The 69,661-nt window shown below is 41.0% G+C and overlaps 5 protein-coding genes across 7 annotated transcripts; 2 read left to right on the forward strand and 3 right to left on the reverse strand.

The window, feature by feature from the left end:
- Positions 1 to 1,610: 1,610 nt before the first annotated feature.
- LOC136706868 (zinc finger protein 665-like) lies at positions 1,611 to 6,700 on the reverse strand. 2 transcript variants are annotated; one of them, XM_066680563.1, is made up of 2 exons: positions 6,650 to 6,700; positions 1,611 to 4,054 (listed from the first exon to the last, which is right to left on the reverse strand). In XM_066680563.1, the coding sequence occupies exon 2, from the start codon at positions 3,950 to 3,952 to the stop codon at positions 2,567 to 2,569; it is 1,386 nt and encodes a 461-aa protein (XP_066536660.1). In that variant the 5' UTR covers positions 3,953 to 4,054; positions 6,650 to 6,700; the 3' UTR covers positions 1,611 to 2,566. The 2 variants fall into 2 exon arrangements, with proteins under 2 accessions (XP_066536660.1, XP_066536661.1); XM_066680564.1 differs by lacking the exon at positions 6,650 to 6,700 and adding an exon at positions 4,161 to 4,379.
- A 1,175-nt stretch (positions 6,701 to 7,875) lies between these two features.
- Positions 7,876 to 29,069, reverse strand: retreg1 (reticulophagy regulator 1). Its single transcript, XM_066680565.1, has 9 exons — positions 28,800 to 29,069; positions 26,808 to 26,914; positions 26,178 to 26,208; positions 13,525 to 13,651; positions 13,225 to 13,309; positions 12,587 to 12,709; positions 11,079 to 11,149; positions 10,849 to 10,972; positions 7,876 to 10,745 (listed from the first exon to the last, which is right to left on the reverse strand). Exons 1-9 carry the CDS (start codon positions 28,940 to 28,942, stop codon positions 10,291 to 10,293), a joined length of 1,266 nt encoding a protein of 421 aa, XP_066536662.1. The 5' UTR covers positions 28,943 to 29,069; the 3' UTR covers positions 7,876 to 10,290.
- Positions 29,070 to 32,809: 3,740 nt separating this feature from the next.
- On the forward strand, positions 32,810 to 33,544 carry rnf182 (ring finger protein 182). Its single transcript, XM_066680339.1, has one exon. It carries the CDS (start codon positions 32,810 to 32,812, stop codon positions 33,542 to 33,544), a length of 735 nt encoding a protein of 244 aa, XP_066536436.1.
- Positions 33,545 to 41,896: 8,352 nt separating this feature from the next.
- Positions 41,897 to 60,059, forward strand: ranbp9 (RAN binding protein 9). 2 transcript variants are annotated; one of them, XM_066681719.1, is made up of 14 exons: positions 41,897 to 42,552; positions 45,704 to 45,815; positions 45,993 to 46,045; positions 49,128 to 49,295; positions 50,343 to 50,365; positions 51,012 to 51,196; positions 51,719 to 51,831; positions 53,206 to 53,314; positions 53,437 to 53,591; positions 53,733 to 53,874; positions 55,557 to 55,678; positions 55,857 to 56,005; positions 56,976 to 57,087; positions 59,181 to 60,059. In XM_066681719.1, the coding sequence occupies exons 1-14, from the start codon at positions 42,336 to 42,338 to the stop codon at positions 59,309 to 59,311; spliced, it is 1,791 nt and encodes a 596-aa protein (XP_066537816.1). In that variant the 5' UTR covers positions 41,897 to 42,335; the 3' UTR covers positions 59,312 to 60,059. The 2 variants fall into 2 exon arrangements, with proteins under 2 accessions (XP_066537816.1, XP_066537815.1); XM_066681718.1 differs by having other exon boundaries at positions 41,898 to 42,552; positions 55,854 to 56,005.
- Positions 60,060 to 62,204: 2,145 nt separating this feature from the next.
- nol7 (nucleolar protein 7) lies at positions 62,205 to 68,991 on the reverse strand. Its single transcript, XM_066681595.1, has 8 exons — positions 68,732 to 68,991; positions 67,399 to 67,459; positions 65,968 to 66,023; positions 65,855 to 65,880; positions 65,261 to 65,348; positions 64,271 to 64,392; positions 63,719 to 63,796; positions 62,205 to 63,621 (listed from the first exon to the last, which is right to left on the reverse strand). Exons 1-8 carry the CDS (start codon positions 68,917 to 68,919, stop codon positions 63,548 to 63,550), a joined length of 693 nt encoding a protein of 230 aa, XP_066537692.1. The 5' UTR covers positions 68,920 to 68,991; the 3' UTR covers positions 62,205 to 63,547.
- Between the last annotated feature and the right edge of the window lie 670 nt (positions 68,992 to 69,661).

Here is a 69,661-nt window from a genome sequence, read left to right on the forward strand (position 1 = left end):
AACCTCAGTCTAAAACCCTTGAAGAACCACACCTTAAATTCAGTAGTTTGATTGGATAGTGATTGCTTTTCCATTGTGGCACGAATACAACACTGCTCTCAGCTGAAATGCAATCTCTTTGCTTTGCCACACAGTCATTAATTTTGGCACGTATCCTTCATGTTAGTGTGTGGATTGCATTTCACATTGTCCTACTGCAGTGATTGCTTTTTAATTTGGCCTTAAGTCCTCTCCATACTAATAAGGCCTTTTCCAAAAGGATTATTTAAAGTTTTCTTTCGCCAGACCAAAGGAAACATTTCTACTTCAGCTCACTCCATCTTAACGGAGCTCTGGCCTAAAGAAGGCAGCAGAAAACATGAATGAAATGGTACACTGCAACAGCTTAGGAGCAGTTTGAACATCATTATGAGGATGTATTGGCATCCAGCCATGAGAACATTAGTGAGGTCACATATTTATATTGAATTATTAGCACTGGTTTATGAACAACATGTAATTTCACCCTTCACTCTTGCTGAGAGCAGAAAGATTCTGTAGCCTTATAGGATACAGTCTATGAGTAAACAATCCATTCCCATCCAGAAGCCTGTAGCTCCTCCTGTTGTTTAAACAGCTGAACTGCAGCAAGACAAATGTATTGCACTCAAAATAGCCTTCTTTCAGCAATCTATGAAGCTAACTTAGGGTAAAAATTTTGTTTTGTTGAAAGTTCAAATCTTGAGACTGTACTTTGGAAAATACAATGGTGAATACAACATTCAAATAAACATAGGATGACTTTTTTCAGTTTAAATAGAATTTTGATTAAATTATGAATTTTATTACTATTTATTTTTCACTTTGCTATATATTTGAAGTTGGCGAGGGGCATGGTCTAATGACTGACAGCATAGAAATGAAGGCAGAGAACCTTCCTCACTGTTGACTATGAGAAATATCACTGCAACATTTAGTGAATCAGAATTCTATTTAAACTGAAAAAAAAATCATCCTACGCTTATTTTAATATTAAAAAGTTCAATATCAAAATTTGAACAAATGAACAAAATGTTTTACCCTAATGTAGGTGAAGCAGAATTTGTCTCATGATCTGACATCCAATGACTCTAACGAGTTTTCTCTTTTTCAGGGCTCTTCCAAATAGTGCTAATACTTTGTAGAAGTCAGAGACCCCACTATATTCCAAAAGTAATTTTAAACTTTTAGGTATAAGGAGGAGGAATGTCATGGGAATATTGAATGTCAAAAAATGAGTTACATTTAGAAATAAAAAAACCTGAACTATCTGCAGAATTTGCACAGTAAAGCATTCATCTTTTTAAAAAATTAAGCTTCAACTCTGCTTCAGTTTTGAACAAATACAGATTTTTCCTGCCCAGATTTTAACATCACTGAAAGTGTTCAAACATTACCTGGCAATTAAAAGGGATTGTAACCAAAATATGAGGTTGTGGAAAACAAGCCTAGAAGTATTGGAAGATGTAACCAAGGTATGTTATGTACTCTGTGTTGTGGAGATGAAGTTGTGTTAATTGGCATTCTTTGCTGTTGAATCGTTCAGCAGAAAATGAGCAAATATTTGGAAGATGAAATCATTTTATTCGTGTATATATTGTGTTTTTACTTCAGTCCATGTTAAAAACGTACATTAATTCTGGGTGGTTGTGCATGGATTTCTTAGTTCTCCTCCATAGAGCTGAAGTTGAGTGCGCTGTTATTTGACTTTTAACTTTCAAACCCACATTTCAGGGAATCATTGATAATCTGACTTTGCCCAGAGCTTCACAACCCTACTGGTCCTATCCTCCTTTTCAGGCAGCATTTTCTCTGGAAACTGTGAGAGAATTCAAGATTTCACAATTTGAGAGACAAACCACAAATATCTTCCAGACTATGGGGTATTTGATTCCTGGAAGATATTCTTCACTACGTTTTCTCGGTTCAAAAAGTCTTCAAAAGCGTTTGAAGTCATCAGATTCACCTATAAACATTATACATTCTTATGCGCTTGGGGAAGGGTCCCAAATAATAACATGTTAAGTACAGTTACATGTTTTACAAAAGATGTCTCTAAATTCCCAAATATTTCAAAGTGCTGCTTTACGTAAACAAAAAAATTTGAATACAGCATTTAAAGAGCCATGTTTATTTATATCAACCACTAAAATACAAGAGGTCCTCGGGTTACGTCAGTCCCGAGTTACGATGTTTCGTGGTTACTACACATCTCCCATTTACTGTATAAAGCGTTGTGTCGACTTAAGTGGTTTTGCGTCGTAAACGTCGTAACGTGAACTTCGTGTTTGGTGTGCGCGGCGGAAGAATAGACGGTTACGCTGCTCTGGGCCGAGGAGGATAGGTGTTAGGATAGGATAAGTGCTTACAGTATGCTATTTACGTACAGTATGTACGTATGTTCCGACTTACACCAAAAATCGGTTTACGACGCGACGTAGGAACGGATCAACGTCGTAAGTCGAGGACCCCCTGTACTCTGGTATGTACTTAGTAAAAAAGAAAAACAAACCTGAGATTCAATAAAATTTCGCAGGCAACAGAACAGTCAAGTCTGTAATTCCATCTTAATGTGTTTATGCATATTTAAATCCAAATGTCCAAAGGTATTCCCACCATCGCACTGCATCTGTTCTGAGTGGATACACTTATGTTTTTGGAGATTTCTCAGACTTGTAAAACTGTGCCCACACCCAGAGCACTGATGCGGTTTCTCTCGAGTGTGAATGCGCTGGTGTGTTTTAAGGTTACTCCGTTGAGTAAAACTCTGCCCACACTCTGAGCACTGATACGGTTTCTCTCCAGTGTGAACACGCTGGTGGGTTTGAAGATTACTTCGCTGGGAAAAACCCTTCCCACACTCTGGGCACTGATACGGTCTCTCCCCAGTGTGAATACGCTGGTGTGTTTGAAGATGACTCGGCTGTGTAAAACTCTGCCCACATTCTGAGCACTGATACGGTTTCTCTCCAGTGTGAACGCGCTGGTGGGTTTGAAGACTAACATGCTGAGTAAAACTCATCCCGCAAGCTGAGCACTGATATGGTTTCTCTCCTGTGTGAATTCGCTGGTGATTTTTAAGAATAATGTAGCGAGTGAAACTCATCCCACACTCTGAGCACTGATAAGGTTTCTCCCCTGTGTGAACGCGCTGGTGTGCTTGCAAACTACTCGGAAAAGTAAAATTCTGCCCACACTCTGAACAAGAATACGGTTTTTCTCCTGTGTGAATGCGCTGGTGTGAACGAAGATGATTTAGTTGAGTGAAATATTTTCCACACTCCAAGCACTGATACGGTTTCTCTCCAGTGTGAATGCGTTGGTGTGTGCGGAGATTACTCAGTTGAATAAAACTTTGTCCACATTCTGAGCATTGATAAGGTTTCTCTCCTGTGTGAATGCGTTGGTGGCTTTGGAAATGACTCTGCTGAGTAAAACTCTGCCCACACACAGAGCAGTAATATGGCTTCTCTCCTGTGTGAACACGCCGATGTCTTTGGAGACTACCCTGTTGAGTAAAACTCATTCCACACTCCGAGCACTGATACGGTTTCTCTCCTGTGTGAATGCGCTGGTGTTTCTTGAAAGAACTCGGATGACTAAATCTCTTCTCACACACTGAGCACTGATAGCGCTTTTCTCCAGTGTGAATGCGTCGATGCATTAGGAGATTACTTAGGAGATTACATTTTTTCCCACAGTCTGAACAGGAATAAGGTTTCTCTCCAGTGTGAATGAGCTTGTGTTGTTTAAGAGAAATGTGTCGATTAAAACTCTTCCCACACTCTGAACAATCATAGTTTTTCCATGCGTCTGCGCTTTTCGGTTTTTGACCTTCAGGTGTTTTCATGTGGAAAGTAGCCCTGGATGTTTCCTGAGAACCAGAGTTTCCAAGCACTGTATCCTCAGGTTTAACTTCTTCGGATTTCAACATGGCGATATATTCCTTTTGATTATGTCTCTTGATATATTTGAGGATGTAGATCTGCCTTGGACACTAGAAGAATGTGATGACTTGCAAAGATCTTTTTCTTTTCTGGAAAAGAAAACGAATGATACATTTTAGTTGGAAATGGGTTTGACACAAATTTAAGTGCCAAATTGAGAGAGGAATCTGTAGTCTAATACCATTTTGAATTTACCATGATTGATGGGATATGCTCTGCCCTTGGGGTTCCCTTTCTTATTACAATGGACCAGATGGCACCCATAATTGTTAGAACCAAGGGGGATGGAGGTGAGAGAGGGGGTGTCTTTATAATTTTCCATTTTTTGTAGTAAAACAAGCCACTGGGCACTCACATGTCGGCCAAGCTGACCAATATGGCTTTGGAGTAAGTCTAGGACGACCCACCCAATTAACACAGAAACGAATGTAGAAGTAAGGAAATTCAGAAATATGGAAATACCAAAATACAAACCACAACAAACAAAAACTTTGAAAGATTTAGAAATCAATCAATGAATAACAGGCCAAATAAGATTTGATGTATGAGAATGTAAAACTATATTCAATACTTTATTTATTTATGCACATTCATAGCACACTTAAAAATAGTTCTACAAGTTCTTTAGTAAAGAAAATGGTTCTGTAAACCACCCTGAACACTACTGTTACAATAGAAGAACCATTTTTGGTGCCATGTAGAAGCCTTTTAGCAAACCATTTATAGCACATTCTCCATCAATCTAAATATTAAACCAAAAAAAATTAAAAAAAAAAATCGTAGGTTGACATTACTCTAATACTAGCCAAATGATGCCATGAAAAATCTGATTTAAGATTTGACCATAGCACACCTGCTCAACATTGTGTAAAGCTACCTATCCGACTCAAGTCTCTGTTCGGAGTTTAACAAAATGTTAAATAAACATGGCTTACAGAGCCATATGGTCTACAAGTCGCTTTATATTATCTTTAAGTCACAGAAATACAATTCTGTGAATATGATTTTCATATAACCAACCAAAAGTAACCTATTTGATAATTTGGATTCATACATTATTTGCAGTGAAGTATAATCATTTGGAAGCTGAAAAATAGGAGGAAGAGTTTGCAGTTGTGGGATCTGAATGGTCTTCTCCATTTTTACTTTTTGTGGCAGTGAAGTGTAATTTCCCTCAATTTTAAATGTTTATTAAGTTACTTTTACTATATATCTATTTAATTTATCACAATGTCATCTATTCCATTCTTTGGGATTTTTTTAGAGTTATTCTTTAGGAATTGACTTTTTATTTAGTCTTGCTGTGGTAAATTACCAACAGGTCCGTGAGAGATATCACAACTGAAAACTACACTACACTTGAAACCGTCCTGGCTCACAAACCAAGCTGTATTCTTAAATGGAAAAATCCAGGTTGACTCCCCTGAGAGCAAAGAGACGGTGGACTACTGTTGACCAACTGAGGTCAAAGTTGGAGGTCCACTAGTGTTTTACACAGTGTTTTCTGGGTGGACCGCTGGTGATTAAACAGAATTTTAGACAAAATGCCACATTTTAGCACTTTTCCATTCACAGTCTAATTTACATTACATACTGTACATCCAGCAGTGTCAACATTTTTAGCATTTAATCATTTTATATCAGTCTTAAACTCATTATTATATCCCTCATAGTTGTTGGTAATATTTGTATTAGTGTGTTTTCCAGAATAAAAGTCTCTGTGAATGTAAAATCTGTTTGAGGAGATTATAAATGAGTTATATCCTGTACAGGACAGTAATCTGAGTGGTCCGATGGTGGACCAGCAGTGGTCTACAGTCAGTGGTGTGCCAGCCTTTTTATGCCAGTGGACTGATATATGCTCACTGTTTGGGTCCTCTCTGATGCTGCCATTACTTTCGCCTTTATTTCTTAGCCAGCAGCCACTTGCCTCTCTGGAGCCTTTAGTAAAGGGTTATCCACAAAGGGCCAGACTAGCTAAAGACAATCACGTTTAGGATGTTGGAGGTCATTTGATATTGCATGCTCTTTTCTTCTGGTCTAATAATTAATCACATGACACGTCCTCGAGCTAGCCATTTGAGATGTCACTAGCTTAGCCGGCCCGTTAGCTTAGCGTTATGTTGCTGTCTCTGTAATATCAATGGCCTGCTATTAGCTTAGCATAGCCTTAACTTTTTATTTTGGAATGAGTCTCATTAAACGAAACAAAACCAAAAAAAAAAAACTCCTGATCATCATCCTCCTGTTGAAGAATTGAAATGTGTAACACTCCGTTCTTCTCTTTTGGAGAATTCTGGTGTACAATAAAAGCCTGGATATCAAAGAGAGAGAAGTGAGTAACAGTGAAGCAGAACAGCAGCTTAAACAACAAAACAGAATCAAACAGGGACTAAATGAGAATGACTAAAACGGAACAGATGAAAACGAAGATTCCTCACAAATATACGACAGTGCGCAGGCGTCAGAATGTTTATTTCTCACTTGGAACTAAACAAATGGGACTATTTCTCCAACCAACACAACATTATCACCTCCCAGAGTCACAGCCAAGAGCTAACCTTAGCCTCCTAAGCTCAGTGCGTATAAAGCTCACAACTTTCACTTCTGTTCCACTCCCTGTTTCTGTGAGAAAGATTACAAATACAATAGAACCACAGCGGGATGTCTACACAGTTCTTTACCTTCAGTCAGACTATTCTTTTCCTCTCCACCGCAAAGCTAATTTCGCCTTGCCATAAGCCCCGCCCCTGTGCAACGATTGGTTGAAACGTCGTACAAGAAGCTCTCTGATTGGTCAGCAGCCGTTCGACGATGGTTATTGTTACCAAAGCAACCAGCTTCAGGGGCACTGTGGCGCTGCTGAGGAGCCAATCAAATCGCAGAACTGCGGTATATCTCTGAACACAGGACAATGATCATGTCATTCAACAATGTATTCAGCGCATCTGCCAGAACCATATAAAACAAAAGATGAAGCTGACTTGAATAGAGAATCGCAGTGGACTGTTTATTTAGACTGTTTATCTGGCAGCATACAAATTGCACACTGTTTTAAATGTTCATTTTAAATTAATCAATTAACTCATTTACTGTGAAAACCTTATCTTTCACTTCTGGGGCTTACTCAGAATATTTGGGAGAACCATACAGACACATAAACACAACAAACTCCTCTCACAATGACTTATGGCAGGGTATAAAAACACAATCCCACAACTTTGGAGATGTGTCAGGAGCACTACCTGTGGCACCACTGTGTCACCATGCATTTTCATTTACTTTTGTTATCATTAAAATGAAAATCTTACATTTCATATATCACATATGGAGATTTTTCAGAGTGGTCACTTATGAAGCACACAGCCGTGTTAGATACGTTCATGCAGCAAGTGCAGGAGAAGCGACATGTTCATTCTGACCTTACCCAGGGTATGTACCAGGGGGCTGACAGGATGAAGTTCACCTGGAACAAATGTTGCAGGTATTTGTATTCACACATACAGCTCCTCTGGGTAAACTCCAGCGCATTTCTGGGTTACCATTCATGTGTGAAAGGGACTTAACAGTTGCTCTTGTAAAGCTATAAATCTGAGTTTTAGCAGTGGAACAATTCTTTATGATGAAACTGTATATAGAAGTAAACAGCTGTAGGAGATGCCCGTCAGTATTTCAGTTTATTTTGTACTGAGTTCAAACAGAAAACTAGAGCTGTCTGTGAATCAATAGAGCCATGTTTTCTTCACCTTTTTTCATGTTTTCAGAATTGGAATGCAGCCGAAGAGAATGATGTCAGTAGCTCGTGTTGTAGCGAACAACCATAAGTTTTTACTGTTTCTTCAACACTGGTTATGATTTAACACAGTTTTGTATGCACAGAAAGCTGAAGACAACACACAGCTGGGTTTATATTTTCATACTTTAATCACATTCTTGAGATTATTTACATACAACTATATTTATGTCCTTCCGTTCTGACACACAATTCATACAGGCATATAAGGCAATCATATGTATGTGGTTTCAATCTACCTGGAGAGAAAAATAAAAGAATAAATACTACATTCAAATGAGTGAGGCATCACACTAACACTGAAAATATCTTTGTTTTTGTGGGTAACATTCATAAGAAGAAGTGTGAAATGAAGATCCATTTATTAAAAGTCCACATTAAACCAGTGTTACTCAGAGAGAGGTTAGGGTGCTTATATAGTTTATAATATTCATATATTTTAGAATACATCACTAGAAACATTAATTTTAGACAGAAATCAAGCACCTCACAGATTTAAAATAAAAAAATTGTACCTGCAACACCCTTAGTGCTAAAAGCATGGAGATAAGTCATTCTGAATAGATCAGATTTAAAGGAGCAGTCAGTTTCTCAAAGGATTCTTTTTACATCATGTTCCAGAGATTCTTTTTTTTAACCTCATTGAAAAATGGCTGCCCCCTCTAGTGGACCCTCCCTATGAAGCATAAACTGGTTTGATCAGGAAATACAAAGCAATTTGATTCTAAATCTCATGTGAGTTGAATTTTATAAAAATGTAAAAAGTAATAAATAATCACATTCATGACTATTTTTTGCTATATTTTTGGTGGTAAAATGGCTGACTACTCCTTAAATAAGAGATCAAAATTATGTTAAATTATTATTATTTTAAAATTTTATGATATTCTCTCTTTATTTTTAGATAACGTGGTTTAATATCGGATTAACACCAGAGGCAATATGTGACCAACACATCTTTGTTTTGTTCTAGAAACATAACACATATTACCGAGGATCTTTTTTTTTTTTTCTTGGATTGAGTGTATTTTTTTTTATATTATTATTATTTTAACATTTGAACAACTTGTACTCAGTCCAGCTCAGTGTAAGTGTCAACGTGCTCTAGTGCCTAGCTGTGTCACTCCAAAATAAAAATTAAAGTGCAGATAGAGTCTAAAATAAGACAAAACATGCAAATCCTCATATTTAGATAACACCAACCTTCATGAAAAAAAAATAAATAAAAAATATTAGAAAACAAAATTTGTACTATAAAAAGTGGCTACTTTTCTGTTATATTAACCTCTTAAAGATGGATGTATTTTGGGTTGCGAAGTACGTATTCAGGTGATTGTCATTTTAACTTTGGCCTTTTGTTTATCTTTGTAGAGGTTAAGGAAAAAAATAGCTAAGAGGAGACCATCTACTTGTTATTATGTGGCATTAATAAGGAGTCACTTTGGCAGCAACATGTATCCTGTACATCTCTCAGCTTTCTAACAGCTCGAAAACTGCTCTGGTCCACATCCCTCTGATGATTATAATCCAGTTCAAGCCATACTTTGGCAAAAAAAAGTAAAAACTATGTTTACACAGTAAAGTGTACTTCTCCAAATGTAGAGGTCAGTCAAACCTCTTCTTGTCTGAAGTCAGGTTCTTTAGTTTAGCCTAATATAGCTAATAAGTAATGGAGGATTATACTTCACCAGTCTGTATTAACGGAAACTGCATGGCTAAGTCATCACAAACACCTTTCATCGCCATCATCTATAAAGATGAATATTACAGGCTAAATTCAGGTTTCAAAAGTGTGTCTACTTTGTGATGAATGTTAAATATTTATAGTCATTTGTGCTAATATTTAATAAAGGAGCATGTTGTTCCGCCTGTGTGTAAAGGCTTGACTCACCATCTCAATGATGAAAACTGTGACTGGCTATTCCTTTCTGAACAATAAGAACTGTTCAGTATTTGTAGCAATTTGTTTGGTTTTATAAGGTAAGGATTTGTTTGGTACAAGCTTGTTTGGGTTTAATTTAGATTAATTTGGGTTAAATTTGGTACAGACTTGTATGGGCTTTTGTGGGTATGAATACCTAATTCAACAATGTTAATATAAACATAAGTGTCATAGGGCGCCATTGGGGAATCCACCTAAAGTGTGATGATTTCAGTATGCAGTGCCACACTGCAGTTTAGACAGTACTATGTACTAAGCCTCAAACATTTGTTGACTAGTTGATCACATTTCGGACAAGAAAGAAAACTGTTTAAACTTCATTTTTTTGGCCAAACCATCACTGTAATATCACATGTCAATACAAAGTTGCTCTAAATGCGTTGTCTTTCTAATCCTCGATCACAGCCGCCTATGATGCCCCCCCCCTACAGATCTGGAGATTATTGCAGTGATTCAGTTAACATAAAAATAGACAAAACATTGGAATACCATCTTTAATCTGGACCTTTCCCAGTTAATTTTTCTGCCATTTTGTCCTGTTCTCATGCCCAGTTGCAGGGACAACCTGGGGAACCTCGAGGAGAATCGCATCAGTGGCGTCCTAGCAGTTTGGAGAAAAAGCCTGGATCTTTGGAGCCTTTGGGCTGGTCCTGGACACTGGTCTTCTCCAGGCCCAGCTCCCCTTCCAGCTGCTCAAGCTCAGACTGGTCCAGCAGCTCAAAGTCCTCTGCCTCGCTGTCTGTGTCCTCAGCCAAAGCCTGGGTCAACGCTGGCACCCCAATGGACTCCAGTCGCTCCTGCATGGCTGCAGTGACGGCTGCTGTGATCACATCCCCAGCCATCCTCTGAACAAGCCCCAGAGCCTGCTCAACTGCCTCACCCTCTGCCTCAGCTCCTCCCCGCTTGCTGGACTGCAGCAGAGGATTGGGCAGACCTATACTCAGCTCATCATCATCATCTCCGTTAGTCCCTAGGCCGTTGTCCAGAGAGGGAAATTCAGGGAGACCACCGGAGAACACCTCCTCCTCACTGCGCCGGTCTAAATCTGTTCAAACAAGAGAGAACATATGGGCCAAAACGTAAAAAAAAACCAAAAAAACTAAAGGTGTGCTGAATCGGTTCTTAATACTTTCAAAAGCACAGCTCACCCTCTGAGTTCTCGGTCTGAGGTGTGTTTCCCTCTGATAAGTTAAAGGTGCCATTATCTGTCCAGGTTACTTCAGAGACTTCAGTGTCAGACACAGATAGTTCTCTACACACTGTAGAGTCCAGCTAAAACACAGAGTCAGTGTCAGCGACCTTCTTACCTCAGAAGGGACATTTGCGTTCAGTCTCATGCAGCAAGATGGCAGAAGACAGCAGAGAGATGTCCACTCACCTTAGGAAACATTGAGGACAGATCAGCTTCAATACTCTCCTTCTCAGCCTGGGCCTGGAGCAATCTCTTCTCTGGAGGAAAGAGCAAAGGTGGGATTCAAGATAATGCACTTCAAGACAATTTGGGGGATTTGGAGACCTCTCTGGTGGAAATAAGTAATTACATGTAAAACACGGAAGAACATTTGCAACATGTGCTGTGCTTCAGAACCCTTCCTGGAGCAGAGGAACCTTATGATGGTGGATGAATCTGATGATATTTGAGTGTGCTGAAGGAGTTTTCTATAAAGAACTCAAGCCAAAACTTGGTAAACCTTCTGAGGATTTAACTGAATCATCTGCTATTGTCATCATATCTACACCGTTATGATGTTGATTGTGTTTGAAACTTTCTCAAACCTTCAAGTACTCATTCGGACCTACTTTGAGAAATGTAGAAAGACACATGACACGTTTTTGTTTTTTTTTTAATGGAAAACCTTAAGTCTCCAGAGTGTACTGTGTTTAATGTTGCATTTAAACAACTGAAAGCTGTAGAATTTGGGCATTTTTACATTTCTGGGTCACTATTCAAAAGTAAGCATATAGACTCCCAGGGGGGTTTGATCATCAGAGTCAATGTTGTACGAGTGCACGCTCGCTTTAAAGCAAAAAAAGAAGGAAAAACCCAACACCACATGGCAAGGAAAATCTCACATCATTGTAAATACATAAAATATGTTTTCATTCAATAGTGAAATAACATAAACATTCATTCATTCATTCATTATCTGTAACCCTTATTCAGTTCAGGGTCACGGTGGGTCCAGAGCCAACCTGGAATCATTGGGTGCAAGGCGGGAATACACCCTGGAGGGGGCGCCAGTCCTTCACAGGGCAACACACACACTCACACCTACGGACACTTTTGAGTCGCCAATCCACCTACCAACGTGTGTTTTTGGAGCGTGGGAGGAAACCCACGCAGACACAGGGAGAACACACCACACTCCTCACAGACAGTCACCCGGAGGAAACCAACGCAGACACAGGGAGAACACACCATAATCCTCACAGACAGTCACCCAGAGGAAACCCACGCAGACACAGGGAGAACACACCACACTCCTCACAGACAGTCACCCGGAGGAAACCCACCCAGACACAGGGAGAACACACCACACTCCTCACAGACAGTCACCCGGAGGAAACCCACACAGACACAGAGAGAACACACCACACTCCTCACAGACAGTCACCCGGAGGAAACCCACACAGACACAGAGAGAACACACCACACTCCTCACAGACAGTCACCTGGAGCAGGACTCGAACCCACAACCTCCAGGTCCCTGGAGCTGTGTGACTGCGACACTACCTGCTGCACCACCGTGCCACCCATAATATAAACAATCCTACATATTTTTATTTAACACTCAAACCCATATCCTGCCACTGTCTACAAGCAAGCCTGTGTGTGTGTGTGTGTGTGTGTGTGTGTGTGTATGTGTGTGTATATTCCAACACTACCGTGGTTCTCCTTGATTTTCTGAAGGAACTCCCCAACTCCAAAATCCAGTTTCTGCAGAACTGGATCCAGCCATAACCCAAAATCATGTGAGGATATGAGAGGCCACAGGAAAATGCCCAGCACTGCAGAGAACAGATGGACAGAGCATTAACACACGTGTCATGGGTCTGCCAGAGAGGTCCAGAACCTGCTGACAGAGAGGAACAGGAGAAGGCAGAGAATGAGTGAGAATGCCGTCATGATTACATTACTGAGAACCCACCATCACATGCCAGGCCTTCTGGTGCTTCCCGTGATACTCAGAATGATGCAGGATGGAAATCCAGGAAAAGAAATGTCCCTTACCTGATTACAGCTTTGAGAATCTGATAACATTATATACAATAAATAACATGGGGCAATAAAAATGTAGCAAACAGCATCACTGTAAATTTGTTTAAATAACTGCAGGAATCAGATTACATTGGAGTCCCTGAATGAACCCATTTCTGCTCCGTAAGCTGTGCTCCCCGAGTGGGGGAGGCCTGTAAATAGGTGAAGTACTGAATACATCCAGGCCACTAGGTGTCAGTGTAATGACTGTTACAATAAGAAGCTGACAAATGAGTCTCTTTCCGTTCATCACAGAACTACTTACCTATAATGTACGAAATAACAATTCCTGGAATGTAACGCCCCAGCAATGCCAGGAAAGAACACAGGCTGCAAACCAGCAAACAGAACTGCAACCAGAAACAAACAGAGGCTCAGATCACTACAGACTCATACAGATTTGTGTATGTTCAGAGTAAATGGGAAACTCTCTTCTTGAGGTGAAATGCACCATTAGATTTAATTGTTAATGGTGTTTAAATTATGCTAAACATTTTGGAAAATCAGTTAAATTACTCAGTTTACTTCAGTTGAATTCTAATGAAGTCCATTGACTGCACAGTACCTTGCCTGGATTCTGTTGTTTAAAAGATGAGGTCTCTGCGAGGAACAGTTTGAAACTCATCCAGGAATCTGTGAACTGAGCTTCTGCTCCAGAACTGCCCGCTTGACCCGAATCCACCATCTCCCAGCTACACACAGATCAGGATCAGAAAGAGAATGAGGATCAGAATCGCTTTATTTCACCAAGTATGGTAAACACACACATGTACTGTAAAAAAAAACAAGTACACACCATTTACAGGATTAAAAATACATATATTTAATAAAAGACAATTAAAACAGAAATGTTAAAAATAAAGAGGATAAAAATAGACAATAGAGCACAAATAAGAGACGTAGAAGTATGTGAAATATGAGTTGGATTTGAGCAGCACAAAATAAACTTCATTATTTACAGTGTATTACAGTGTGCTCCATACAATTAAGCAAAAGATGCACTAGAACACTTTGGAGTTTGTAGGCAATACATTACATTACATTATTGACTAACATGAACTCTGTGCCATGTGTAAATGTGCATTGGAGGTATATGTGTTTGTGTGTGTGTGTGTGTGTGTATGTTCATCATTCATTTATTCATTCATTGTCTGTAACCCTTATCCAGTTCAGGGTCGCGGTGGGTCTGGAGCCTACCCAGAATCATTGGGCGCAAGGCATTACCACACCCTGGAGGGGGCGCCAGTTCTTCACTGAACAACACACCCTCACACATTCACACCTACGGACACTTTTGAGACTCCAATCCACCTACCAATGTGTGTTTTTGGACCGTGGAAGGAAACTGGAGCACCCGGAGGAAACCCGCGTGGACACAGAGAGAACATGTAAAGCCTGGGCCAAAAACTCTGGTATAGCACTTATAACAAGCCTATTACTCATTGATATGATTCTAATTCACACATGCTTTAGTTGAATTAGCTTTTTGATGCTATCATAATTTTATTTGTGACTTCCTAAATACTTAACCCTTTGTGCTAGCTTAGCTGTGTATTAGCGACTTCCAGAGATGTGCTGCTGTATGGATTGTTGAAATTACGTTTAGCTAACTCTGTTCATGTCCACAACATTGAGAGAAATTATGTAGGCAATGAGTATGGTTTAAAGTTTGTTTTAGGACATTTTCACAAGCACCACTCTGCTTTAATGGATTATTACTGGGTATCATCTCCTGAAGCAGTCTTAAAAAGGAGCTTAGCTAATGGCTGCCACATGAAAAGCAAAAAAGTAAAGTCATAGTGGTCAATTAGGTTGTACTGCTCGAGGTTGTAGAGGTGCCCACTAATAAACCCCTCCCACTGACCCGATTTGAGGCCAATGCATGTGTTCAGTAAAGCCATGTGCCATGTACCATATGTGAAACACATACTTTATGGCCAGACATTCCTAAACACAGGCTTATACTCAGTTTCTTCTGAAACAAATAGTATTAATAGGCTGTATTTCCCTCGGGCGTCACGGTGGCGCAGCAGGTAGTGTCGCAGTCACACAGCTCCAGGGGCCTGGAGGTTGTGGGTTCGATTCCTGCTCCGGGTGGCTGTCTGTGAGGAGTGTGGTGTGTTCTCCCTGTGTCTGCGTGGGTTTCCTCTGGGTGCTCCGGTATCCTCCCACAGTCCAAAAACACACGTTGGTAGGTGGATTGGTGACTCAAAAGTGTCCGTAGGTGTGTGTGTGTGTGTCTGTGTTGCCCTGTGAAGGACTGGCACCCCCTCCAGGGTGTATTCCCGCCTTGCGCCCAATGATTCCAGGTAGGCTCTGGACCCACCGGGACCCTGAATTGGATAAGGGTTAGAGATAATGAATGAATGAATGTAGTTCCCTCTTTGCTGCAGTAAGACTACCTACTCTTCTGAAATGGTTTTACTCGAATGGTTGAGGATCTGACTGCCTTCAAACACAAAAATATTAGTATGAACATCATACTCATTTGCAGCTACTCATATTTTTGTTTAGACATAGTATAAGCTGTACATGCACAACCAAACAAAACCTCTTTGTCCACACTGGTTGTATATAAAAGTAACTGATTTCACTAATCATACGGGGAGTATGCAAGCTATCTGAAACACATTATAAGATTGTTTAACTAGAGAATCGAAAATTAATCTAAATCTATATTCAGAATTTCTCATTATTATAATACATCAAATATATTGATTTTTGTTTGGATACTGTTAATCCCTTTCTTGTTAATTCTGTTAATACCTTCCCCGCTGTGTGTTCATGTACAGTCCCCTTAAAAACATACTATCACACACAGTCACATGGCTGCAACATGGAGGAGAACCTAAACACAGAAGCCACCTGAGCATCTCAAGCAACTTGTACCAAAGAAAAAAGATGGACAAGCTCCCAGCAACATTAGAAATAAATATCACAACTTTAATATGAGGGAAACAAAAAAAAAAAATAAATAATAATAATCCTCCATTTATCGTAAAAAATTCAAGCTAAAATTTTAAGTTAATCGTGATATTGATTTGTGGTCAAATCGCCCAGCACTAGTTTTCACTGACTTTTGCAGCGGTGTACAAAAAGGAATTTGTACATGTGTACTGCAGACTGACAAAGACCACAACAATGACTGTATTTAAGCACATGCAATGGAAGACTAACTCTCCTCCTGATTTCCTGGAACCTGAAAGTGTGAAATAGTTAACAGGCTCAGTCTCAGATCCAGTTACAGCAATGTAAATGGGGATTCTTTTCACTTAGCACAACACTGGCTTAACAGGGAAAAAATGTAAGGAGGTTGAAGCACCAGCCTCTCACTACGCTTAGATGTGTATCCCAAGTACGCTGTTATTTCATAACCACACTCCTCACAGTGTTCTTAAAGGCTATGAAAAAAGCCTTGTTGTATGTCTTGGTAATTCTCAAGGGCCCAGTGTTACGTATCAAGTCCTTTCTCGAGTTTATTGTGTGAAAGCCTGGGTCAAAGTGTGAGTTTAAGTCCAACAGAGAAAACCCAGGATGTAAAAGGTGCCAATGAGTGTTTCCAGTATAAACCAATAAAAAACATCCAGTGTCATGCCTTCTACATCCTTAAAAATAAAGGTATAAATACAAGTGTAAATGTTATACATGAGTGTCAAAAAGTGTTTTAAACTCTAAAGTACTTCCACAAAGGAACACTTTATTATTTTATACAACTGTTACATTACGAGAAATTTCTTAAAACACTCCCAAACCTTTCCTTCAAATATTTTCTTCAGGGAACCAAATTATGTACTTCATTGGAAACCTCATAGGACTCAGCTGAGGCATCTATTATTCCAGTGTAGAACCCTTCTACTTGTCTTGAACAGTTATGTGAAGTGACAGAAATAAAGTGGCAGTGCTAAACACCCACAGTATACCGACAGCTGAGATTAAGAAATATGCCTTCATCATTACAACTCTACAGCTTGTCAATCTACTAGAGGTTAGATTCAAAGAGACAGTCTCTTGACTCCCTTTTTCTGTTAATATATGACTGTGAGGCATAATAACAAGAGCAGTGATATTCAGAATGACAGCAGGACAGCACACGTCCCTCACGTCACACCTGGCTTAGCTTTGAATGAATTAACCTGGCTTTCATACAGGGGCATCTTAGGATTCTTTGGCAAGGAATGTGTATCTATTAACAGAAGTAAAGCAGTCAAGCTATGCCCTTTATCTGGTGGCTGACCTGCCCCCTTCCAGCTGTCCCATCTACTGACCACCGGGCTAACATAGCAACACCCAGAGAGCTAGCACAGGCCGGCATTAAACAAAACAAACATGATCTTTCTCAATGGCTCTGAAACATCAACAGTTGGAGTAAACCACTGAGGTGTGTCTTCAAAAAAGGTCACGGGCCTGTTACTGATTACACTCCAGGCAGGTGCCACCAAGGAAAGCAGTTTCCTAAGAAACTGATCACATGGGGTAAAGCAGGGCATGTGACTATGAGGCAACCAGGCTCACATTAGAATTTCACCACTTGAGGCTGATATGGTGCTAGATTAGAACCAGCGCCAGAGAAGACAGCTTGCCCAACTCAGAGCAGAGCGGGTGGCTGGGCTTCAATGAGGTGTGATCCCCACATGATCTGATGTGGCTCGTAAAAGTGTTAGCGGGGGGTCATCTTCCATTACGAGTAAATGGCAGCTGCTGGAGGCATGTCACCCTTTAACCCCACATGGTATAAACCGTCACAAAACATAAAATAGGCACAATACCTTATTACCTTAACATCGCCTTAACTTTTGCTGAATGTGTGACTATGTAACATTGTCCCACATTATTACAGCTGCCTCCATCATAGCCTTCGTTGTCTAGTTACACATTATATGAGGCTGTTAAAATGTCTGAGGCTTGTTGTATCTTGTTTAATACCAACAACTGCTGACCCAAGACCCCAACATCCAGACAGCTGCCTGTTTCGCCTCCCAAACTAATCTTTAAAGCAACGTGTCTGAGGACCTAACAAGCCTAGTGACAGGACCTAGAAATAGCTTGAAAGCAATAGCTGAACAATTTGAGGAATGGTAGTGAAAAATCTAACACCTGTGCCCATCTTCCAGATCTTAGAGGAAACACTTTACCCTCACAAATAGCACGTGCAATCTCAGTCTGATCACAAACTCAGGCATTTCTGAGTACAGGGGGTCCTCAACTTACGACGTTGTTTCTTTCCTACGTCGCGTCGTAAACCAATTTTTGGTGTAAGTCGGAACATACGTACATATTGTATGTAAATAACATACTGTAAGCACTTATCCTATCCTAACACCTATCCTCCTGGGTCCCGAGACGCGTAACCGAGTATTCTTCCGCTGCGCACACCACACACGAAGTTCACGTTACGACGTTTACGACACAAAACCACTTACGTCGAAACAAGGCTTTATACAGTAAATGGGAGATGTGTCGTAACCATGAAACATCGTAACTCGGAACTGACGTAACCCGAGGACCTCCTGTATATGGGTTTCACAGTACTAATGGACGTTTTATCAAATTAGACTGAAATAAATATTTCATCTGAATATCTGGTCCTTTTCTGGTATGTAAGAAGATTCATCGCACACATTCACTAAAGAATGATGAAGAAGGCTCATTTCTAGGATATTTTAAAACTCTTAAATCTGCATGTGTGTATGGTCTTATCTCTCAGAGGTACACCTACACTCTCAGATTAAAAAAAAAAAAAAAAAGGTACGGTAGAGGTACGTTACTGGTTACTAACGGTGTGTCCAGTCCAGTTGTGTTCCCTAAAGGTACATTAAATTCTCTTCTCCAGAAGGAAAATATACAACAGTGTCAAATAAAAAACATAATATAGGTCCTGGAGATGAAGCGGAGCATATGAAATCAACTAATCAATTATAATAGAATAAGATACAATTATGTTCCCTAAATAAAGGTACTAAATATGTACCACCACAGAGACACCAAAAGGTACCACCACAGTCACCGTTTCACTGTTAGAGAAACACTCTCTAGTGAAAAAGTAATTTCAACAATAAATAAGCAGCAAAAAACGATCAGATATATCACTGAAAAGAACAATCACAACACATGTTGGCGGAAACTTCCTCAGCAGTGTCCTCACTCCAAATCAATGACTGATAACAAGAAACGGCAACTAAAGCAAGGACAGAAACTGGGATTCATTGCTTTGTAGCTTCCATGCACGTATGAACCTCCACAAAGCCCTTGTGACATTACCTCTGAACTCCGCTGCCTTCAAAGTGGAGCATTCTTTGACAGGCTTGTCATGGAGAGAGCACGGTGCACAGGAAACAAAAATAAGTCAAGGCTAATACATTTGGACTCGTTGTTACATGATCCCTTTGCTAAGGATCTGAACATTTACTATAAATATTCATTCAAATTCTGGAACATGGGTTTAAAAGGCCAACAATAGATACTTGTATCCAGTACAGCTGAGTACTAACTCTCCAAAAACACATCTACACATAACGTACAACATAACATGAACCCACATCTCCTATTCAGCCTTTGCGATGAAGAACCATAGGCATATATCAGCCATTTCCATTTTTCTTGCTTGTCAAGTTTTGACAGTGGAGTTCTATCGCATTTGTAACAAAAACAAAATGCAAAATTGACTTCTTTAACAGAGTGTTAACAAAAAAAAACAAAAACAAAAACAACATTCATACTAACAAAATTTGTCGTTTCGGGGGTTTGGTTGTACCCTCCTTCAGAAGAAGCATCCACCTCCCAAACCCATAAATGATAAGGAGTCTTTTACCTTAACCCTGACCCACTGTCTTTCGAAGCCGCCTCAAAGGCTTTGACCATAAAGCTGTGTCAAATATCTCTGTGAATCAAGGCCAGGGTCCGCTTTCGTTTCGGCCACACGTTTAAGTCCGATCTGTGTCTCAGTGACCCTCACACTTCCCTCAGCATGCCACGCTGAGCACCAGCCTCCAGTGTTTATGTTGAGCAAGGCTTCCCTATTTCAACCAGTCGGGTCTAAAAATACCGGAGCCTCACAGCATTCCACAGGCCGACATCATCAGATGTGTGGGGTTGACATGGTACACACACTCACTCACACACACGCAGGCACACACACACACACACACACTCACTCACACACACGCAGGCACACACACACACACACAATCACTCACACACACGCAGGCACACACACACACACACAGCTGAGTATACCTTCGTATCCATGCAGCTTTGGGTAAAATCAAAGTCTTTGTGCCAAATCAGAGTCAAGATCGAAAAAGCCTTATTTGATAAAGACTTTTATTTTGTTATGATTCCTGTATTTTTTGTCACACTCAGATCACGACCGCACGTCTTTTTTTGTTTTGGTTATTTCAAAAACTTCAACTGTCTTTTAGACTGTGGGAACAAAATCTTGTATGTCGATCTACAGGCATATTATATATGCCAATACAATATAATTCTAGGCCGATGCTCACATCTAACATTTCCTATTTACATACTGTATAAACATTTATAGAATTAAAGTAATTAGATTATTACAGAGAAACATACAATTAATTTCTATAATTAGGGACCTGGAGGTTGGGGGTTCGAGTCCACCTCCGGGTGACTGTCTGTGAGGAGTGTGGTGTGTTCTCTCTGTGTCCGCATGGGTTTCCTCCGGGTGACTGTCTGTGAGGAGTTGGTGTGTTCTCCCAGTGTCCATGTGGGTTTCCTCCCACGGTCAAAAAACACACTCCCACCAGGGTGTGTTCCCAGTTTGCGCCCAATGAATCCAGGTAGGCTCCGGACCCTCCGCCACTGGATAAGCGCTTACAGACAATGAATGTATGAAAATGCAGATAATTGCTCACATAACATCTACTGCTACCCATTATTAACAATATAAACTTTCACACAGATTCCCTCAAATTTTTTAATTAAACATTCATTCATTATCTGTAAGCGCTTATCCAGTTCAGGTTTGCGGTGGGTCCAGAGCCTACCTGGAATCATTGGGCGCAAAGCAGGAATACACCCTGGAGGGGGCGCCAGTCCTTCACAGGGCAACACACACACTCACACCTACGAACACATTTGAGTCGCCAATCCACATACCAACGTGTGTTTTTGGACTGTGGGAGGAAACCCACGCAGACACAGAGAGAACACACCACACTCCTCACAGACAGTAATCATATTTACCATCACCATTACTGTGTTAATATCAGTACATCAGGACAGGTGTAAAAAGCACTATACAAATAAAATCTGATTGACTGATTTTCCGTCACTGAGCAGTTCTACCTACTCCATCACCTTCACATTGAGAAGATGCACTGAGAGCCACTTCAGAGACAGAGGGAGAGAGACAGAGACAGACAGTCCTACACAAAAAACAGCACATAAACTTGGGGCCTGAAGGGGACATCTACAAGCAAAGTATAAGCAAAATACAGCCAGTATTGGCAGAAGAAACCCACAAAATTGCCTTGAATTTGGGCATGGCTGCAGGAGTAGTTGCCCTGAGTGTTCAGGGTCTGAATTGATGTGACACAAATACTATTCAATGTAAATATGTGCTGATGCCAAATATTAAGAAATAATATACATTTGTTGTTTAAAATAAGAAATTAAACCCTTTACTTCTTATTAAAATGTCCAATAAAAATGAAATAAGAAATTATAAAACATTTTAGAAAGTCTTTTCTTCAGCTGAAAAGCAGCTTTTTGACATCAACAATATGTTGTGCCCATGTTTCCGGACACACAGAAAACTATTCCTAGAAGTTACATGATCTTAATTTAGTCTGGGTTTTTCTCGTCTGCTACGGTGACGCGTGAGGCTCATAGGGTTACACTCAGCCACTATGTTCCTTCAGGGTGAACATGGAGTACACTAAGGAACACTGCATTACAAATACAAAGCTAATGCACAGTTTCACCACTTATTAACTCATACATTAACATTTTTGTCATGGCATAGAACTGTCCATTAAAACTGACAGTGAGCCAGCCTTCCTTTTAATTTTAACCCGAGTGACAGAAGCAGGTCATATGACTGTGACGACAGAGTTATGACTGGAGTGATCATAATGACCAAGCAGATGGCTTTAATGTCCAACCCCTCATTCAGTCTCCAACTAATAGTGGGCTACACACCCCTCAGGGGTCAGTATGCCTGTTTGGGATTGGTGGACTCAGAGGGCTGGTGCAAAACACTATCCAGTGTGGTTAGTACGGAAGTGTGTGAGCACAGAAATGGCTGTATCATCCTATCCGCCTTGCGCACACACACACACACACACACACACACACACACACACACACAGATGAGCCACAGGGTTAAAAGCTAGAGGCAAAATCAGGTTTCACAACATTGCAAAAAAACATCAGAGACTCTGGAACAAACAACACATGGCTTGCTATACATTATATGTCCAAACATTTCCGGCAAATATTAAGTGTAGTCATGAGGAATTTGTTCACTTTCACTGCTATGACAGCTTAAAGAAAGGTTTATATTATATGTTGGTACAGATCTGGATGATTTAAATAATTGAAACACATCTTCCACACGTTTAAAATGTCCAAAAGTAAGTCCTATATGTTCTATAAATGTCGTTCATGTTATGTCTTATATCATTCTGAACGAATTTATCCTCAGAACTCTTGCCTGTGTTCTAATGGTGCTTTTTCATTGCATGGTACCTACTTGACCCGACACGGTTCGACGTGCTTTTCAATTTGAGGTCCCAGGTGACCTTTAAACTAGCACAGCTCTCAGGCAAAATGTAACCTGTGATGATGCAAAACCCCATCTCTAACAGGAACCGTGGCCACAAACCACAAAATGTTGTTTACTAATTGTGTATTTGTGTTTATGTTGTTGTTGTTTGGGAATGACCCTGGCTCAGAGTCACAGTTCTCACAGATTTCATTCCTTGTTGCATGTCCGGCTTTTGCTGGAGTTTTTAGCGATCCACTGATGCACAGAGCGTTTGAACCTCTTCAAAAGACCACAGCATAATTTTATGAGCTGCTGTTGTGAGTGAGATTATAACAAATATGATCTCTAATGTCGCTTGGAGATTTTACAGAGTTGGTGCTGGAGGTCTGCATTTCGTGGTGATTGACAAGTCTCTCTGGCCAATCAGCGCTCTACAAGGTTCACACAGCATTTTTAGTCTCTACTCAGTCTGCATGGGACAGAGCAAGTACTAAAAGAACTACCGGTTCTTCGTACCAGGTACCAGATTGGCCTAGTGGAAAAGCAAAAAAGCCAAGCCAAGCTGAGCAGGTACCATGCAGCGGAAAAGCGCCATAAGACGCACAGCCACATTGTGACTATACATTTCCATTACCTGCTAACTACATTAGTCTAAGCGGCACGGTGGCGCAGCAGGTAATGTCGCAGTCACACAGCTCCAGGGGTCTGGAGGTTGTGGCTTCGATTCCCGCTCTGGGTGACTGTCTGTGAGGAGTTGGCATGTTCTCCTTGTGTCCATGTGGGTTTCCTCCAGGTGACTGTCTGTGAGGAGTGTGGTGTGTTCTCCCTGTGTCTGTGTGGGTTTCCTCCGGGTGCTCCAGTTTCCTCCCACAGTCCAAAAACACAGGTTGGTAGGTGGATTGGCGACTCAAAAGTGTCCGTAGGTGTGAGTAAATGTGTGTGTCTGTGTTGCCCTGTGAAGGACTGGCGCCCCCTCCAGGGTGTATTCCTACCTTGCGCCCAATGATTCCAGGTAGGCTCTGGACCCACCGCGACCCTGAACTGGATAAGGGTTACAGATAATGAATGAATGAATACATTAGTCTCAGCCCAAGTGCCAAACTAGTAACAAACACTACTTGGCAGATCAAGTACATTAGAGATATGTAAATGTAATCAGATTTCTTTACTAAACAAGTCCATTAATCCCTCTAAGCTCCAGAAATGGCGTAATGCCACTTGTTTAATAAAATCTGAGGCTTATTTTATGCTAACACTTATTATTCAATAACTACAGGGACTTCAAATAAACTGAGGGCTATTCTTGGATTATATAAGTGCTTTGGGCTCACTGGTGCTTTTCAAGAGGTTAATCTCATACCATTACTAATATTTACAACTTCAGAATCAGGCCATATCAAGCATCGCAAAATACTCAGACGCACACAGAAGGAAATACTGAGCTTACAACATCACATAGCAGAGCGTAGGTTTGTGCTACTGCACGTTAGATTTGTTACAGGATTGGATTACACTTCAATTTTCCCTTTAACGCACAATCAAATTAGGTATAAATTAGTGTCATTCCTAAATTTTGCATATTAAAGAAACTGGATAATTAACAAGTGTTACTGCATAACTGTGGACTATATGAGTGTTTACATTTCTCTAGAACTTACTGAATTTGCTGTAAATGTTTCTCTGTTCGAACTCCTCTGACCCTTGACTCTTCTCTGGTATTGCAGTTATGCTGTATTTATATTGCACTTCTCGATTCCAAGTTGTCAGCCCTGATTTATGTTTGTAGTAATGTCTTAGGGTGTAGGTAGTTGTACAAGTTTGGTCACATTCAACAAATAACAGTAGACAACAAGTAGAATTTCTTATTCAGAGCACCTTAAAATTGTAAACACGAAGCCGATGAATTAGACTAATGCAGCCGTAGGTGTCTTGTATTGTGACTGAGTTGGCATGGTGTTCCTGAGCAGGTCAGCTGTGTGCTTGGGGCAGTGGTGTTATCCACTACATTAACCAGCCACTGAATTTGCTAAATCTGATGCTAGTTCTAAGACCTGACAAAGCCCAACAGCTACAGTTGAATACTGAATACTCGCTGACAAAGCAGCAGCTATCAAAGCTCTCTAGTCCAAAGCCTCTCACACTGAACCCGAGAGAATGTGCTTAACATGGGTATGAAGGGTCATAGAGTGGTTGTTTTGAAAGGGATGAGGACAACTGTTAGAGCCTGACCCAGATCAGCTGTGGGTAGTGAAGCAATGCAACAACTGCTGGGGGACTGGGCTGAGTTTAACAAGGCTTGCCCCACATAAACACTGAACTGTGGATTACTGCACTGGCACACCTCCCCACTGGAGCACAATGGTGCCATTGGGCCTGTTTTCACCATAAGAGCATAAACATTGGTGGGGCAAAAGCGGTCAGCTCACAGGGCCAGGCAACTAGATAAAACATAACAGGGGACTGAAGGCTTACCATTAACAGCATTGGATTAATTCATCAACTCTCGCTGTAATCAGATATCTTAATGAACTTAGGCATGTTGGTCCATGATTATACACAAACGTGGAGGATATACTAGATGTTTGTACCTCAGCTAGCTAGAAAACATAAGCCTAAGGTATTAGAGCTTTGTTCCGTTCCTGAAAAACAATCCTAGACGTATGTGTTCAGGCTCAACTCAGCGCTCCTGCATTAGGACATTTTCATTCTTACAATCATTCATTTTCTGTAATGGCTTCATTCTGTTCAGGGTTGCGATGGGTCCAGAACCTGAACCAGAACCTCAACCTGGTCCATCACAGGCCATCACACACTCACAACAGTGGACACTTACACACACATTCCCGCATTCACTTACACTTACACACTGTGGACACATCTGCGCAGCCAATCCACCAGAGCACCCAGAGGAAACCCACACAGACACTGAGAGAACACGTACAGCTCCTAAATGAGGGTCGCACCCACAAACTCCTTGAAGTTGTGCAGCAACAAGACTAACTGTTGTATCACTGTGTTACTGTGGTTTGTGAAATACCCCCTGGAAAAATTAATTTAATAAACTGCGCCTGTTTGTTAATGTTTGAAATGTTAAATGACAGTTACTGCCCATTTATAGGTTTTAAAAGTGCTTGTCATTAACCTATTTTTTTGTATCTGCGTGGAACATAAGCCTCCATCTGCACTCCACTCAGTAAAACATTCATTATCCTGTAAGAGTGTTTAAAAGCACAAGTCCTGCTGGCAGCACACACTGACCAGCCTCGACAGCAGTATCTGGCTGCGTAATGCCATCAACTTAGATGATGTACTTCATGGACTGCTGAATGTTATTAAAAATACAGTGAATACGCCCTCTCGTGGTAAGAAGGCATATTGCATAAGGTCAGTGTGGCTTGAGAAAAACAGGTCAAACAGGATAAAGAATACAGTGGAAATTTAAAACATATCTTACCAGACAAGATGAGGTCAGAGTTTGCACATACCTGCCACTCATGCTCTGCCATAAACTGGAACCTATTGGAAAAGCATCCAAGAACACATCAGTTCAGTATGTGAAGAAACATAATGAGTTACATGCTGTTAACATTAAGCAGTAAGTGCCCCTTTTGTTCGTTTCTCCCTTTAAAATTAATAGAGAGAAAAGAATGAGTGATATTTAGAGTGACAGTTTGTCTGTAGGATGTTTTATAGTCTGCATATGTGTTATGAACATGTACACTACCAATTTCTGCAGTTGATAATATCAATATCTATGCCATCATTTTCCTGTACTCCATCAGTGGTCAATGAAAGTTTTTTGTGAGCGTATCATTTTGCAGATGTGGTAAAATAATTTAACCCATCTTTCCCTACACTGTAAAAAAATGCTGTAAATTTACAGCAAAGTCTGCTACAGAATTTTACTGTAAATCACAGTATTTACAGTAAATTATTGTATTATTCAGTTACAGTAATGTGCTGTAAATTTGAAATACAGTAGTGTTCCTGTAAAAACACGGTAAATGGCTGGGAACTCTGCTGCCAGTATTTTACTGTAAAATTTACAAGAATTGTTTTTACCGTGTATGTTAAACTAATCCCATCTGAAAAGGGCTTTAGGAAGTAAACATTACCTTTAGAACTGGGAAGCACCACATCGCACATCAGCTGCACCAGCATCAGGAGGATCAGACACAAGCCGAGGAGACACACCACTCTACAGGGACTCAGAGACACAAACCTGAGTGGGAAATAAACAACACATCCTTTTCCATGAGATTCAGCAGGGAGAAAGCAGGTTCATATATGAACTGTAAGCCAACACTTTTTAAAAGTGTACATACACACTGGGGTCTTTCTAGTTTTCCTTTTCATTTTAATGGTTCTTAATAAATAAATAAATAATCAAGTCCATCATTGTTTTTAACTACATTTATCTGTAAATAAATTTAGAAATTATTGTGCCATGAAATTTAAAAAAAAATCCAGATTTTCAGTGTCACTTTAAGTGAAATAATCCAATCTAACATTTAAACCTCTTGAAGGTTGATGGTAGAAGCAGGATAGCCTTGGCGTGCACTTGGCCGCTACTCTCCAGCACAGTTGGCTCACAGCAGAAGGCTCGAGTGTATAATCTCCAGCTTTTTAAATCCAGGCCACAGCTTACTTACAAGGAGGAACAACCTGAGCAAGGGTATTTATATAATTCCAAAATGGGGGATGCTCAGTTTCCTAACCTAAATCCTGTGTTTGCACAGTCATATTTCAGATGAACACAAAAACGAGAAAGAGTTTGCCCACTAAAACCCAGTGAACTTGTTTTAACCATAATAAAACCGTGGTTTATCTTATCTTATCAGCGGCTGTTTAAGCCCTGTGTAACAGCAGGTGTGTGATGGAAAGCAAACATGACCTACAGAAAGACTGTAAACTTAAACAGGGACATTAACACACATAAGCCTGTATGACCTGCAGGCCATTTTACAAAGCAGTATTTCTCGCTTAGCCAGACAACTTTAGTCAAATGTTATGTCTGTGGATGAGGGTTCGCTTTTGATTTAAGATGTCCAGCTGAACTGAGAAACAATGCTTTCCGTATGACATAAGGAGAGATAAATATATTCATTCTTTCATTATCTGTAACTCTTATCCAGTTCAGGGTCGCGGTGGGTCCAGAACCTACCTGGAATCATTGGGCACAAGGCAGGAATACACCCTGGAGGGGGCGCCAGTCCTTCACAGGGCGATAAATATATTTATTAAAATATTTATATAATGATACAAAATAAAGGCAAAAGTTCCTTGTGGGTCATTGAATTAACCCCTAAACTCTCCACTCTTTTCATTAGAACTGTAATAGTTTTTCCAGGAACATAATCCTTGCCTTCGTTCAGTATGCGCAGATCTATGAATATTCAATTAATCCATGCTTCTATCTCCACCCACCCCTCCATACAAACCTGCCGCTAGAAAGCCCCACCCCGAAACTGATGCTGTTGGCTCCTTAGTTTTATGATGTAAGAAACCCTGGCCTTTTTTTATAAGTGGACATGCTCAGCCATAAAACTGCAGGCTTGTTTCACTCATGATCTTCTAGAGAATAAACACCACAAAGACACTTTAACAAGGTTCAACACTGGATTGTCACTAGAAGGGGACTTTAAAACACTCCCTAATTCTTTTAGTACACAAAATTGCTCCCTCAATTCAACAATGCGTTTATAAGAATAAGATGTTGGGTTGTTCACAAAGAAACTGCTGTATCATTTAAGAAGGAAGAGGGATTAATAAAATCTAAAGTCTGTAATGTAGCAGGTGCAACATTTAAGGTGGAACCAAATCCACTTAATAGTCCTGTCCTGTTTAAGGTCAAATTAAAAACAAACTTTTGCATTATGCACCTTTAAGGTGGAACTGCAATAAACAGAATTAAGCTGCTGCACCTTTTAAGGTGGATCCGAACGTTTAGACTCAAAGAAGATGACTTCTGCAGAATTGACCTGAAATGCTGCACCGCTTCAGCTTTTTGTGCTGAAAATGTAAGTAAATCTAAATGTAAGCTGTGAAGGGTAAAGTGTAAAATCCGTAGTGAAAGTGAAAGGAAAGCGCTGTGTCATGTCTCTCACCAGAAAACGATGTTTGTGACTGTGAACAACGCGCTGGTCCTCAGCGGTTTTCTCCAGCTCACCACAGCCCGGACCCCGCAGCGCCGCTGTGTGTGAGAGCCCTGATTCTCCGGCTCCGGCTCCTGCTCCAACGTTGCTGCCATGCCCAAAGTCGTGCACTCCACCTCGGCCTCGCCCTCAGCTAAGACCCGCTGACTGGAGCTGGAGCTGGAGCCGCCGTGTTGTTGTTGTTATGCGGTGACGTCACCCAGAGAGACTACCCGCGCCGACTCCATGGGAACGCCCACGTCATCACCTGTATCTCTCTTATCACAGCAAATATGACCATATTATATTATATTTATTACACACTCCATTTTTATAGCTTTTAAGTAATTTGACATACAGTTATAAATAAATGAAATGTGGCAAACGCCACGATATGAGGATTATATTTAACACTTAAATTCAAATCCTTTGTATCAGTGACTGTCTGAATCTGTAACCCATGGTCAATTTCCAAAAGAGAATTTCCTCCTTTGAGATGATTTGCCAGGTCTTTAGTGCAGTTGGCCCATTCCAGATACAGCTACAGAAAGAGAACAAAAAATAAGTTTCCATTAAAATTGTTTATTTTTTAATAGAACACGTTTTAAATTAAATATTTAGTGATCTTAAACTTGTAACGTTTAAAGAACCTGACAATTTTTTCACTTTTGAAACCATTAACAGTTGACAGTAACATTTCATGAACTTTCATAATAGAATTTTTAATTGTATTTGCAATGTCACAATAAAGGCTTTAACGAATGATTAATCTACTACTGTGTTTTTCTTAACACTCTGTTTAACTAAATAAAGGGTGACATTCTTCACTGCCTTTCACAAGTTTCCCAGCAGATGCAGTGACATAACTGAGTGAAGATCACAGGCTTTTTATTAGAACTCTGCAGATTTTTATTTTACGCCATTACAACTGAGGTAACGGAACTGACCCAAACATATATATTTTTAATAGCAGAAATGAGATATTCTATTCACTTGATTTTATAACTGTAAACAAACACACACAAAAAAATTAAAACAATATAAAATTCAAGAAAATAGAAAATTCAGGTTCATTTTATTAATCAGTAGCTAAAGACAGTCAATAATATGAGTGTAAGGTGTCACACAGCTCCAGGGACATGTGTTCTCTCTGTGTCTGCGTGGGTTTCCTCCGAGTGACGGTCTGTAAGGAGTGTGGTGTGTTCTCCCTGTGTCCGCATGGGTTTCCTCCTGGTGCTCCGGTTTCCTCCCACAGTCCAAAAACACACATTGGTAGGTGGATTGGCGACTCAAAAGTGTCCGTAGGTGTGAGTGTGCGAGTGAATGTGTGAGTGTGTCTGTGTTGCCCTGTGAAGGACTGGCGCCCCCTCCAGGGTGTATTCTCGCCTTGCGCCCAATGATTCCAGGTAGGCTCTGGACCCACCGCGACCCTGAATTGAATAAGCACTTACAGATAATGAATGAATGAATGAATGAATGAATGAACCTTTCAAAATAGAGTTAAGTGTTTTATATCTATGTGTTAAAGGTGCTTTCAAATTATGTCAATAAAATGACACACGTCAAAAAGTGTCCTGTCATGTGAGTTGTTTTTTTTTTTGCTTATGTAGCTATTACTAAATGTAGCTATTTGATACCAAGTAAAACCAGGACTTCTTTACAGAAGGGTTCACATTTTAAAATAGGAGACATGAATTAAGACACCTTCGGCACAAATGTGACCTCAGATTTAAGCTTTCCATATAGCATATCCACATTTAATAAACACTCCACTGTTGGAAAAGGCCCTTCTTTTGTTGAGAGCACCACAAATCATGAAAGAAGGATGAATCTGTGTGGCCCTATCATTTTTATATCAAATTATAAACTAAACACCTTTAAATGCTTTTAAAAATGCTTTGCAATGTGTGAATTCAGCCATTTTAAAGTGCAAATGTTGCTGATACATGTGTTAAATTGTGCACATAATGCTTGGGGGAAAAAAAAGGGGAAAAAAGCAAGAAATGAAACAGCCTGGAGTGACCTGGGGATGGGTTTGAGTGGTGTTTGTGATATCTATGATAAGTTAGAGAAGCTGGTGAAAATATGTACCCATATAATCTAGTGTTGCTTTACTTTTGACATTTCTGAGTGAAATATAGGCAGACTAAAGAAAATTAAGTTGATAGCAATTTTTTTAAAAATCAACACAAAACATCTGCAACACACTCTGCAATCGTTAAAGCAGAACCTCTCTATAAACCCACAGAAAAGTCCTAACTTGTATAAAGAAACATGGCTTCATTCTGTGCTTGTGTCAGACGTCCATATCATGTTTGGGGGGGCATTTGCACTCATTTGATGCCCATAACCAGGACCTCGAACCATCACACATGGAAGAACCTGAATAATAGCTGTCTCACAGAGTCAGAGCGGGAGACAGAGAGAGAGATATAACCCATTTTCTTCTGTGCAGCCAGCAGACACTGATGAGCTGGCTGCAAATCAAGGGCATGTTTTCATTGTGGAATCCAGATCCACATACACTCTGAAAAAAAGAGGGTCCTTTGAGGGTTCTTTATTAAAGGCTGGGGTTCTATATAGAACCATGAGTCATGTCTAGAACCTTTCACATGGAATACAGTTCTTCAGATTAGTGGAGAATGTGTTCTATATGGTTCTAAATGGTTCTAACCAAAACTGTTTCAAGTGTTGTTACCATGTCCAGCTTGTTACATAGAACCAAATAAAACACGTTCTCCATCAAACAGAAGAATAGTTTTCTATATAAGTAGGGTGACCAGACGTCCTCTTTTACCCGGACATGTCCTCTTTTTTAGACTTAAAAAATGTCCGGGCGGAATTTCACAAACGTCCGGGATTTTGCTTTTCTACAGCTTACATAGAACTTCGAGAAGTTTCGTTCACAATCTAGTCCCGCCCTCCCCTACTCCGATTGGTTCGCTTGAGTGAGAAGGGGGCGTGGTGAAGTAGCCTAAAATCTTCTGATTGGACGGTCTGACTGTAGAGCTACCGTTATTGGTCGATAACCTTCTCTGTAGACATTTAATTGGTCAGTCTGCACGTCAGTAGTCCTTGTTTACGTCAGGCAAAGCTCATGTACCTACCCTCATCTCGAGCAGCTATACCGAAACGTAAATGTAAGTTCTCGGATGAATTAACAAAGAAATTCCATGTTTTGTGTAGCAAATAAAGGTGTAAAGGACCTAAAAGCACATATAGGTTCAGCTAAGCATACAACGGCAGCGAGGGGCGTGACCTCTTTTTCACCCTCTCAGATCTGGTCACCCTAAAAGCCATTGCGTTTATTAAAGAACCTTATAAGAATCATTTCTGAAGAGTACATCATACACCATAAGTAGATTTAATTTTGTGTTGTGTTGTTGGTCATGTTGGACATGCTTTTATTTGGAATAAAAATACATTGTTGCCGAGATACAAAACCCTTCCCATTTCTGCTGTTCTTTTCCTTTTGCTTAATTTAAAATCTCCACTTCTTCTTTGTGTCTTTCAAGATGAGGCAAAACGTCCAAATGTTTTTAACTAACATCCAAAAATAAGAAAGTTGTAAAGTGATTTTATGGCAGTGATACTTAGTTTTCCTCAACAAGTGAGGCAGGAAAAACTCTCATCAGTATTGACAGTGGACCAGAAAAAAAAGGGGAGTGGAGGCGCTAATTGGACTGAATTTGACTGGCAAAAAAAAAAGCCTGGGCAGAAAATTCCAGCCCTGGCTTCACAGGGCCTGCTTTGTTGCTACTGTGTTTGTTCTCTAGTGCTGTGTTAACAGTTATCTTTTCTCTGGCCACCTCTCCGCACCCTTCCACACAGTGCGGGAAAGAGCGTCCAGCTCAAATGAGTCCGGCACCATGCAGACCCTGCTCTGTTTTGCGTCTGGAACCTGTCTGTGGTGTAGCCGAGGGTCTCTCCACCATGCTCCTCATTAGAATGAACTTTTACAACAGCAGTGAGAGGAGGAAACTATGATGGGTCAGCTTCCAGAAGAAGTTCTGGACGGCTTCGGAGCCGAGGAGCTGGAGTGTAAGATCTGCTACTGCTCCTACAGCCTGGCTGGACGTCGGCCTAAAGTGCTGGAGTGCTGCCACCGCTTGTGCGCCAAGTGCCTGGTCAAGATCCTGGACCTAGGGGAGTCACCCCCTAATGCGGTGGTCTGTCCTTTCTGCCGTTATGTTACAGCTCTCCCTGGGGAGAATGTGGCCAGCTTGCCTGATGATTACAAGCTTGTGGCGGCTTTAGCCCTCCAGACTCAGTACCATCAGAATCACCAGGGTGAGATCCTGCTTTGCCCAAGGCGCTTGGGCTCGCTGGTGGGTCACTCTACATCAGCTTCTCCTTCTTCTGTACGCTCCAACTATGTGGTCATCACCATCCTGGAGCCTCCACAGGATCCGGTGGTCTCCAGCAGCGGGAGGAATCTCCGTTCGTCGAGTGTGGACTCCATGGCCTCTGTGACTCAGCGCTGGACAGTGTGGAACTGTGCCGTCCTGCTCTGCCAGACCTCGGCCCGGGCCCTGCTGTGGCTACTGGGGCTTCTGTACTTCACTTCCCTGCCACTGGGCATCTACCTGCTCATCATGCACCAGACTACAACGGGCCTTCTGCTGGTCAGCCTTGTGCCCATCAGTCTGCTCGGCATCATGGGATATGGCCTCTGCCAGTGCATGTGCCATGAGTTCTGGAACTGCGTGCCACCTTAACACCCAAAAAGAGGAGTGCCCTATGCACCAAGTGTTCTGAGATCAGGGGACATCTGCACTCTCAGACAAAAAGGTACTAAACTGTCACCGGGGTCGTGGCCTAAAGTAGTCTTCTGTACCTTTAGACATGGGAAATAATCATGCCGCATTTCACTGCAGTTGTAGTTCTTTAGCTGCATTGTGTCCCATAAACTAAAAGTAGTGAGCCTTAAGGTCAACAACTGGACCCTAAGATTCTGAAAGGGCATTTACACTGTTTGTATCTTTAGGAAACCAAACTTTACTGGTACAGTACCTTGTTTTCTAACAGTGTAGATTTTTCAGTGGTCCAGCAAGTGTGTGGACTATTACAGACTCTAACGGATGTGTTTTAAGAGCATAGTTCCAGCAGAACTAACAATTAAGACTTCCTGTAGTGTACATGTGACTTTAAAAAAATTATCCACCAAATATAATGTGAGTATATTTTTAGATTTCTGTGTTTCTTTTATTTTCCTGGAAAAACAAATGAATAAATGGCTATGGAAATGTTTTAGCAGGTTTAATTTCATTCGCACTAGAACAGGGGTCCTCAAACTTTTTCAGTTCAACATCCATCTATTAATCCTTAGAAAGCACGAGGGCCCACAGAGATAGAAATATCTAATAGAAATGATGTTTAGGGAAAATGGTTGCCTCGCCCCTGTACTGTACAATATGTGACAGGTGTTATCAATGTATCTGATGTGAAGAACTGAGGCTCCTCCTCTGAGTTGGTGTGAAGACCACCAGAGGGTGCTTTGTGGCCAACTGCTGTTGAAAGACTGCAGTAGAACAATGTCACTACTGCATCATTAAAGAGTAGGCTGTTATTTGCAGGTTACAGACTGTCTGATGATAAAATTTATATCTTTTAATGAGAAGATCTATAATATGACCGGTAAACAACAACAAAAAGTGTATGTCCATGTTTTTTTATTGTTATGTGAAACTTCCAGGAAGAATGCAAAGAAAAAGGCTCCATTTTAAATGTCTTTAACAAAATTACTTGGAAGAAAATCTCTTAACAATGATTTAAAGTACAGAATGTTGTCTCCTCTGAAGTTTCCATTTTGGTCAGTGTAAAAAAATGTTTTTAAAATAAGTTTCATTTTTTAAAACAGTTCTATTATGAATAGTTACAAATATTCACCTTCCCTTCTGGAGAAGGAAATGTCACGTACCTTTAGGGAACACAACTGCACTCTGAAAACTGTGGTGTTCCTTTTGAAGGTATATTTATGATGTCTTTACATTTAGTGAACAATAATGTACCTGTAGACTCTCAGAAAAAACTGTCACTGTGGTGGATCCCTGAAGGGTACATAATCAACAAAATGTACCATATTCTATAATAATTGTTGAGTCTCCTCACAGACAGTCATCCGGAGGAAACCCACGCAGACACAGGGAGAACACACCACACTCCTCACAGACAGTCACCCGGAGGAAACCCACGCAGACACAGAGAGAACACACCACACTCCTCACAGACAGTCACCCGGAGTGGGAATAGAACCCACAACCTCCAGGTCCCTGGAGCTGTGTGAAAGGACTTATATTATGTTGTTTTATTCTTTAATAAAACCTTAGTAGTATTCACCTCTCCTTTCTAGAGGAGACAGTGTAATGTATCTTTAGGGAACACTTTAGGGCCTTTAACACCACTGTTGTGCCTTTAAAGGTACATATACACTGTTTGTAACTGACCAATAATGTACCTCTACAGCACCCTTTTTTCCTGACAGTATGAATTCTACTCATTTTATTTTCTTTAAACATTTTGTTTTATTGCTTGTTTTGTTTTCTTTTTCCACATGCATTTTGTTGTATTTTATCCTCATTTCCACTTGTCAAAGAGTCTCTCACAAATCACACCCAGTGCAAGGGTGGAGAGCTGGGAGCGAGCTCAAATGTCCTCCAAGACAAAACCAACCCACCGCTTCTTTGTGAACTGCTGCTAAACCAACACCGCTGACCATCTTATCATGCTGAAGGAGGACACACAGATCTGTCCTGTCAGCTGACAGACACCTGTGCTACCTGGCTACGTGAACACCTCTGCACCTCTTGGGTGCCCCCTTGGGTTGTGTGTAAAACATTAATATCATCAAGCACTAAAACATCCCTAATAAAATGAAATGTAAAATATGCCAGTGGAGATGGCACCTGAGCAGGTACGGGCCTGGGAGACCTTCGCGTAAGAAATACTGGGTGAGTGCTGGGGATGGTGTTTGTGGTCTGTGTGGATCCCAAATGGAGTCCAGTGACAGGGACGGTGTATGGAACAAATAGCAACCCAGGGCAGTTCCTGAATGCTAAATCAAACTGTGTGGACACTTCCTGATTATCCCTAGTTTCAAATATAAACTGCGTCACTCATTCTCTCTAGTCTCCTCTCTATCTAGCGAAGGTGTACTATGTGTAGAGAGTGTATTGCCTATTGTTGCACACTGGTGGAGTCTGAGGTGACTACATAATTTTCCAAAGAGTGTACAGAGCTTTCAGTGCATAGAGTGCTATAGAAATATGAATAAAATTAATTATTATCATCTCTCAAAAAGATGTAGAAGGTTGTCAGGACAAAGTGAGATAGCATCATTTACTGAGGAATATAACAAAAAAAATGAAAAGATGAAAGTGCTGCATTTCTCAAAATTTAACAACAACACAAGATTTCACTCAAAATAATGTTGGTGATTCTCCATAAACAATAATAACTAAAGTTCATTATTCATATTTTTTTATTGCAATAACAGAATAATATTTATATTTCATTTCACAATTTACAAAAACATGAATAATAATTAACTTTATTTATTATTAATTATGGAGTATCACCAACATTACATCAATGAAATCTCAGTTGTGGGAGAAACATGTGAAAACTATTATTATTGTTTTTATTTTTTATATAACAACAGTTAGTATTTTGCTGTATTAGGAATAGAAATATTACACTAGATATTGGAACATTGCTGTGAAGATTTGATGGCATTCAGCTATTAGAATATTACTGCTGCTGTTAGATTACTTCCGAATCACAGAACATCACTCCATCTCTCCAGAGAACACACCTCAACAGCTCCACAAGCTCCAGCTGCACTTGGTATTGAGTACAGTGACCTTAAGCTCATGTACAGCTGCTCCAGAGTGTCTCATTTCATTCCATGCTTTTCTGTGGAGATTTTTTCAAGCTGAATGTGTGTAAACAATGGGTATTTAAAGTAGATAAATACAGCAAATATAATGTCTACAACCCTTTGGACAAAAGCTTACTGTTCCAGCTCACTGTCCCTCCTGGATTCTGTCCTAATGGTATTTGTGGCCATGTGTAGTTATGTATTTACATTATTTATTCATTCATTCATTGTCTGTAACACACACATTCACTGAGGGAGGAAACCGGAGCACCCGGAGGAAACCCATGCAGACACAGGGAGAACACACCACACTCCTCACAGACAGTCACCCGGAGGAAACCCATGCAGACACAGGGAGAACACACCACAGTCCTCACAGACAGTCACCCGGGGGAAACCCATGCAAAACACTGGGAGAACACACCACAGTCCTCACAGACAGTCACCCGGAGGAAACCCACGCAAAACACTGGGAGAACACACCACAGTCCTCACAGACAGTCACTCGGAGCGGGAATCGAACCCACAACCTCCAGGTCCCTGGAGCTGTGTGACTGCGACACTACCTGCTGCACCACCGTGCCACCCCATTTATGTTATTTAATTATCCCCAAAATGAGAGAAAAACATGAGGATGCTGTAGTGTGGACATTTAGTTATCTCGGTTCTTGTATTCAGTCGTTCTGAATGGTCTGGATTGGCCGTTGTGTGCTGGTAGCCTTCAGTTCCTCTAATGAATATGCACATGCACTGAACAAGTGATTTTTGTTTGTAACATTTAGAACCAGAAAGGACACATTTCTGTAATTTGTGTGACACCACTAAAGAAGAGTATGTGGAAAAACAGCACACTTTTTGTGCAGTTCCTAACTATGAATGAGTGAAAGACACAGGCCTCAATAGACACAGGCCATCCAGTCTGGAGGTCAACACCTACACATGTATGTGAGGGCCGTGAGGTTTTAGAGTGTAAATGTTCTTATTTGTTGATAAAAGGGGTGTTCACCAGTGCCCTCTATGAGCCTTTACTGCAGCCTTCAATGAAGACAAGGAGGAAGTTATATATAGGCCTCAGGAGAGGCCTATTACACAAATTACCATGAGATACAGGTGAGGATCAATCACAATAGACAGTTTGGTTTATGGCTGTCAGACCGACATGGAGGAAATTAATGTGTGAATATGAATGCATGTGAACTTATCGCAGAGATGAATTCTCCTTGTAATAAATTGAGGCACTGTAGATGACCAGATTAACGAGTTTAAAAACACGGACGCCTGTAGAGCCTGCGTTACAAGAAACTCTGTCCAAATGCAGGCGTCAGAACCAAGCCTAGTTCTTTTTCCCTGTAGGTCTGTCTGGTATTGACGTCATCAAAGTGTAGACTTTAATGAGGATCGCAGATCGTAAGGCCGCGTCTCTGAATGTGCCAAAGAATGTTTACGAGTATCAAAATGTTCCAACAATTTAAAGCATCATCATCATCGCTGCTTAATCCATTTCAGGGTCACGGTATCAATTTAAAGAAACTTCTCAATTATAGATACACTGATCAATCAAACGTTATGACCACCTCCTTGTTCTTACACTCACTGTACTCTCTCTGTGTATGATCTTAGACTATAGTCTATTTGTAGCTCTGTATAGTCCGCCTTTCACACTGTTCTTCAATGGTCAGGACCCCCACTGGACCCCGACAGAGCAGGTATGATTTGGATGGTGGATCATTCTTGCTGCTGCAGCGCTCCAGGACCCCAGCTCAGGTGACTGTGAAAAGTGTGGTGTGTTCTCCCTGTGTGCGTGTGGGTTTCCTCCGGATGCTTGGGTTTCCTCCCACAGTTGTGAGTGTCCACAGGTGTGTGTCTGAGTAACTGGGTGAGTGTATGATGACTTGTGAAGGACTGGCTCCCTGTCCAGTGGGTGTTACTGCCTTGTGGCCAGTGATGGACCCACCCCAAACCTGACCATGGATGAAGCAGTTACAGAAAATGAATGGATGAATGAATTCTATAAGTGGTCCCCACAATTAACATATGAACAGGTAAAGCAGGAAGAGCCACAACAGCTCTCACTGTGGGACCAGAAGAATCAATATCAAAGGAAGTTTATTACTGAGTAATCAACAACCGCCACAGACAAAGGGAACTAGTCTAAACACGAAGGTGACTGAACTCAATTTTCCTGAGTTAGAACTTGAGTGGTGTTTACACATGAACTGTATTCAGACACAACTGAAGGAGGAGCTTAGGGGAAGGCGGCATTGTCAAACTATATAAGCTGTTTTTTTCTACTACTCAATGTTCAGTCCAGCTCCGCTGAATCCTCTGTACATCATTGTATCTTGCTACTGCTTGCTGTAATAAAGGTTTTCCATTTTTCATCAATTTTTGAGAGACGTCCCATTTTTCCTACAATACTTTAGTTAAACTGGGGGAAGGTTTTATTAAGTTCAGACATTATGCTTTTAGTTTTCAAGTACAATCCCTGGCTAAAAGAGGTCCACCTGTTGAACTTCATGCCTCGTTAGCCTCCTTTCTCCCTGTTCTTCAATGGTCAGGACACTGATGTGGTTGCAATGTGTTAGTGTGTGTTGCGCTGGTACGAGTGGATCAGACACAGCAGTGCTTCTGGAGTTTCTAAACCCTTCAGTGTCACTGCTGGACTGAGAATAGTCCACCAATTAAAAATATCCAGCTGACAGCATCCTGTGTCCACTGATGTAGGACTAGAGGACGAGCAACACACACTGTGCAGCGACAGATGAGCTACTGTGTCTGACTTTACATCTACAAGGTGGACCAACGAGGGAGGGGTGTCTCACAGAGTGGACAGTGAGTGGACACAGGGTTTAAAAACCCCAGCAGCACTGCTGTCTGAGACCCATTCTGACCAGCTCAACACAAAATAACATGCCACTAACATATAAATGTATGTACATTGCTGAGAATGACTCACCACCCAAAACTTACATGTTCTGCATGGGTCCTGTACTGTGATTGTACTGTGACGATATCTGGACATATTTGATTTTTTTGGACCTGACTTTAGATGTAATCATGTAGTGCACATTCCTCATGAACTCAAGTTTGAATGACGCCCATCAACAGCCAATGAAAACAAGACAGTAGATACAGAAACCCAACATTGCTCAACACATAGAAAACCACACATTACATAATGCTAGATGCACAAGTCCCTAAATAACCAATATTAACTGTAACAGAAGCAACAAGACCCTTGTAACAAGCTGTTAGGGCTTTTATTCCAACTTTATCCTAATTTTACAGTCCATTTTAAGTGGTGCATCATATATATTGTGGAGTTCATTACTGCTGCACCTCTGAAACTTCTGAATCATATATAATGTGGAACATAGCCTCCAGTATGCAATTCTACTCACATTCACTCCCTCTGCAGCATAGACTATGCTGAATTTCATGTTTATATCTGCGTCTCTTTGGTTACCCGAGTCACATCTTTTGGGAGGTGTTTGGTTAATTTGAGCAGAAAGTCGGCGGTAACTTTTCTAATTTTCCATTCCACTTTAGTTGATTCATTAACTATATTGTGGAGTCCACTACGGCTGCACCTCTGATATTTCTGAACCATATATAAGGTGGAACATAGCCTCTATTATGCTATTCTACTCCCCTCCACTCTGCAGTATGTAGAGACTGTGCTGAATTTCATCTGCGTCTCCTAGGTTATGCAAGTCACGTCTTTGGGGACGTGTATGGTTAGTTTGAGCGGAAAGTTGGAGTCATGTAGGGAAATGCAGGGTTTGTCAACCTGTGAGAAACCACTAGTGGGGCATAAAACTTTGTGACATCTACTGGCAGAAAAAGAGATTCACAGCCTTTAAATGAAGTGATCAAATGAAGCACACTCGGCGCTTCTAGTGTTAAACATCATTAGTTTCATCTGGTTTTTTCATTTGTAGACTTTTTACACACTTTTAGATTACTGTGATTAAACTGAAATGGACTATATATATATTTTATATATATTAGTTTTGTTTCCATGTGGGCCGTTATGATTTCTAGTCATACACAGTTGGGCCGTGAGGTAGAAAAGGCTAAGAACCCATAGAGGTGTATTATGCCAAGTTGTTTAGTCTGTGACTAATATATTTCCATAAATATTGGTGGTGTAGTGTGAGATACACATTCTGCATAATTGTAATTATACACAGAATAAGATGTAAATAGCCTGTGGTTGTCCATTAGACCTGAATATAAGACTTTATGATCTCCATAGGGGCGGCACGGTGGCGCAGCAGGTAGTGTCGTAGTCACACAGCTCCAGGGACCTGGAGGGTGTGGGTACGAGTCCCGCTCCGGGTGACTGTCTGTGAGGAGTTTGGTGTGTTCTCCCGGTGTCCGCGTGGGTTTCCTCCCACAGTGCAAAAACACACGTTGGTAGGTGGATTGGTGACTCAAAAGTGTCTGTAGGTATGAGTATGTCTGTGTTGCTCTGTGTGCCCCCTCCAGGGTGTATTCCCGCCTTGCGCCCAATGATTCTAGGTAGGCTCTGGACCCACCGCAAACCTGAACTGGATAAGCGCTTACAGATAATGAATGAATGAATGATCTCCATAGGTACGGAGTCTGTTCAAAAGCCTAGTAAGCTGTTTACACAAACATTATTTCGTGTAAGCTGTCCCATTTTTTCCTAATATACCTCAGACATGCTGCTTACTGGGATACCTTAATCTGGTCGAACTTTAAGGCAACACCATTCCTCAGCATTTAAGGCAATTCCATTATGCATCCGAAGCACAACTTCCGTATATATTTTGCTCTTCACCCAAAGAACAAATGATTAATTTTGCAATAAAAAAGGGAAGATTTGAACCCTTTGTGCTGAAATGTTGAGACAACGCTAGCTGCTTTAAGTAAGTAAACACTGGTTGTGTAGTGAGCGGAAACAATTTTCGATGCAATTGCTCTCTTGCTAGGCTATCAGCCTAATGAGGATAAACGTCCGTTAGAATGCTGCCTACATGGTCGGTGCCTATTTAGACAGCTCACTGGGTTTTTGGGACAGAATGAATGTAAAATATCGAGGTAATAAGGTATCGCGATTCTCGATCACTGTTTCCGTATCGACCAGGCCCTGAGCTCGTGTGGTTGCTGACAGGCGGACGGGCTCGTGCGGAGTGTGGAGCGAACAGCAGCCAATCAGCGGCGAGTATTTCACAGCAACAACAAACAAAAGATCGGCTCTCGGTGTCGCTGCGCTTTCTCTCGTGTCCCGCTGTGGGTTCCACTGATCGATACGAAATGTGTCGGAGCAACTTAATGTAGTGAGTGGCCTCTGGTCCGTTGTGAAGGTGCGGGGAATCGGTTGCTATTTGCCCGTTGTCTGTGAACCTGGGACAGCCGCTGCTGTTTTGCTTTGGTTTGCCGATAGCTAGCGAGCTAGCGGACCGGATAGAGGAATAACAACAACAACAGAAAGGAGAGGAGCCCCTCTCTCTTTCTCCGTCCATTTCTCTCTGTTTCTTTTTCTCTCTCTGTTTCCGAGCCGTTAGCGTTTGGCGGCGGCTGACAGCGGACCGCTGAAGCAGGGCTGTCCGGCTGGAAGTGGCTGGAGAGCGGCTGCGGTTGACGGCAGGAATCCGTACGCGATGTCGGGACCTTCTTCGGGCTGCGGCTTTCTGATGTCCGTCGTCGTTCACGGAGACCTGGCTCTGAACGAGCAGGAAAAAGAGCTCAACCAGAGGCTCCGGCGCCTCTACCCGGCCGTGAACGAACAGGAGACCCCGCTGCCGAGGTCCTGGAGCCCGAAGGACAAGTTCAGCTACATCGGCCTCTCTCAGAACAATCTTCGGGTCCATTACAAAGGTAACGTTACGTTAACTGTTAGCGTTAGCGTTGATGTCAATGCTTTGAGCGCATTCAACAACAGTAACAGATCATTAACGAGCTAAACCATGGGTTCTACCACTTTCAGTAGTTAAACTTAATGCTCACAGCTTTTAAACAGAAGAGTCTGTCCCCTGATTACTAAGGTTGTTAAAGAGTAAGTTTGTTTAGCCCGGCTAACCGTGTGTTACCACAGTCCTCCACATACAAAGTAGCTAACTTAGTTTAACTTGCACTTAGTTATTTAACAGGGTGGGTTTCCTCTTGTTTATCTACCGAGTCAGTTACAGTTTGGCCCGGCTATTTACGTTACCACACGGTAGCCGTATTCAGTCTACAGACCTGTCAGTGTTGTTAAACCTTTAGCTTCTCAGGCAGCTACAGCCCGAGTTTGGTGAAGATTATTTGAGATTACAATCAACGTCTCCGGGTCCATTACAAAGACAGTGTTAATGCGAAAGCCCTTACTCTGTCGAACAACAACAGCACGGACGGACCAACGGACGCGGCTCGTTGACGTTAACGTTAGCTCACGGCTAACCGTACACCACGGACCCTCATTAACGCATAAGAACCGTTAGCCACTGTACAGTCCTCATTTTAAGGTTTTATATGAACAAAATGTCCTCCTAATTAGATACCAAGCCAGTTAGTTACAGACCTGGCAGCGTTATCAAACCACCATGATGTTAATCCGAGTTTAGTTTATTGGAAAACAACGTTAAGACAACGTTGACGTTAACTATTCAACAGTCAACAAATATTTGGCCAGCAACGCTGTATAAAAATCGATAATAATGATAATGTTTGCTTTTCAGGAGGTGAAACCTCAGTTGGATTGAATGTTTAACGTCTAAAGGCTCAATGTGAAGATTATTTCACTCCAAACCGACAATTTTAGATTACATTGGAAGTTTCGCACAGCTTTTTCTCCCCAATTGTTCCGTCCTACCTTAAATGGCAGTGTTATCGCTACGCCGTTTAAGGTGGAACGGCCCAATTCCAAAATTCCATAATTTGAAACAGAAGCCGTGGAAGAATAACAAGGCACCGGGCTCCTCGGACTTGTTTTTAAGAGAGTTAGCTCACTGTGCTAACCGTAACTTTATTAAAAGCTAAGAAAGCTTGGATCAATGAATTCAGGAAGTATCACTGAGGCTAAATGGGTCTCGTTTTCTCAAACATCCGTTAACATTAGCCGCCCAAAAGCTTCCGAAGTCACTCTTTTCATAACTTGTACGTTGTAAACAGCTTCCAACCAGTGAAAGTAACGGAGCTGCTGATTATAAACACAGCAGCCAAACAGCACAGCAAGGCCCGGCTCTGTCTGTCTGCCCCTCGCTCATGTTTACCTGAGTGCTGCTATTGTTATTATGTGCTGAGGAGGCATGCTGGTAGTTTATGGGCCTTCTCAGGTTAAAGCCTTTGTAGTTAATGCTAAACGCCAACGAGGTAACCAGCTAAACAAGTTTTCAGTGTTCCTGCACTCGCCTCAAGTGCCAAATGGGCTGTAGCCATTTTCCTCACCTCACTCAGTCAGGAAGGGAGGCCTTTAAAACATGTTAGCAAAGGCACCTCATTTAGTTACCCACTATTACATTAAACTGGGATTCATATACAATGCCCATGAAGAAAGAAAAATCATAGAAACCATTAGAAAAGTCTGCTGGTTCCCGATGTTCAGTGGTCAACAGTGGTTCTATGTTTTAATAATGTAATTTAATAATAATGTACATGGACGTTATGATTAAACACTTGGCCTGATTCTAGTTCTGTTCATGATTTTCTAAAGATATGAATGTGTAATATTAGTTTGTGGTCTCTAATGATAGCCATTATGCCATTTTTCAAAAGGCACAAAAACATTAGGTTTTAATCGTAAGAGTTTTGCCAGTCTTTTTATAGACTGTAGGTAGAGGTGGCTTGTCTTTTTGGCCACTAGCTACTCTAAACACTCAGGAAAGGTTCTGGTTTCACATGGAGTGCAGCAAGATTTTGTACAAATACATATGTCAACAGTTCTTTCTGCTTCCTCAAAAATTATGGCTGAATTGCCATTGAAAAAGCACCTAACCCCCAAATGCTCCCTGGGTGCCCAGGTGGCTGTTTACTGCTCTGGGTGTGTATGCTCACTGCCCCTAATCATTAATGTGTGTGTTCACTGGCTTGAATTAAATGTTTAGATGATGATTAAAGTACGTTTCACATGATTTTTGCTTAAGTTTCCTGCTTATCAGATATTTCTCCTGAGAAAAGACCCCAAAATTCACATCTGCTCTTTAGTTTTAGTAGAAATCTTTATAATGTACCAGATTGTGCTCAGGTTGGCCGAGATAATGCTCATGTTTATCTGCCACCAAGCCCCCATCTCTCTGTTATCGTTCCTGTATCTCATGTGTTCTCTATGTCTAATGATGATGAAGATTTTAGAAGAATCACCTTTAAGTCTCCTGAGCTATTGGGAGTGGCCCTGGTTTTGTCTGAATATTTTAGTGTTTTTATTTTGAGCAACAAAAAATTGCTTTCTGAACAGATTTGACACTTCTCTGGCAATTCATAGTTGAACTTTGTACACTTGGTAAATTCAGTCTCGTTGTTTGGATCCGAAAATAACCCAATACAGGAAAGGCCATTAAGGTTAAGACAGTTTGCATGTTGTGGGCAGTCAGTGTCAGTTTACTTCCAGATGTTCTTTGTGATTTTTCACACTAAAGTGTAACAGGATAAGCAGATGTTCAGGTGGCATGTCAGGCAGTTGGTGGTCACACATTTCAACCGCGTCATTGTTCCTAAATTATCTAGCACCCTTCCTTTATCGTTTCTCCATCTCTTCCTTCAAAGTCCAGCACATAATGTTCTTATGTTTATATGTTCTTTCATATTTTCCTAATGCTACCATCCTTTTCCGTTATCATTCTTCTCTGTAATTATTTGTGTATACTTGATTTTGTTTAATGGTTCCTTGTTTACCATCTTCTCCTTCATTGTGAGATTAGAAATGTAGTTGAAAACATTTTTTGTCTGTGGTTATATTTATGAAAATGAGTGACTCTGTATAAATGTATTATTATTATTATTATTATTATTATTATTAGTTATTTGATGCCTTTTTTTGTTTTGTTAATTTAAGGTCATGGAAAGACCCCAAAAGATGCTGCATCAGTTCGTGCAACACACCCTATACCAGCTGCCTGTGGGGTCTACTATTTTGAGGTGAAAATCATCAGTAAAGGACGAGATGGGTAAGAATGGATATCAGTGAGGTCTATCCATGATTTAGAACACGATGTTCAAGAAAAAATAATGTTTAACAGACACAGAATTTGTCAAATTAATATCTTTTGTATAGCATTGTTGTGCTCACCAGGTTTTTACCTCCAATGTAGATTTTATAATGTCTGTCTGGTTCTTATTTCTAGGTACATGGGAATCGGTCTTTCTGCCCAGGGGGTTAATATGAACAGACTACCAGGTAAACACAGGCTTGTAGTACTAAGACCTTTTGTCTGATTGATGATTACATTAGTCTCTGTCTGAGTGAAAATGTCTTTGAATCTCAAACAAAATACCACACAAAACCAGCAAAGTTTGCTGGTATGCACCTAGTGACATTCTGGTTTAAAAATGGAATCAGTACAAAATGTATCAACCTTAGACAAATGTCTGTTTACCACATGGTTTTTATAAACAGTCACTTTTACTCGTAAACAAAACTGGCTTTGACCTGCACCCCCTATTTGGGAATGACGTGGGCTATAATATGAGCAAACCTCAGAAGTATTCAATCAGTTGTAAGTCTTATATCTCTTTGACTCGATCATGTTGTCTGAATCTAATATATAAACCACAAAAGTGACCTGTGAAGCCCTGCTTTCATTTGGTAAATAGTAATATGATTATATTAGAACAAAGAGCAGTTTTGGTTTGCTTCATATTCAGTGGTGCATATCTCCTGTAGGGAAGCTGTGGGTACTTTCACATATACTACATTTTGTACATTCTCACTCTATTTTTATCTGTATTCAATGGAATTAATAGGTTGTTAATCATCAATTTACTGCCATCACAGTCTCTTCTCTTCCAGGAAAGCTTTATACTTGAAACTAAGCTTTGCTGTGAGGATTTGATGGCATTTTAGCTTGATAAATCCAAAGAGGTCTGGTGCTAACAATGGATGATTACTTCTGGATTAGAAATGCTATTCTAAATCATTTCAATGTTTTTGAAGCTTGGCATTGGGCATGGTGACCTCAGGCTCATGTGGGGCTGCCCCAGAGCGTCCCGTTTCATTTTATCTTTTCTTGGAAGATTGTATAAACTGTGAACAATTGAATATCTCAACAATGGGAGTATTTTGGGACTATTAGATTTTCAGAAACAGTAATCAAGTTTTAGATGCAGTCCCACTATTTGTAAAAAAAAAAAAAAAAAAAAAAAAAAAAAAAGTGTTATTGTGAAACGACGAGGATTGAGAAGCGTAGAACTTATTCCCCATGAATACTATGTTAATTAAAACAAAACAACGTATCAGTGTTTGTTGTCCATACTTAGCAATTCTGACAATCCTATGTAATGAGAAACACTGACGGCACAGCAAAAAGAGAGACCTAATCACCATGTTTTTTTTCACTTCTAACTTCATCTGCCACCTATGTTGTCTCTCCTTTCCCTTTGCTGTGGAGTGTAAATTTTATGAGGTTAAAGAATATCTGCTTTATCTGCTACATTCCTGAGCTCTCCACCACAACAGAAAGCTGCATGTATTATGAATTTTTGGACCAATTTACTCTATACAAAATTTTGTAGACACCCCTATATTAGTCGTGAATTCTGCTGCTTTAACCTTATGCAGAGCACATGCAGCACACACAAAAGAAAAGCATGAAATGAGACCCTGCAGCAGCTTTAAAATAAATCTAATAATCTTATCACTCTAGCTATGAATCTGCATTTATTCAAACTCCAATAAATGAGGCTGATCATGGATATGAAGGCTATATAGCCCCTCAGGATTGCGGTGTGGAGCTATGTTCTCTCGAGTGATGTAGCCTCATCTGATACCTTTGGTGCTTACGATCCAGAACTAATCACTTAACATCAGCACCTGACCTCACTAATGTTGTAGCAGCTGCCAGCAGATCCTTACAGAAATGTTCCAGCAGCGAGTATAAAGCCTTTACAGAGGAGTAGAAGTTGTTACTACAACAAAGAAGGAAAAGAGGGAAAATGTTCTGTTAGTTCTATTAGTTTAAATGGAAAATCTGGAACTACCTCACATTGTCAGACCTTGAGACCATTGATTCCGGGTATGTTCTCAGTTACAGATGAAGGATGGATATTGGGAATAAATCAATCTGGACTGGAATAAATGGAGAAATGACAACAAATGATTGTTACAAATGATCAAACATAGATTCCAGATATTAGCACTGCTTTCCAACATTAGTAGTGCTCTTCAAGACTGCTGTCTATACATAAAAATGTAAATATCTATCAACATTAAACATATGCCAAGTGCCAACGTTTTTAAACGTTCATCTACTGATTACAATATCATAGCTTCCCCTATTAAAGCTGCCTTTTCTGTATTGATTTCTCAAGTGTTTAGCTTTTGTGGCTGATAAATAACGTGAACTAATCACATGAATGTATTTAGTTTTATATGTTTATTATTGTAGTATTTTTACTAGTGAATTATTTCAAATGTATACCTTTCAGGGCTGTGATTCTAAGGTCTGTCATACTAGATTTGACTTGAACTCTCAAACATCTGCTGTATTTAACTATGATATTTCATATTTGTTAAAAAAATTTTTTTCCTGGCTAATCCTCCAGAGCAGTGTGCGTAAGTCATGCGTCAGGGTCATATGTTCAGATGCGGGCAGCGTGAGGATTTGGCACTGCATGGTGACACCCAGCCGCAGTCGTACAATCACAGGGCACAGGGAGGCTCGTCTGCAGCCTGTCAGGGAGATAAGAGCCTGGAGCACACTCCCCAACACAGACCCTGCTCTCAGGGCTCTGTACTAATGCCTTGATGTATTGTGATGCATGAGTGTGACGGAGGAAATTCAACCATTGTCAAAAGCAGTTCTAGAAAATTGATTGTTTATTTATAAATGTTATAGCAAAATGTATAATTGTTTTTTAAATATCTTGCAAAACTACACTGTAAAAAATTGCTGTAAATTTACAGCAAGTCTGGTACAGTATTTACAGTAAATTATTGTATTATTCAATTACAGTAATATGCTGTAAATTTGAAATACAGTAGTGTTCCTGTAAAAATACGGTAAATACCTGGGAACTCTGCTGCCAGTATTTTACTGTAAATTTTTAAAAAAATTTTACAGTGTATATTAAATTTTATTTAAATTGTATCAATGTTTAAATGTAGTGTCCGGTGTGTGGTGTTCTGTTGTCTTTATCCCACTGCTGTGTAAGTAGGTGGTCTAGACACTTTTAATGTATTCATTCATTCATTTAATTGTACTGCGTAAATATTTTCATATTTCTGGCTGCTAAAATCTCTTACACTTGATCCACTTTATCAGGTTGGGACAAACACTCATATGGCTACCACGGCGATGACGGACACTCTTTCTGCTCCTCTGGCACGGGACAGCCTTATGGACCTACGTTCACAACAGGCGACGTGATTGGCTGCTGTGTCAACCTCATCAACAACACCTGCTTCTACACAAAGAATGGACACAGTCTAGGTTGGAGCCCTTGGTTGTCTTTATAATGCACATCTTTCACACAGAGGCCAAGCCAGCAGTGACCTTACCTGATCATTGCTTTACCTCTGAGTATCGTGTTTCGTCCCCCATCCTGTAATTATAGATCATCCTGTATCACACACTCGAGTTCCTCTATACCATTTTTTTTTACTTTATTTAGAATGTGGTTAAGAGGTAGCAAGGATACTGAGAATATACCGTGACTCACATCAAACTGATTGAAAGTGGTGTAAAAGTATTCTCTTGATCAGTGTACACTCTCTGAGTACTAATATGTCAAACTAAATAATTTGTACTTGAATATTTGATTGTTATATGGGTTTTAATCACTTTTAGGTTGTGATTAGAACCTTCTGCTTTTGTAAATCATTTTTTGCTTCAAATTCAGTGTAGTGACAGTGTAGAGGCTTTTGTGTCAATATTTTAAACAAAACAATAAAATCAGTAGAAAATGGAAGCTGCTTAAGTCTGAATGCAGCAAAAAGCAATGAAAACAAATGAAGAAAAATTGCCTTGGAAAATAAATTAAGGGCACACCTCACACACAATCATAATCTCACAGAAATATTCTCACATTTGGTGTAGACTCTTCCCAGAAAAGTAGGATCTGGTGCTGCAGCAAACGGGGACAAACTACATGTTAAAAGTGCACTGTGCAGTTTAAACGGACTGTTTGTGTTACTGTAGTTCACCTATCTAACAACCAGAGGTGGCTAATGACTATTACTGACAAGTGCAGTAGTGCAGATGACCCCAAGCAAGCAAAGCAGGCTGACCATGAGACAAATTATTCAATAAATAAATCAGTCATTGATTGATTGGCTACTTAAAAAAACCCAGGATTCTCAGGAGTAGAATGCCCTCGTAATGTAGCATTTTCAAGAATATTAGAGATTTTTATGTTGGAAGTTACTCTGGGGCGTTATTCAAACGTATTTGTAAATTAGCACATTCCTGTCATTCATCAGACAAAGATAATTGTTCCAGTTTTTGTGCTGAATAACTGTTCTCGTCTTCTCTTTTCAGGAATAGCTTTTACAGATTTACCAGTAAGTACCTTTTGTTTACTCTTTCCCTTAATGTTGACAGCAAGAACATTGGTTGTAATTTCTTCTGAATATGGTGACCTTGATATGTACATATGTATGAAGATAAAACACAGTCTGTCTTTTCATGCTGGGCTTTGCTAAAGTGGGTGGACTAACAAGCCTTAAGTATTTCACTAGCCAACAGAATGGAGGTCTGTTTTGCCCTAAAACAATAATCCATTGAGGAGAAAACAGTTGGCATGGCTCCAGCATTCATGTTTCTCTGTGTGTCTATGAAGTGAAGTTTTTCTTGCTTTGACCTTTCTTTTTCTTGGATAAGGAACATAAGCTCTGTAGTTATTTCTCCTGGAAGCATGTGGTTGGTATGGCCCTCTACCTGTCATTTTTAGCTACAAAAACCACAGACACTATAAAAAAAAACATCTTGGAATGACGTGTGTGTACTTGGATAAACCTTTCACAATAGACGTGTGTGTATGGGAGGGCAAAGGCATTACAAGAACCTTTACTGTTTGTAAGCAAAGGACACTATAAAAAAAAAAACCTCAGTAAACCTTTCACAGTGGAGGAGTGTTAAAATGCTGAAGGAATACTTAATGTAGCAATGCTGGGCTTTTTTTCTCACTGAAATACTCTTGTTCTGCAGCCCAACCTGTACCCAACAGTTGGTCTTCAGACTCCAGGGGAGGTTGTGGATGCAAACTTCGGGCAGCATCCATTCGTCTTTGACATAGAGGACTACATGCGCGAGTGGAGAACCAAGATCCAGGCTCAGATTGAGAGATTCCCCATTGGCGAGCGGGAGGGCGAGTGGCAGGCCATGATTCAGAAGTGAGTGTATAATAAACAGTAAGACAAAGGAATAGAATGTTGTAATAAATGTAGTTTCAATCACCATTTAAAACTGTACTTTTAAAAGGTTTGTAATGAAGTGGTTAAATCTGAAGGTTTTAAAATGGGAAGCACTTTATTTATAACTCACAAACACACATTTACTCACTCAGTGTTAGTAGTTGCACAACAGGGGGCGCCATTTCTCACACTCATGAAACACACATTTATGGACTGATCCACAAGGGTGTGCTGTTGTGCTTTAAATAATACAAAAGTTTGTTGTCCTTCTATCTATAAAATTGTAAAGAGGAACAGAGGTCACAAATATAATTTCTATATCCATTTTATTGAAACAATAAGAAAGGAAAGTCAAATGATCAGACAGAACAAATAGGAAAATATAAATGTGATTGAAACACCCGCTGGTATAGTAATAAATCTTCAAATGTTAGATCACAGGCCTCTGCAGAATTGTTAATCTGTAATTGTGGCTGATGTTTGATCTTTGCTGTGTTACAGGATGGTGGCCTCATACTTGGTTCACCACAGCTATTGTGCCACTGCTGAAGCCTTTGCCAAGTCCACAGACCAGGCAGTGCACGAGGAGCTCGCCTCCATCAAAAACAGACAGAGTGAGTGTAAACACCTGCTTAAGCTCCCTTAAGCCTTTCTCTCAAGTCGTTCTGTGGATCAGGACTGGGTTGCACGGTGTGCCTACTTTAAAATTAACCCCTTAATGTGACACACATAAGATTTTTTTAATTTTATTTTTTATTTTTTTCCCCCCAGAGGTATGTGAACATGTAATACTTGGTCTTTTCAAATCGTAGTTGAGTCATTTCCAGTCAACCAGCACTGACAGTAACATGCAGGGTGTCTCAAATGTTTCCATGCACCCTACATGGTGCACTACACAGGTGATTAAACTATGGATTTTGCACCGAAATAATGTACTGAATGTTAGAAAAAGAAGCCCTGAAGGTAATAGCTGAATATAAATGGATTTGTGTTAGACATGTGCAGGTGTAGAGGCTGTTATTTAGGGAACTACATCAGCACTACACGGGGCTTAAAGACCCATTTGGGACAGAGCCGCATAAAAATATCAGCGTGCACAGACGTGCTGTTCCGTTCACATTACAGACACATGTCACTGTTACACAATAAAACAGGAACATATTAATGAAGCTTGTAATGTGAGCATAGCCTTAATGTTCATAAGAAAACTTCCATATGAACTCTTCACTTTTGTTGAAGTATAAACACAAAACAGACCAAAAATGTCTAAATGGAACAAACACAGACAGGAACCATTTTCTCCTTGGCTTCGATTTGTGTTTAAGACGAGTTTCTGACGCATAACGTGTTTTATAATCTTTTCAGAAGCTTGTGTGTAGGCTGAGGGGCATTCAGCACCCATTTAAAACACTCAGTGTATGCATGTGACCTCACGTATTAATTGTAATGTGTATGCCAAATAGTGCTAGTGTGCCAGGATTTATAAAAGGAGTAATCCCCTCAAGTGATTTCTTTTCTCTTCACTATGATGTAGAGCCACAGAGTAACCTGTTGTTTCTAATGGTTTACTGCTGTAGAATATCAGAAAATTCAGTGGACATTATCAGATTATATATTTTTCTGTTGGTTTAATGTGTAATATGTCACTGTAAACCCAGAGTGTATCAGAATTGTCTGTAAAACACCTGAGCTCCTGGTGCTATCTATTATTATTAATATACATTTGTTATAAAACATATATTGAGAAACTTCTATGCTGGTGTAAAGCTAACTGGTGTAATGCAATCATAGAGAGTAAAACCACTGCCTTTCACATTGTGGTTCCCAATTCATGCAAAAAGACCACACTATACAAGTGTTCATGGGCAAAACTCCCAATGCTAACATGAGCCTACATCTATGACATGATTATAACGTTTCTCTGGCTGCTGAAGCTGTGTTCCTGGTCTATATAAACTGCTCAATCCTAGCTTGGCTGGTTTTTGCAGAAATCCAGAAGTTGGTCCTGTCTGGCCGAATGGGGGAAGCTATAGAGACCACTCAGCAGCTCTACCCCAGTCTGCTGGAAAGAAACCCAGACCTTTTATTCATGTTAAAGTAAGTGCCTGAGTAAATCTTTTTGGTTTGTGGTCCGGCATACTGTCAGTAAGCATGAAATGTTGTGAACCTTTCCTTTTTCATGTTCTAACAATAATCAGTGCTACTCTCACCACACACAGAGTCCGGCAGTTCATAGAGATGGTGAACGGGACAGACAGTGAGGTGCGCTGCCTTGGTGGACGAAGCCCTAAGTCTCAGGACAGTTATCCTGGTTCACCTCGCCTCTTCAATAGCCCCACACACAAACCCACTGGCTCTCAGGCCTACCTGTCAGGTACATACTGTTTTAAATGGTTAGTTATGACGGTTATAAACCATTGCTGTCCTTATAACTGCTGTCAAAAAATAAATAAATACAATTTTATGTAAGTTTTAAGATATTTTAGATGATCCTTGTGCTGTGCTCCAACCTCAGGTTTCGATAGTAACTGCTGTAATGGAGTGTCATCCAGTAAAAGCCACTCTTCATCACATGGTCACAAGCCATGTCCAGTGAGCATGCCCAGCAGCGAGCTCGGGGTCCTGAACGGCAGCCGCACCCAGCAGCCTGGTCTGAGGTATATATAATGAACCTACATTATGTGGTCATACGTATGTGGCCACCTGCTCCTCCTATACTTCTTTTTGACATCAGTGGTATTAACAGGTAGCTTGTCTTCTTTAGACCTTTCCCTGAGGTTTTGATAGTAACCAGGCACAGAGGCATTAGTTGGGCCACAGACTGATGTTGGATGATACTGACAGTAATGGGGACAAATCTTTTTTTAGGCCCATATTATTATACTTCGTAAACTCAGCTTGCTAGCTCTGATCTGTAGAACATGGCCTCTATAAAACATGGAGTGATGGAGTTAAATAGCATGTGCATACACAAGCTAAATAAATAAAGTCGCATTTACCTATTCAGGCACGGCCTGTCTCTTATCACAGGTTTGTTACAGTAGCATTTCTTAAACACTGCCTACAAACTGGCAAAATATACACAAAAGGAATATACTTGCATTCACATAAGTATGGACTGAAATTTGATTTCAAACTATTTATAACAGTGGTTCTCAAACTTTTTAGACCAAGTACCGCCTGTGATTTTTACCACAGAAACACGTGGCCCCTGGTTCTCCCTCTGGTCCGGGGGCATGAGGCTAAATCTTGAATTGTTGCATGTTTTTGTTGTTTTTATTTAATTGAAATGTGCATTCTTTATCTAAAATAATTACTAAAAATTATAGAGAGAACACAAATAACTCCAGGCCTAAACTGAATGTTTTAAACACAGTTCTACATTCATGAGAACGTATAAAATTTAGCAATAAGCTTTTGGAAAGAAATATAGAATGAAAAGAGGTCAGTTTAATATCAGTTATGTGCTTTAACAGGCTCCAGGTGAAAACATGGCGGCAAGGGCTTGGGGCAGTTCACAGCTGCTCTCGGCGCTTGTAGTAGAAAACCTTGTATTCTTCTAGTTTGTCTTCACGTGTACAGAATTCTCACTGTTTTTGCCTCTGGATTTAGTCCTTTTGGGCTTCAGAAAATTTCTCAGGCTTGGTCTCGTCTGTCTCTAGCCTTTGCTTACATCCAGTAAGCAACTGAACCTGGGCTTTACACGGATTTCTCAAAAAACTGGGGGATCATGGCCATTTTTCCAGGTCATTTGGCGTACCACCTCTTGCTGCTACATGTACCACTAGTAGTACGTGTGCCACAGTTGGAGAACCACTGATTAAAACACCCATCTGTTCTTTCCCCAGAGTGTTGTCACTCCACATTGCCCACACAGACCACTCACTGTACTCAGGTGTGGCTTATGTCTACTACAGAAAAAGACTAGGAAATTATTCAGACGTCATCTAGTTTATTTCAGATTGTCTTATATAGGTTAAAATCTGAATAAATATAAATATAACTATATATCCGATGTAATTCTTACTTCGGATGTATAACTAGTGTTATTATGGACTACTATTGTCCAATGTACATTGTGCTATTTCTGTTGAATACTCCTGCTTCCTGTTCTCTATCTGAGCTCCTTTCACACTGAGATTTAATTGCTATCCCTTATCCATGTTTCTGCCTTATCATGTCGTCTTTATCCCCTTATTATAATTTTGCCTCCTTGCGGAGTTTACATTAAATAAACCATTAATCCAAGAGTAACCGATTCTAAACCTTGTTCACAGTAATAATGAATATAATGTGATGTAATAAACAGTTGACTGTGTTCCATTGTAACTCTTTGCAGTAATGATGTGGATATGGAGGTGGACCACATCTCTAATGGAGTGTCCGAGTCCTCCTCTAATGGCTTTCTGAATGGAAGCTCCACACATGGAGCTGACCTTGAGGACTGTGATGCCGAGATGGGTAAGACTAATCGAATCATAATGACGCTGATGTGTATTCATTCGTCTAGTAGCCTTCTAACATCTAGAACCCTGCTGAAAGTGTTTTTTTAAAAACTGCTTTGGTCAACAGTAATTGATGAAAGACCCAAAGCTCAAAAGCACTATTTGTTATTATCTAAATGCTTTCCACACAGAAGTGGAGTCAGCTCAGTCCAAGAGGCAGCTGTGTGGAGGGAGTCAGGCGGCTATCGAGAGAATGATCCACTTTGGCCGGGAGCTGCAGAGCATGAGCGAACACCTGCGCCGAGAACGAGGAAAAAACTCCACAAACAAGAAGATGCTGAAGGTAACGGCGCCAGAATGTCATTCCCTCTTAGATCTGTTCCAGGTTCCTCAGCTGCTGTAGGGGCCATGAGAGGGTCCAGAAATATAACTTTTAAATATTTAATTGTATTACAATTCCAGTGATACTGAAGGGAGCTCAATTTCTACAAAGAAATTATTTTGCTCAGCAGCCAAAGCTGGGGGCTTTATACCCCTCTAGCCACACTGAGACACTGGGCATGTGCCTCATATGCAGCTGCTCCACATTGGCACATTCTTTTGGTCATTCTATTCTAGGACTATTATATTATGGAAGTATTTTTGCTTTGTTTTTTAGGTTTTTGAAATAGAGAAGCTGCATATATAAGAAATTGTATTTTTTTTAATAGAACACTAGGTAGGATGTGGGATTTTGGGGCTCAATTTAGTTTATTCATTTTTATAGCATTGTATTGAAACCAATTGGGATTAATAGTGCAGATAAATAGTGCAGTTTGTGCAGTGCTGAGCCCAGAGTGGCAGCAACAGAGGCTCTATTCTCCCCATTGCAGCTAAGTGAAGCATCACAATGAACTTTTATCACTTCATATTTATTGCTCAGTCCAGGTGTTCTCCTGGTTGTTAGTTCTTTAGTTGCCTCAACTGTGTTTGGAGCAGGGGGCCCTCTCAAATATGCTCCAGGATTGAGAACCACTGATGATTATTATTATAAAGTTCAGTCCTTTAAAACTGGAATCCAAAACAGCTGAGTATTGATGACACAGAAAGGGGGAATTTGTCACACAGGAATAAAGGCTGTTTTTCTGGGTCCCTGATGTACGGAATCACACTGGCTGAACTTTACTACTGATGTTTTTATACAGAAACGGTTCCTGAACTGAAACTGTAAAAGCAAAGAAGACATTAAATATTTTATTGAACACACACAGCTTCTCGTTCTCTCTCCCTCTCTCACACACTTGTTTACTCTCTCTCTCTCTCTGCTTTTACAGGATGCGTTCAGTTTGCTCGCGTACTCAGACCCCTGGAACAGCCCTGTGGGTTACCAGCTGGACTCCATTCAGAGAGAACCTGTCTGCTCCACACTCAACAGTGCAATATTAGGTAAAACCACACTCAAATCACAGAATAAGTCTGGCTAAATCTCCTTAATGCTTAGTGTTTAGGCAGCAGAGGCTAAATGGGACAATTGTTTCTTAACAGGCTTTTCCAAAGTCTTTATTAGCTCAGCTCTCAAGATGCTTATACGTTTTATACTTATTTTTTTTTTATTGTTTTATGCATTTAATGTGGGGCGGCACAGTGGCGCAGCAGGTAGTGTCGCAGTCACACAGCTCCAGGGTGTGGGTGACTGTCTGTGAGGAGTGTGGTGTGTTCTCCCTGTGTCTGCGTGGGTTTCCTCCGGGTGACTGTCTGTGAGAAGTGTGGTGTGTTCTCCCTGTGTCTGCATGGGTTTCCTCCGGGTGACTGTCTGTGAGGAGTGTGGTGTGTTCTCCCTGTGTCTGCGTGGGTTTCCTCCAGGTGACTGTCTGTGAGGAGTGTGGTGTGTTCTCCCTGTGTCTGCGTGGGTTTCCTCCAGGTGACTGTCTGTGAGGAGTGTGGTGTGTTCTCCCTGTGTCTGCGTGGGTTTCCTCCGGGTGCTCCGGTTTCCTCCCACAGTCCAAACACGCATTTGTAGGTGGATTGGTGACTCGAAGGGTCCGTAGGTGTGAGTGAATGTGTGAGTGTTGCCCTGTGAAGGACTGGCGCCCCCTCCAGGGTGTATTCCCGCCTTGCGTCCAATGATTCCAGGTAGGCTCTGGACCCACAGTGACCCTGAACTGGATAAGGGTTACAGATAATGGATGGATGTATGTTAGTTGCCATGAAGACCTAGTTCATACTGGTAAACATGAGACAGACGCTGAGATTTTCCTGCTAAATGTGCAGTGTGTCATATTATAGTCATTTTGTTTTTATTGTTTGAAAGTTCTGTTGTGCAAATTGCATTAGACATGGTCTATATATATTTTTTGTAATAAAACAAATATTTAACATTAAATTCCATTTAAAGTGTACCATTTTAGAGATACACAATTCTTGTCTGACAGCCGTGGTACAGTACCTTTCTAACAAAGTGAACTGACAGGTTAAGGAAGGGAATGCAAATAAACATGGAACCATGAAGAAAACTCTCAGCCATCGCAGCTTAAACAAAGGTGAAGCAGATTCAAGGTTAAAGTCCATTTTAAACACCACTCTTGGCTACAGTCAGTTTTGTCAAGGAGTTTAAGAATAAACTATGAGTCACCCGTGAAAACGGTGATGGGGAAAAGGAAACTCCTCCACTGAATCACAACGATTGCCAAGGGGCCTGACTGCAGTGAGGACACTTTGTGAAAATCTGTACATTTTGTGCCAGTCACACATACAGGACAGTTTTAGGCCAATGATTAGACTACGCCACTTGGAATCTGTCTCTGTTTTGTAACTCATAGTTAAAGATGATAATTACATTTTCACATCTGATATTGGAGGGCATAAGTCCATTAGAATCGGGCAGTCTCAGTCTGTATTTCCCTGAGTCAGGTGTTTATGCACGGAAATCCCTAGCTGGGCTTGGTGCTGGCTGGTAAAATAGGGATAGTCCTAGTGCTGGTCCCGCAGAGTTTCAGGACATGTTACGTAAAATAAAATCTGTTGTCTACCAATCCACAGACTGTAAAACAAGATACAGCAGATTTTTGTGGGCTGCTTAAATCAGAAAACATGGGATAAAACATATACTGATTTTTCTGCTTATTACATAGAGTGCAATGACTTTAGAGTTGTCCCGCCCCCTCGTCTGGGTCTCTCCAATCACGGCGCTGGATTAAATAGAGCAAAACAGACACAACAAGTGCAGAGAAATGAGTACTGGTTATAAACAGCAGCTCATCATTTAAAGGATCAGGCGATGAAACCGGACGCTCCGAACAGGGCTGTTTAGACAGGGGTGGAACACTGCTGTGGGGTTTGATCCTTGTGGTGTTTTGACTAAAGCAGGTCACCCACAATTCATTAAGATCCAGAACTGTGTTCACTTGTGGAAAAGAAGGAGAATGCTTCCTGTTTAAATTATTATTTTAATGAGGAGTACTGATGATGTCACAGTTGAATGTTAAGTGTTACAAAGACCTGAAGTTATAACTTTGTATCCGTGTGTGTGTGTTTTGCAGAGACTCATAACCTGCCGAAGCAGCCCCCTCTGGCGCAGGCGGTCGGTCAGGCGACTCAGTGTCTGGCACTCATGGCTCGCACGGGCATCGGCTCCTGCGCCTTTGCCTCCGTGGACGATTACCTGCACTAGCCCCTGGAGAAGCCCCGCCCCCACCCCCCCAACCCCCCTTTAAACAGCCGTGCAGCGCGGCCATGCGTCATCCCAGCTCAGCCCAGCCTCCCAAACGCTGGGCCTGCCCTCAGCCACGGCCTGGAGCACAGAGCCGCCACACAAGCCACAACAGACCCATCCCATTACACTGGCTACTCTCCAAGAGACTGGATCCTCTCCGCCCAGGCCAAGCCAAGCCCAGCCGAAAGACACATTAAGGAGGAAGGATCCCTTGAGCCAAACGGATTCCTGAACCATTATGCTCTTTTTGCTTTGTTCCTTTTTCACATTTTTTTGTTTTCGGACGGGGAAGGACGAGGGAGGGGGAAAGGGGAGGTTGTTATTTGGGTGGGTGGGTGTTGCAGGCTCTGATTGTTTGTTTCCTAGTTTACAAGGCATGAGGCAAATTTATTCTGATTATAATTAATGTTATCATTAAACTTGCATATAAGATATATTTGTTCTTGATCGAAAGCTGGCTACGTGAGCACGAAAGGTCCCAGTACAGTAACACCCTGCTGTTTTTAAGGTGTCAGCTTGTGTACTTGTTACCATTTAAATCCCTTCCCTCCTTGTTTTTTTGAAATGATTATATTAACATTCAGAGTGGAAACTTTTAGTTACCTGAAGAGGAAAAAAAAAAGAATAAAAAAAGATGATGAATGCTGTTTAACACCTGCTGGACTCCTAGTGATCCTTAGTGGTGGTGTTAGTATAGAGAGTTAGTGTGAGATATATATATATATATATATATATATATATATATATATATATATATATATATATATATATATATATATATATATATATATATATATATATAAAAAATATGAGTTTAAAAAAGAGGAAAAAAAAGCCCTTCTTTGTGCAAGCGCACCCACCCTCTGACAACTGCACAGCAGGTTTGATGCAATGTTTGGACACTCTTTGATTTGTAATTGTATTGATGTCTATGGCTCCTGTCATCAACCCCCAATTTGTCTTTATGCCTGTTCTCATCCAGGTCACCACTCTCACCTTCACTGTACAGTACGGCTCTCAGAAAGACGCCTGGGCCTGTGTATCGTCTCAGTGTGGGAGCACAGATTTAGGATCAGTTTCCTATGTCCATGGTCCAGAGATGACAGCCTCTGGTCTTGGAGCGCCAAGATCCAGCACATGTGGGTGACTTCCCTTTTCCCTTTTCCCAGACAGCTGTCAGTTAGTGACGGGGTTTAGAAGAGTGGGGTGTGGAGTGGGAATGTCGCCTGTCTGTGCATGGAGAACACTCCAGGACCAGGACTGGACACCATTTATTTGTTTTACCAAAAAAAAAATAATAAACTCTTCCCACATCAGCTCTTTTACGCTGGAACCATTGATAAACACAAGCCCAGGCCACCAAGGTCACCTTCAGCTGACAGAGGAATGCTTGCTCCTGGTTTTCTCCCGTGGTTTACCAGCCAGCCCTTAATGACCATCAGTACGTTTAAAAATAAAAAATGAAAAGAATGATACAGTATTGTCAACAGCACTGTCTTATCATTTTCAGTAATAAAATATAAATACCCAGGTGTTCTTCTCAGGTGCCTGTGTTCTTCCAAACTACAGAAAATATTTTTGTTTCAGTTAACGGAGTTGAAGTTAATCGTCGGTTTTGTTCATTGACGGTGGTGGACTGTGTTTACTGCTGGAGGTATGTTACTGTTTACACTTGGCATTAAATTGGGTTCTACACCTGGATGTTGACCCTAAGTGCAGTTAAAAAATATATAATATGACTTATGATGGGAGCTGTGTGTGCGTATAAATACCTGGGGCTGAGAGAATTTGAGAATTTTATCCTGATCGTGGATAATCAACCTTCTCTCCCCTTTTTCTATCAGGGATCAGAATTATTTCAGTTTTTTCTTCAACATGTTTCAGTTTTTCAAAACACCTTCAGACTGGATAAAGCTGGTGCACCCCCCTCTATGTTGCCATCTGCTGGACAAATGCTATTTTAGCACCCTTTAGAAATGATATTAAACCCAACAAATTGAGAAAAGATTTACTTTTATCAACATATTTTAATATAATCAAGGAAGTGACTTAAACTTTATTTTACACCATAACAAAGTAGGTTTTGTGTTTTTAAATTGTGTTTACAGAAGTAATTTCTGTACGACTTTCCTCCGTAATTTATCAATCCAACTTTTTCCCAATCAGGTTATTTGGCATTAAATATATCCAAGATTTGCGGCACGGTGGCGCAGCAGGTAGTGTCGCAGTCACACAGCTCCAGGGGCTTGGAGGTTGTAGGTTTGAGTCACGGCACGGGTGACTGTCTGTGGAGTGTGGTGTGTTCTGTGTCTGCGTGGGTTTCCTCCGGGTGACTGTCTGTGAGGAGTGTGGTGTGTTCTCTGTGTCTGCGTGGGTTTCCTCCGGGTGACTGTCTGTGAGGAGTGTGGTGTGTTCTGTGTCTGCGTGGGTTTCCTCCGGGTGACTGTCTGTGAGGAGTGTGGTGTGTTCTCTCTGTGTCTGCGTGGGTTTCCTCCGGGTGACTGTCTGTGAGGAGTGTGGTGTGTTCTGTGTCTGCGTGGGTTTCCTCCGGGTGACTGTCTGTGAGGAGTGTGGTGTGTTCTCTCTGTGTCTGCGTGGGTTTCCTCCGGGTGACTGTCTGTGAGGAGTGTGGTGTGTTCTCTCTAGGTCTGCGTGGGTTTCCTCCGGGTGACTGTCTGTGAGGAGAGTGGTGTGTTCTCCCTGTGTCTGCGTGGGTTTCCTCCGGGTGACTGTCTGTGAGGCGTGTGGTGTGTTCTCCCTGTGTCTGTGTGGGTTTCCTTCGGGTGACTGTCTGTGAGGAATGTGGTGTGTTCTGTGTCTGTGTGGGTTTCTTCCGGGTGACTGACTGTGAGGAATGTGGTGTGTTCTGTGTCTGCGTGGGTTTCCTCCAGGTCTGGGAGGAGTGTCCAAGATATATTCAAGATTTTTCCCATAAGTTTCAAACATGCAGTTGTAGCATTTACATCTGATGAAAGTTCAGCTGAATTACAGAACCCAGGTGTGTGTATGAAAGCATCGTGATCAGTGATTGGATAATGAGTATATCACATCATAATCACGAGTATAAATAGATTGTGATCACATCCTCCTGTATGAGCATTGTGACTGCATGCAGTATTTTCACATCATGATCAGATCTGTGCTGAAGTATCAACAGTGTGGCTTATCCATGTACGTTATAAAATAGAATGTAACACCAACATCTTCAAGCTGTTCCCACCCCTTCCTTTTTTTGCAGAGAAAACTGAGTGTAGCTAATTATGGATCACAAGGTTTAATTTGAAGAGATCAAGTCGGCATCTAGACGCACATTAACTTTTGTCTCGACCAGGTGATCGCCAAGATCCCGTCGCACGCAGCGGATGTTAACATCAAGTGTAAACAGGGCCTAAGTTACTGTGGATGTTTGTGAAAATATTCACTAAACAGAAGCTACACTTTGACTGAGACCCTGTTCTGACATGTGAAGAGTTACTGGCTGTGAGCATTAAAACCAATCCGAGCGACATCCAGAAATCACAAAATATTCCTCCCCGCTGCACATCTTCAGTTTCTTTAATTTTTCAGAGCAAACTTTTAAACAAAAACAGCTGATACAGCAACAATACACGGAGAAATCAAATTTACGCAACATTTGTTGACCTCCGTTTGGCATATCTGATCAGAAGAGACATGTTGAATCCAGAATGTTGCTAATACTGGTGCTGGCACAGCTTTCATCATCTCAGCAGAAAGGCACCATCAGCAGAATGGGATACTAATGTCCTAAAGCCAGTGTGGGCTACACAGGTATAAATCTGATGGATCATAGTTTAATACCAGAGTAGATTTAGTGAGGAATCGTCGTGTCCCTATTACTTCCTTTTATTTCAGAAGAAACAAAGGAGGGGCAGTTGTCTACTGAAGATTATAAATTTGGGTCAAAACACTACCTTTTATGAAGCTGAACATGATGTAATCTCCACACCAGCACCAAGGGTGAAGACATAACATACTTCTATTAATGTGAAGTATCACAGACCTGACCACAGTCTTAATACAAAAAAAAAAAAATTAAAGTCAATGACATTCTTTCAGTCAAAACCTGCCCCCAGACTGAAAATAACCCAACTATGTGCATCTGTGGCATCTCTGGACTTCAGCAGACAGAAACGTTCAGTGAGGAAGGGCCGTCGCCTTAAAACGTTCGCGCTCTCAGCTTGGAATCAGCTTCTTCTTGTGAATAAATCTCTTGTTGCACTTCTCCGCCTTGGCCTTTAGTTCTGCTCCTGCGAGGACACAATGACGGTGGAGCTTTTAACTCATGACTGATGATGCTGGAGGAACGAACATACACTTTATTTAAAATTCAAAGCTCAGACTCACCCCATTTCTTATTCACGAACTGTGCTGCGGCTCCTTTACTGGCGCCTCTTTTCTTTTCCAGAGACAGACGCTCAGCATCTGGAAGACAGTTAGTTCCTTGATAAGTAACACTAGAACACATCTGACAAGGACGCTGTGTCATTGACGCAAAGCACTGCACTCGAAGCACCCAAAGGTAGTTGAGTTCTAAGAGCACCAGGGGCACAATCAGATGGAAGAGGGGGGGCAGTTATGGAGTGTAATTTGATTATGTAGATAATGTAGATATTTCTGCCTATCAGAATAGAACGCAAACTGGTGTCTCTGCCATTAATTAAACCACAGATGGTGCCTAATCATTTTAAATTAGTCCAGTCAAGTAATGAGTGTAGTACACGCTTTACTTATTATTATTATTTTTTTCAACACAGTCTGATAGTTCTGGTCTCCCCCGCCCCAACACATCTCATCAGCTCGTTATGAAGCTGGGTCCAGAGCTAAAGGCATTGTGTTTAAGAGCCGTAGCGCACATTGAGCGAGTAGAACCATTCTGTGTAACTGAAGGGCTCTTACTGGTTGTTCTCTTGGTTCCTGGTCCGTACAGACGTGACTGAACGAAGTCCATGGCTGTCTGCTGCAGTGAGGCATCGCTGGACTCGTCCTTCACCCGCATCACGTTGCAATTTCCCTGCAAACTAAAGCAGGAACAAACACTGCGTAAACGCAAGACCTTACTGATCTCAACAAGACGTTTCATTTCTTACAAGCACCACCACACAGTCGATCCTATGTAACTGGGCTAAATCAGAGCCCTTAAGCCTTGCAAGTAAAGTGTATAAGTAGGTCTGATCGTATAATAGGTATATGGATGTTTTCTTAATTCTTGCTGACGTAATTACTTTCTGTTGCTTTTACTGATGCTGGTTATAGAAGAATAAATATCACCAATATTTCATATTCTTGCTCTGTTCTATTCTCTGGATTTCTCTGGTCTCTCTACACTGGGGCAGACGTGTCGTTTTGTTTGAAAATTGGGGGTTTATTTCAATCATGTTTTACTTACATTGTAAAAAAATTGCTGTAAATTTACAGCAAGTCTTCTGCAGTATTTTATTGTAAATCACAGTAAATTATTGTATTATTCAATTACAGTAATATGCTGTAAATTTGAAATACAGTAGTGTTCCTGTAAAAATACGGTAAATGCCTGGGAACTCTGCTGCCAGTATTTTACTGTAAAATTTACAAGAAATGTTTTACAGTGTACATTTGAGGCTATTTAAACCATCTTTATTTTCCAAATCAAACGTCTGGATTCGTAACTTAATTTTTGCTCTTTGGGGTGTAACTGCATTATTTTGCTGTTATATTATCATTGTCAGTGGCATAAAATGATATTAAATTAATAATATTGTTTACCATCATTTCTGAAACAATATATCACCCACATTAATGGCTGTTGTGACAGTCGCAGGTGCAAGACCGAGTAATAGGACAGACCCTTAGTCAGGAATCATATCCACTGAACAGAGACAGGACACAGAACCAACTGCTTCAGCTCACCTTTTAGACCCTTCTGTAGATTTTGTCTCCGACACTTCCTCTGTCTCTTCTTCTACTTCTTTCTCCACATTCTCCTCCTCCTCCTCTTCTTCAGGGGCAAATATTATACATTTAACAAAACACAATCTAATAATATTCTAATACAAAAGATATTTATAATAGACATAATTAAGGGTGTTATTAGGGTGTCTGTCCCTCTTTGTAACTAGCTTTTTATTTTCTGTAAAGTCTTTCCGCTCGACGTTGGAACACTGCTGTGTGGAGTTTCCTGCATTCAGCAACATCAACATCAGTGAGATCAGAGCCTGGCGTTGACTGAGGATTATCTAGATCAGACAAGTCACTAACTCATACCAAAAGGTAATGAAGTGTAATCACTCCAGAACACGTGGTTCCACTGCTCCACCCTCCAATGATGGAGGCTCCACCCATCTCCCACTCTCTAGTCCGAGGCTTGCTATTGAGCATGGTCAACAAAGGCTACTGTAGCAGCTTCAGAAGGTCATATACATTGTCATGTTTTAAACTGAACGTTTACAACCCATGGTGCACATTAAAGCAGCTGAATTCACTCGTTATAAAAAGGTGGCTTACCTTTGTCGACAGAAGGCTTCTTTTTCCTGTAATTAACAGAGGACTGATAAACACTCAGAGAAACAAAATGGAGGAGCAGATGTATATTTTTTGTAAGTTGAACAGTCACTTACTTCTGTGGCACTGTGTCAAATTCTTCCAACAGAGTTTCAGGGAGAAGCCGTTTTTTCTTGAGAAACATAAGAATTTTAATGTTATTAAAAGAGTTAAGAAGTCTGGTGATCACTCAGAATTTATATATTTGTCTACTCCTGACCACGACGTCAGAAACATGAACAGGAGGGTGCTTGTTTGCCCTCTTTCCCTAAAACAGCCAGCTACAAGCACACCACCACCCAAGGGCACAAGGGTCTTCACTTATGAAGTGGGTGGGATAACGGACAACACAAGATCATGTCTGAGGCTTTTAAGGTCAGACTGATACAAGAATCAATTTGAACCTGAAATTGGATTAACGTGACCTTGCTGTGTCAGATTCAGCTGTACCACCGTGAACAGTGCTAGAGCTTCTTCTGGACTGAAGGCAAGTAGGAAGTGTTTTGCTTAAACTGATGCCTTAAGATCTAATGGTGCTTTTCCACTGCATGGCACCTATGCGACTCGGCCCGGCTCTTTTGTTTTTCCACTGGCCAAATCTGGTCCTGGTCCCTGGAACCGGGTAAGTTGTCAGTCCCAGCTCACTCTGGGTTCCAACCGAGCCGAGTAGGTACTAAACTGTGACGTGTAAACCCTGCAGAGACATGTCAATCACCATGAAATGCAGAGCTCATTCAAATCCAGCACAAACCGTCGCCTGTAAAATCACTTAAGCTACAACAGCTTTCACATTTATTTTTATCTAACTCACAGCTCGCAACTTTACCTCAAAGTGTTTTGAAGAGGTTTAAATGCTCCTTGGGCGAATGGCCAGTGAAAGCCGAACGTGCACCACGTAAAACTGATCTGTGAGAATTGGGGCACGTAAAACAACACGTGCATACACAGCGAATAACTTTACGCTACGCCTAACTTTACCGTCACCGTTGTTGTGGTTTTCAAAGCCACAGAGACAGGGTTTTATGACTCCATTTTGCAGGGGAGCCCTGCTAGAGAAATAGCCAAGTCGAGTTGTGTAGAGCTGCGCTCATGCAGTGGACAAGCAGTTTGAATGAATAGTTTGGGGAAATGAGTTGAACACTTTTGAAACTTAAGGTTGTGTGTTACAGTGGTTTTACTTTTGTTTCCCATTGCAGTGAGTCTCACGACTGATCTGTAAACACTGTTAGAGCAGGAAGGCCAGACACACATACATCTGCGTTCAAAATGTTCAGAGGATGCATTTTTGACAGAAAACATTAAACGTATTCAGCTTTGATTTTTCCTCCGTATGTCTTTTTGTTCAGTGTATAATAGGTCGCTGCGAACATGACATGGACCAGGTCTTAAACCTGTCAACAATAGTTCATTTTCTGCTTCAGCCTGGACCAAGAGAACCCAAAAACAAGAATAAACACACCATGAAATGTCTGCTCAAATGTGATGGCATGCGGTGAAGAGTTCTGTACCTTTTGCTCCTGGAACAACAGCTGTCTTTTCCTCCTCTTCTCCTTCAGCAGCTCCTTCTCCCTGAAACACAGCACAGTTCCTCAGACCCTGCAGCAAGTTTACAGCAGACTGGACACACCTACTGTTTCTGTTGATCAGTCAGAACTGAGAGAGTGGTTAAACAGGACAGGACATGTATCTAGTCCCACTTTTAACAACGACCTACTGTTTCTCTCACTGAAGAATGTGTGACATGACAATGAGCCAAAACATTACTAATACCTGCCTAATGTGCTGTTCAGTAGACTGAGACTTATGATTAATACTCATTTGCCAGTCTCACATGTCTAACACCACCTCAAAGACACCCCCAGTGAAAAATCAAACTCTAAGCTCTATGGTGTGTCCATGGCTGAGCGACTCTGCTTTAAAACTGAAGGTAACAGAATAGTTTTAAACACAGATTCCTTCAGCAGTGGTTTCTGACCAAAAAGCTAAAATATCCAATAACATCAACATGGTGTTGAGGTTTTAAGCTGCATGCAAGACAGAAGGGTATGTGTAAATAGAGAGGACTAGCTGCTTATTTGTAGGGATACTCTCAATGAATGAAGGCCAGTGTGAAGTGTTACAGCGTTGACAATTTTTAGTTCAGTTGGGCTCAATTCACCTTAAATATTTCAGCCATGTCCCTACATTAATCCTAGGGTGGCCAGACGTCCTCTTTTACCCGGACACGTCCTCTTTTTTAGACTTAAAAAATGTCCGTGCGGAATTTCACAAACGTCCGGGATTTTATTTTTCTAGAGCTTACATAGAACTTCGAGAAGTTTCGTTCACAAACTAGTCCCGCCCTCCCCTACTCCGATTGGTTCGCTTGAGTGAGAAGGGGGCGTGGTGAGGTAGCCTAAAATCTTCTGATTGGACGGTCTGACTGTAGAGCTACCGTTATTGGTCTCCACGCACCCCCTCCCTGTTCTACCTTTAATAGTGCCAAATATCACCCTGGTGAAATAACCGTTGACCTTATTAAGGGGGGTGAGGTAGGAGGAAAAAAAATGTACATATACTTCACCAACGTGAAAAGAAAGAAAAAAAAAAAGAAAAGAAAAAAGCCCATATCTTACCTACCGTTCCTTTAATCTAATGCTCCTGATGCCACAGCTGCATGTTTACGTTGTAACTAATCTATTAATATATAGAAGCTGTTCGATATTTTGCGTTTTTAGTGTTTTAGACCCACTGAGGTTTGCGCTGAGGAAAAACAAACGTTTGTTCCCTAGAACTAACCCCAGCCTTGGAGGCAGACCATGAGCCCCCTCGCCTGTGTGTTTCCAGCCCTTGTTTACTCACCTCCTGATGGCCTTTATCGCCTCCTGCACGCTCTTGAGCGCCGTGGACCTGCTCTCCTCGAACCCGACCTCCTCCGGACCCTCGTCGTCCTCTTCGCTGTGGTCGGACATGTCTCTGCGCTCTGTAACCGCTTCAAACTCCCCAGTTTCCTCTGCGGACTGCGGGGAACCATGCTGAAGCCTCGCCATGTTGAACACACACGCCGAAGTGCCCTGCGCTGGAGAAGAGAGGGCGCCACCTGCCGCTTGGGAGGGTCCTTCTCTCTCAGCGCGCTTCCCAAAGTTTTATCGTGAGTTATAATTGTATACCGTTTATCTACAATAATTAAAAAAGGGCACATAAACGTGTTATTAATGGTTTAAAGTTGTGAAATCAGTTGAATATACAACTGTAGTATGTTGTAATCTTATTACTTGGAAGGGGGAGGCTGCCTGTAGGGGGCACTAGGCGGTCAGGCGCTACCATCTCTCAGAACTACAATTCCCAGAATCCTCAGCGTTTATCAGCTCTGATTGAGCGCACCTGTTGCTTGTTTGTTCCTTGTTAAGCGCTTGTTACAGAACTAGTGACATTTTAAAGCGTTTAATACGTTTTATCCCAGAAATCATTTTAATTTGTTCATCTTTCAGAGAGACTGAGTTCTGGAAAGATTTGAGTTCAGTTGACAGAGGGGAGATCACATACACAGGTGGGGTTTGTAATACATCCAAGAACAATAAACTTAAAGGAGCAATCTGTAATGAATGTACTGTACTAATCATGAAATGTAATAATATAATGACCAGGGTGTGTCATCAGTAACAATAGAAACAACTCGCTGTAACAGTATATTCTCTGCCTTTTCCGTAGCAGCGCTCACAATTGCGCACGTCTGTTTACTTCTGGCTAGCACCTGTTAATTTTTTATTTTTTTTATTTATCTTTACACTT

The sequence above is a fragment of the Hoplias malabaricus genome, chromosome 9, assembly GCF_029633855.1.
Source record: "Hoplias malabaricus isolate fHopMal1 chromosome 9, fHopMal1.hap1, whole genome shotgun sequence".
In the NCBI taxonomy this organism is placed as follows: Eukaryota; Metazoa; Chordata; class Actinopteri; order Characiformes; family Erythrinidae; genus Hoplias; species Hoplias malabaricus.

What these genes read in the sequence shown, in the direction of transcription:
- ranbp9 (XM_066681718.1), top strand. Translation starts at nt 42,336, where the DNA reads ATGTCGGGACCTTCTTCGGGCTGCGGCTTTCTGATGTCCGTCGTCGTT. An exon ending in GACCTTTTATTCATGTTAAA is followed by an intron (nt 53,315 to 53,436) that starts GTAAGTGCCTGA and finishes CACCACACACAG; the next exon opens with AGTCCGGCAGTTCATAGAGA. An exon ending in CAAACAAGAAGATGCTGAAG is followed by an intron (nt 56,006 to 56,975) that starts GTAACGGCGCCA and finishes CTGCTTTTACAG; the next exon opens with GATGCGTTCAGTTTGCTCGC.
- rnf182 (XM_066680339.1), top strand. Translation starts at nt 32,810, where the DNA reads ATGATGGGTCAGCTTCCAGAAGAAGTTCTGGACGGCTTCGGAGCCGAG.
- retreg1 (XM_066680565.1), bottom strand. Translation starts at nt 28,942, where the DNA reads ATGGCAGCAACGTTGGAGCAGGAGCCGGAGCCGGAGAATCAGGGCTCT. An exon ending in GAAAATCAAGGAGAACCACG is followed by an intron (nt 11,150 to 12,586) that starts GTAGTGTTGGAA and finishes TCTTTCCTCCAG; the next exon opens with AGAAGAGATTGCTCCAGGCC. An exon ending in TCAGACCGAGAACTCAGAGG is followed by an intron (nt 10,746 to 10,848) that starts GTGAGCTGTGCT and finishes TTGTTTGAACAG; the next exon opens with ATTTAGACCGGCGCAGTGAG.
- nol7 (XM_066681595.1), bottom strand. Translation starts at nt 68,919, where the DNA reads ATGGCGAGGCTTCAGCATGGTTCCCCGCAGTCCGCAGAGGAAACTGGG. An exon ending in GCGATAAAGGCCATCAGGAG is followed by an intron (nt 67,460 to 68,731) that starts GTGAGTAAACAA and finishes GCTGTGTTTCAG; the next exon opens with GGAGAAGGAGCTGCTGAAGG. An exon ending in TGTTGTTCCAGGAGCAAAAG is followed by an intron (nt 66,024 to 67,398) that starts GTACAGAACTCT and finishes ATGTTTCTCAAG; the next exon opens with AAAAAACGGCTTCTCCCTGA.
- LOC136706868 (XM_066680563.1), bottom strand. Translation starts at nt 3,952, where the DNA reads ATGTTGAAATCCGAAGAAGTTAAACCTGAGGATACAGTGCTTGGAAAC.